At 45.7% G+C, this 69,798-nt stretch overlaps 4 protein-coding genes and 3 non-coding genes across 7 annotated transcripts in view; 2 read left to right on the forward strand and 5 right to left on the reverse strand.

Moving 5' to 3' along the window:
* Positions 1–8,270: 8,270 nt before the first annotated feature.
* LOC123024048 (adiponectin receptor protein 1-like) lies at positions 8,271–21,167 on the reverse strand. The gene is made up of 7 exons (XM_044431318.1): positions 21,069–21,167; positions 20,191–20,343; positions 16,623–16,794; positions 14,372–14,558; positions 12,258–12,445; positions 10,041–10,234; positions 8,271–8,399 (listed from the first exon to the last, which is right to left on the reverse strand). The coding sequence occupies exons 1-7, from the start codon at positions 21,165–21,167 to the stop codon at positions 8,271–8,273; spliced, it is 1,122 nt and encodes a 373-aa protein (XP_044287253.1).
* A 1,776-nt stretch (positions 21,168–22,943) lies between these two features.
* Positions 22,944–23,015, forward strand: TRNAE-UUC. Its single transcript has one exon. It is a non-coding gene; the product is annotated as a tRNA-Glu (tRNA).
* Positions 23,016–23,467: 452 nt separating this feature from the next.
* TRNAE-UUC lies at positions 23,468–23,539 on the reverse strand. The gene has a single exon. It is a non-coding gene; the product is annotated as a tRNA-Glu (tRNA).
* Positions 23,540–24,864: 1,325 nt separating this feature from the next.
* TRNAE-UUC lies at positions 24,865–24,936 on the reverse strand. The gene has a single exon. It is a non-coding gene; the product is annotated as a tRNA-Glu (tRNA).
* A 3,384-nt stretch (positions 24,937–28,320) lies between these two features.
* Positions 28,321–34,237, reverse strand: CCDC115 (coiled-coil domain containing 115). Its single transcript, XM_044431316.1, has 6 exons — positions 34,034–34,237; positions 32,818–32,946; positions 32,318–32,421; positions 30,554–30,660; positions 29,398–29,559; positions 28,321–28,647 (listed from the first exon to the last, which is right to left on the reverse strand). Exons 2-6 carry the CDS (start codon positions 32,944–32,946, stop codon positions 28,523–28,525), a joined length of 627 nt encoding a protein of 208 aa, XP_044287251.1. The 5' UTR covers positions 34,034–34,237; the 3' UTR covers positions 28,321–28,522.
* A 541-nt stretch (positions 34,238–34,778) lies between these two features.
* Positions 34,779–48,358, forward strand: IMP4 (IMP U3 small nucleolar ribonucleoprotein 4). The gene is made up of 9 exons (XM_044431357.1): positions 34,779–34,862; positions 36,005–36,113; positions 38,521–38,604; positions 39,692–39,801; positions 40,127–40,259; positions 41,167–41,321; positions 43,678–43,772; positions 44,984–45,057; positions 47,223–48,358. Exons 1-9 carry the CDS (start codon positions 34,860–34,862, stop codon positions 47,333–47,335), a joined length of 876 nt encoding a protein of 291 aa, XP_044287292.1. The 5' UTR covers positions 34,779–34,859; the 3' UTR covers positions 47,336–48,358.
* Positions 48,359–49,307: 949 nt separating this feature from the next.
* The window catches only part of PTPN18 (protein tyrosine phosphatase non-receptor type 18), a 53,661-nt gene continuing 33,170 nt past the window's right edge, over positions 49,308–69,798 (reverse strand). The window contains exons 8-18 of the mRNA XM_044431068.1: positions 68,244–68,306; positions 66,746–66,888; positions 65,931–65,997; positions 64,338–64,415; positions 63,587–63,676; positions 58,086–58,165; positions 56,398–56,729; positions 54,571–54,653; positions 53,031–53,058; positions 50,486–50,590; positions 49,308–49,689 (exon numbers count right to left, since the gene is read on the reverse strand). Of these exons, the coding sequence (XP_044287003.1) occupies positions 49,622–49,689; positions 50,486–50,590; positions 53,031–53,058; positions 54,571–54,653; positions 56,398–56,729; positions 58,086–58,165; positions 63,587–63,676; positions 64,338–64,415; positions 65,931–65,997; positions 66,746–66,888; positions 68,244–68,306 (1,137 nt within the window). The 3' untranslated portion in view covers positions 49,308–49,621. The remainder of the gene's footprint in view (positions 49,690–50,485; positions 50,591–53,030; positions 53,059–54,570; positions 54,654–56,397; positions 56,730–58,085; positions 58,166–63,586; positions 63,677–64,337; positions 64,416–65,930; positions 65,998–66,745; positions 66,889–68,243; positions 68,307–69,798) is intronic.

Below are 69,798 nucleotides of genomic sequence, written 5' to 3' on the forward strand. Positions count from 1 at the left end.
GGGCCACGGGACTATTAGTAACTCCATGGTGGCCATGCCAAGCTTGGTTCTCAACTCTTCTGCAGATCTCCCAAGAAGAATACTTCCACCTTCCATCCATCCCATACCTCATAACCCAGCAACAGGGCACGATTCGCCACCTGGCTTAACATAATTGAAGTTGACGGCATGGCGAATTCGATAACAGCCCATACTACTTCAGTACCGATGTCGTCTATACCTACTATGGATCCCATCCTCGGATCCAACATGCCACTTCACGCTTCGAATCCTTTGACACTTTCTACGCCCCCGGATCTAACTAATGTTCCATCGGGTCCAACACCTTTTCACCCGGACATTCAGCGTATTCTCGATTCTGCGCTAAGGCTGTCAACTCGTAAGTCCTATGTGGCCAAGTGGTGACGGATTCTCTGTCTTTGCAGAGTCACATTCATTTCTTCCACAGTCAGCATCCACAGACCACATTCTGCAGTTTCTCCTACAACTTTACCATTCCGGCCTGAAGCCGTCATCCATTAAAGTATACATGGCAGCAATTTCACATTACCGTGGTACAATTCAAGGTTTCTCCATTTTCTCTCAACCACTGATAAAGAGATTCCTTAGAGGACTCCATAACCTTCATCCAACAGTCAGACCGGTTATGCCTACATGGAGCCTTTCAGTGGTCTTACAAGCTCTCACAAGGGCTCCCTTCAAACCTTTGGCAACGATTGATTTACGCCTTCTTTCCTGGAAAACAGCATTCCTTGTAGCAGTTACATTGGCTCGGAGAGCTAGCGAGCTCTGTGCCCTCAGGCTAGACCCTCTGTACCTGAATTTTCATAAGGAGAAAGTAGAAAAGGAGAAAGAATGGATTCATCCTTTCTTCCGAAAGTGGCTACTCCCTTTCATACTGGTCAGGACTTTGTTCTACCTGCCTTTTTTCCATCTCCATCAAATCCGATCAAGAGATCTTTACATACACTTGATGTACGACGCTGCCTAGCCTTCTATAGATCTAGAACTGAGTCTATTCAACATTCCAACAGACTCTTCCTTAAATACTCTGAACAGAATCAAGGTTTTCCTGTTACTCCTCAGAGACTCTCCAAATGAATAGTACACACAATTACTCTCTCCTATCAGTTGGCTAAGATAGACTTGCCTACAGCCCCAAGAGGACATTCCACTGGAGCTGGAGCTGCTTCCTCAGCTTTGGGAATTCCACTTGATGATGTCTGCAGGGCGGCCACTTGAGCCACTCCATGTACATTTGCAAAACATTACTGACTGGATGTCCAGGCTAGACAAGACTGTTCCTTTGGCAGAGCCGCTCTTTCAGCTATTCTTCGATGATGACACCTCCCTCCTCCAATCAGGGTAAGCTTGTTACTGTACCCATATGTGTGATGCACAGAGGCCACAACGAAGAAAAGCAGGTTGCTTACCTGTAACTGATGTTCTTTGAGTGGCCATCTGTGTAGTCACACAACCCACCCGCCGACTCCGCTTGGTGTCAATGGGTGGTGCTTCTTGGTACGATGTCATTTTCACTTCGGTACCGAGTCAGTATGTTTTCTCTTGTCGTGGGTTCAACAATGTTAATTACTTACTCACACTTATTTCTTCGAGAGCAAAAGTCTGGTCTATCAAAGACTGGAAAATGACGGACAGTCCATTCTATATATACTACTAGGGGGGAGGGGAGCGAAGTTTTCCCAACAAACTGTTAGCTATCAATCTTCTGGCCACAGGCACTGCGCAGGCGCAGTACCCATATGTGTGACTGCACAGATGGCCACTCAAAGAACATCAGTTACAGGTAAGCAACCTGCTTTTCTGTAGTGAGATCCCTTACATGTGTACATGCTGTTCCAAGGAGGCTCCACTAGAGTTGCAATATCTGATTAGGAGTAGTCTTCCGCATTAGTACCGACTCTGATTCTTTAAGCGTTTTTTTAATATGGAAAGGCCATTTGTACAATCAGAGGTAGTCACCTCTCAGCAGCAGAACTGATTTTTTATTATTATTATTATTAACATTTCTATGCCGCCCCTTGCCAAAGCCTCGGGGCGGCTTACAACACAATAAAATACATTGAAATACAATAGAACATAATAAATTACCATTAAATACAAAAATACAAAAATACACTGAGATACAAACATAATAATATAAACTTAAAATTAACAGTATAAAATAAGTAAATAAAGAATATAGGTGGAGAAAAGAGAAGGAAGAAGAAGTTGCCCTGGCCAGATCATATATTTTAACAATTAAAATGATGTTTAAATAAAAAGGTCTTTACCTGGAGCCAAAAAACCAGTAATGACAGTGCCAGGCGGACCTCTTTGGGGAGTGAATTCCATAGGTTGGGCGCCACCGCAGAGAAAGCCCTCCTCCGAGTACCTACCCTCCTAATTTCTTTCACGGAGGGTTCCCGGAGAAGGGACTCTCCCGCAGATCTCAAGGGGTGGTCGGGCATATACGGACGTAAGCGCTCGTTCAGGTAGCCAGGACCCAAGCCGTTTAGGGCTTTATAGGTCATAACCAACACCTTGAATTGGGCCCGGGCTTCAATGGGAAGCCAGTGAAGCTGACGGAGGACTGGAGTCATGTGAGCATAACGCCCCGTCCCCGTCAGCAACCTGGCAGCTCTATTTTGCACCAATTGAAGTGTTCGGACCGTCTTCAGGGGAAGCCCCACGTAAAGCGCATTACAGAAGTTTAGGCGGGAAGTCACCAGCGCGTGTGTCACCGTTGCCAGGCAGTCGTACTCCAGGTAGGGGTGCAGCTGATTAATCAGCCGAAGCTGAAGGAAGGCGCTCCTCGCCACCGCTGTCACCTGAGCTTCCAAAGAGAGCTCCGGGTCGAGGAGTACTCCTAAGCTGCAGACCTTGTCCCTAAGAGGGAGTGTTGCACCATTCAGGACCAGGTCAAATCCACCCTCTCCAAAGCCCGATCTGCCAACCAACAGGACCTCTGTCTTGTCTGGATTGAGTTTCAGTTTGTTGGCCCTCATCCATTCCATTACCTCGGCCAAGCACCGGTTCAGCACAGCCACTGCCTCACCTGGATTAGTGGAAAACGAGAGGTAGAGCTGGGTATCATCAGCGTATTGATGATTCCGCAGCCCACACCTCCTGATGACCTCTCCCAGCAGTTTCATATAGATGTTAAATAGCAAAGGGGATAGAATGGAGCCCTCTGACATGGCGCAGAGACATAGTCCCCCAGCACTACCTTCTGGAATCGACCATTGAGATAGGAGCGGAACCACTGCAAAGCAGTGCCTCCGACCCCCAATCCCGCTAGCCTATCCAGAAGGATACCATTGTCGATGGTATCGAAAGCCGCCGAGAGGTGAAGCTGCGTCCCTGCAGTCTGATGAATGTTTAAACAAAACATTGAACAATGAATTCAATGGTCCCTGCTCCCAAGTAAGTGCACAAAGGATAGCAGCTTGGTGTAAGCATGCAAGGAATGTACATCTTAAATCCTAAAAGGGTTCCTTTCTTTCAAAGGGGGTAGGTCTTTGCAATATTCACGGGGCTTGTCTTGAATGATACTACTTATTCATATGAATTTCTCTCATTCATTCAGTTTCTGAGACATTCTGCTATTGTTTTTCATCCTTTAAGCAAAGGATTATCTCTTAAAGAGCTCAGCAACCATTGCTCTGTGTGGGTGGGTACCGGCTAATCCCTGCTTTAGGAAACTGTTCCTAAGGAACCCTCCTAGGCCCCTGAACCTCTGCAGCCACACCTGCTGTGTGGAAAGCATTCATCCTCCGAAGCAGCTCCTGGACCCACTCAGACCATCCTGGCACCGCCATGATGCCTGAACAGCAAGCCCCACCTCCCCCAACCAATTCGGCTGAGGCGCTCAGGCCTGTCGATCTGATTGGCTCATGAAATCCGTATTGCCCTATGTTCTGATTGTGATCCTCAAGTCGTCTCCAACTTATGGCGGCCTCATCTAGCTTTCTAATCAATCACGAATTTGAATTCCTTCTTTCCTCCTGTATTCCAATAGAGCTGAGAGATTCTCACTTTTCTCAGTCCCTCTGCAGGGCAGGGAAATCACAGTTAAAAGCTCCCTTCTCAAGGATGAGGATGAGGATGCATGCCAGGCAATCTTTGGCATTTTCAGTTAAAAGTATATGGTGATAATGAAAAAGCCCCTTCTTAGCCTGAGATCCTGGAATCTCCACGAGAGCAGGGGAGAGCGAGGTGATCTGCGATTTGCAGTAAAACGGCGATGATTTTTGCCTCCCAATGTTTTAACACTAGCAACGAGATGACCCCACTCCTCCATTCTGAAGTTACACTGCTGAAATAAACTGTTGGGAAACCAGGAAAGAATGTGGGGCAGGAAAGACTCTGAGATTTCATTTTACTTTTTGTTCTCCCTTTTACAGCTTCTTCCTGCCCCTAGTTCAGAATTGTTCAATTTTAAGTTTATGTCGGTTGCACCACGGTTAATGAAGTGGATGTTGTCTCTTGCGATCCACACCCTTGTTCAAACAGGAAAGGGTATGAGCACAGTGATAAGGACCCAAGTGCTTGATAGCAGTGGCTTTTAATGACAGCGCACATTAGACAAAATGGAGCAGTTTCATACTACACATTAATCCATGAAATGAATTGCTGCAGAATCCAGGAAGAAAATTCACTGCAGTTTTAAAAATGGAATATACGTGCAGTGTATAAGGCCTGTTGGTGGTTGATCCTTAAAAATCTATGCAAAACCCTGTATAGCTTATTTTTAAGAGATGGCCAAACAAAGGGATGGATTATGTAAATTGATGTATGTGGCAAAGCTTCTGCCTTCAAGTTAAGAGGTGGATTAGGTCCACTTTCTCGAATGTGGTGCTCCAAATGTTTTGAACTACATCCTCCAGCATCCCTAACCATCAGCATGACTGATAGGAAATGAAGGATAAAACATCTGGAGCACCATTTGGGGAAAACTGGATTAGATGGTATTTTGATCCATCAAGCCTCTGAATAAGGATAGTCTTACTGGATAAGGCCAAGATGCATTTGGTTCAATATTTGGTCTCCAGTGCTCTGCTCATAGCCTGCATAGTGTTGTCAATTGAAAACAATCAAACAGAGTCAGACTGAATTAGGGAAACAAGTTTTTATTATTATAATTATTAATATTACACTTTAAATATTTTTACATTTCCCTTTTTCTTTTAAAGTGTCTGGCTTCTAAGAATTTTTATCACAATGGCCAGTAGAAAAATAACCAAACTTTTAAAAACAAAGACGCCCCTTGGCGCTTCCCACAAAGACAGGGGTGAAGAGGCAGGGATGAGACAGGTCACTGCGGAACAGTTCTGGAACGGATCCCTTGCAGTGAGGATCTATTTCGAGGACAGTTCATAAGACTCCCTGTTTATTATGTACAGAGCAACTAGGTTTCAATGGCTGTACAGATGCCCTGCCTTGGAGCAAACTATCAGTTGGAGAAGTGAGACCCAGCCTTGAAAACCACCCAGTGGAAGATGGGAGTGAATACGGATATTCTTCTCCAATGTGCTTAAAATCTATTCATCCTCATTTGCTTCAGCCAGAAGCCACTGAGCACCAGCACCACTGCAGAACTGGGATGGAACCCAAATGATGTAGTTCTAGCCTCCATTTTTCCCAGCGCTTGAGATTTGGGCTGCCATCTTCCTTTTGAACCAACTGCTTGGTTTCACTAACTTGGTGTTGGCACCCACCATGCACCTGACCTTTAAGAGGACATTTAGCCTCCGTTGCCTTATTTCTGGGCAAGTCATCAATAATTCCAACCTATTAAATCAGGTTTGCACAATGTGTGACCTTCCAATCCAAACACAGTCCACCTGCACTATATAAACAATTTTTGCTGGCCTGCCTGGGAATGCAAAACCAAGTGATTGTCAAAACCTCAGAAAATCACAATACGCAGCTAATGGATTGCTTTGCATGCCAGATCACAAGTTGTTAAATGATACCCCCACTCCCTTTGTGCAGACCCACACCACTCATCACCACTGCAGATATAAAGAGTGAGTGTCCTCTGCTTTTTCTAACATTTCACCTTTATTTCTCAAAATGTCCCAACTATCCTGGAGAGATCCCCTGGTTTATATATTGAAATGAAAATGCTTCAAAGTACCCCCTTCTGAACACGGAGGCAACAGGGAGTAGATGTGGCCACCTTCTCCTGAAGAAATGACTTGTGGCAGTGTTGTGTCCAAAATAAAGTGGCAAGAGGCAATCTTAGCTTAGATACCATCATGTGCTCCCTTCCCACTGCCTACAACTGAAGGCGGGATTCTCAAGATTATTTAGAGGATTGTCTTTCTAACCCACTTCCTCATTTTATTGAATCCCTCTTATTTGTAGATTTCACCATCACAACAGAATTCAATCCAGGGGTCCAGGCCACTCCCCTCTGATCCACAGCCCAGCTGCTATAGGCCCTCCACACCTAAATTCCTAGAGGCTCACTGCTTTAACATACATAAAGATGAATGGGGCAGTGCAGTCAGAAGAGACAGGTTTGTAGCACTACCAGTTTGTTCTTTCAGCCCTGCCCATTAGGAATGTAACAGTGCCTTTTGCCCTGCAGGATAGGAGCATGGGCTTGGGCAATGTTGGGAATGCAGTGAGGCTTGGATTATACTACAGAGAACTTGAGAAGATCTATGCTCTTGGCCTCTCTTGGCTTTTCCACTGTGGAGTCCAAGGCTGATTCAGAAACCTTCTGTTTCCAAGAAAGTGAATTGGGTGGGGTGAGGCAGGGAGGTGCAGAAAAAAAAGCAGACTCCTCCCTTTGACTATATTGCCCCAGTCCTCAGTCCTGCATCTTTTCCTCCCCAAGAACATGAATCTAATGGTTCTATTTTGCTTAACACCAAATGGATTGTGGGCTCCTTCTGCATAGGAAGAGTGGGAGCCACATACAGATGGGCATCATCTCTTGTACCACTGAGCCTGGGAATCAAGAACCACTCACATTCCCTCTGTTGTAGAACTCCAATTCCCATCACTCCAACCACTAGCCATGCTGGCTGGGGCTAAGAGATGAAGTGCAACATCCAGAAGGTTGAGGGTTTCCCCATCTGCCCTAACACTGCTTCCCCGGTGAGATGCACTGCAGATGTATTAGACTATATCTCCCATCAACCCCAGCCAGCATGGCCTACAGAGGGTACAGGTTGGGGAGGGCTGCCGTAGCTTAAACAGCAGGGGTGCTGGCACTGCCATCGCTTTCAGGAGAGGGAAAGAAGGATCCCTGCTATTTGCTTTGGAACTGTGCCAATTTTGTCTTTAAAACTCTCTGCCTGGCTAAAAAGAGCTGAGAGTGGCATTGCTGTAACACTCCGCCTCTTGGTTACTGACAAAATTGCTGGCGAAAGGCCACAGTCTATGTTTCGACAGGGAATTTCTCCCTGCACAAGACCCTGAACCATTTTGTCATAAGAAAGGCATTCTTCTGACCTTGTTTTCTGGGCCATATTAGGCAAAGTTTCCTCTTTTTTCCAAAGTGCTTGTCAGACACCCCTTCTAGCAAGGGCCAGAGTCCAGGAAGCCTGGCTCCTGGCTGCCCTCAAGCATGCGCAGAACACCTGCTCAGAGTACAGAGGGGCAACTTCCATGGGCCTCGTGTCTCCCCATTTTGCCTTTTTGCCCCACGCCAGGCTGGAAAGGGAAGCCAAGTCCTCCCTGCTAAATCTCCCCCTGTGCCCCGATTAATCTGACCTTTGCATGTGCAAAACCGGACTGCTTCAATTCTGAGCACAGGGCATGATTGCTTGGTGCTCATTGTAAAATAAACCCCTCTGAAAAGAAGGATAATGTGTCATAAATAAAGGCTGGACACACACACACACACACACACACACACGGCCTGGTCAGACCCAGTCTGTGTCCCAGCTCACACCTTAGAAACATTACTAACCAAACTCAGTATTTTAAGTGGTTATGGAAATATGCATCTGGTCACTCATTCCTTTGGTTCTCCATACAGATAAAATAACACCTGGTATCTACACTCATCCACACTCCAGCACACACAAAGGCTGTCCCACCTGGGAGGAAAGGGGTGCTTCCCCCTCACCCACAAAAAAGACCTGGAACACAACAGCTTTTTGTTTAAAAAGGAAAGAGAAAGAAGGGGGAAGTATCTCCCTTCTTAGACAGGCCCAGGGTCCTCTTGGTTCATATCAAGTGCAGGGTGCCAGATGAAGAGCAGGACTGACCTCATCCAGAGGAGGTGCTCAGTCTGGCCTCCACGGGGCTCAGAGCACAGTGTTCTCGGTGCAGCTGCCACCCAGTGAAGAGCGGAACGCTTGCAGCTGGGAGACTCCGTGGAGATGGACGCAGGCAGCTGCTACCACCAGCACATGGAAGATCTGGTGGGAGTGGAACTGGAGGGAGAAGGAAAGAGAGCGATTTGAACCTGTGGCTCCCTCACACAGGCCACCTTGCGCTCCCTCAGAGACCCGCTTGTGTTGCAGAGACTCCCTTATTCTCTTTAAACCTGCCCATGAAAGCAGACCTCAGAGGGAATCCATTTCTCACTCCTGCCCAAGTCTTTTTGCCCACCCTCCAAAGCTGCTGCAGAGGAGGTTGAGAAAAAAAATGAAGGAAGGGACCACCTCCCATTTTAGTGGTTGATTTAAAAGATACAAAACAAGACCCCCAACCCAACGGCAAATCATCCATTAACCCATGAAGGATGCATCCACCTATCCATGTTCACCCAGGGATGAATCCCACCAAAGGCATAGTCCACCCAAGTCACAGAATGAGAAGGCAGCATCCTACGGTTCGTCCTGTTTACCGCACAACCCAGCTGTGCTCAGTGCTGACTGGCTACCACTTTTTCGGACATCCCGCTTCCCCCTGCCTTCTCCTCAGAGCACCTTTACAATGCTTTTTAAATTGGCTCTTTCAAAACATGAATCAATACATGAATGTTTGAGCAAATAAGCATGTAGGTGCCACTTTTTCTTTCTGGCCTTCTGCTCCAATATTGTTTCTTTGCAAAGAGCTAGAAGGGGTGAACAACCTGTGAGCCCCATTTGTGCAAGGTTGCTGCCACATGATCCCCAGCCTGTGGCCATGGATGTTGGTTGGTCCAGCATCATTTGAAGGGGCACACATTCCCCATTTGTGGGCTAGAGTGACCCAGAGCAGGAGATGAGAAATGAATCAGAATTAGTGTCTCTTAGTGGGGAGCACTGGTCTAGGACTCAAGTTCAGATGCCCACTCAGCCTCAGAGGTCACTTGGTGCTCTTGCTTCCTCCCACCAATTCTGCTTCAGAAATGCCCCCAGCCCCAAATGGCTTTTCTTATAAACAAACAAACGAACAATCTCTTATTAGAATTAGCACATGGCAAGTTAGACCCTAGCTAAAAGGTATTCTGGATTAATTATGTATTTGTTTGTTTCACCATTCCAAAAGGTTGGCATGCAACTCCTCAGGTTTTGTTAAAGCAGTGAGAACTTTGAGCTAAAGCCAGCTCTTCGTTGTGATATTTCTGCCCATTTTGCCTTCAGCCCTGCCCACCCCTCCCTGGTGTGTGCCTCCTTCCTTGCAAGAGTTCATCCAAACCTGAAATTCAGCCTTTGGACTGGAAGAAATTCCACCCTCCACCTCTGCTGAATAGCGGCAGCATTTGGCTTTGTTTTGTCTGATTTGGATGGCATTTAAATGAAGCCTTGTGCCCATGTGAAAAAGGGCTGCGGGCCTTCACAGAGCTGTTAGAAGGGGTCTGAATATTTTCCCAGAACTGCCCCCTCCAAGTGGCATCACGTGCTTGGGGAGGGTCTTTCCTATCCCTGCCACCTGACCCTTTCCTGGGAAAACCAGGACAGGGTTGGGAAGAACAGCCTGCAAAGGAGGGACTCCACCACTGAGCCAACCCAGCCATGGATGCTCTGGGAGCAGAGACAACCCACTCCACTTCAAATGCAAGCTTGCCAGGAATCCTGACCCACAGCCCCAGCTTGCCCCCAAATCCGCAGCCCCCCCCCCCTCAGCTTTCAGTCCCAAATACATACCCATATGTCACACTTGCCAGGGAAGAAGCGTTCAGGAATGCGGGCAGCGTACAGGCCCACCCCCAGGATGTAGAGGACAGCCATGAGGAAGAGCCACCCAATCTGCCCCACCGTGGTGGCCTTGATGAAGCCTTCTGAGATCATGAAGTGGAGGGTGGGCACCAGCCCGCTCAGCCCCAGTCCCAGAAACACCCCTGCCCAAAAAGGAAAAGCACATCACTGCTTGAAGCAGCTCCTATCAGGGTTTAATACTAACCAGGTGTAAGGCGGTCTCAATTCCAGGATTGGGGGTGATGGTCAATGATGGAGAAAGCATCTCTGAGCATGTGCAAAGTATCCTCTGACTACTGAGTGACTATAACCAAATCATAGCATTAGATAAAACCTACCATAATCTACAACCTGAACTTCTGGTATTAACGTGAAAGTGGACACTGGCCCTTATGTTGTGCTCTCTTGGAATGGGTATACTGTCAACTAACCTCCAATTTGGCACCCTCCAGAGGGGTTTACAACTTCCAGCTATGCTGGCTAGGGGATGCTGGGAGTTGTAGCACAACACAGCTAGAGAACCCCAGAGGAGTAGGGATGTACAATTGTTATTAAATTTGTTCCATTTGTGTTTTGTGGATTGTCAAGAATCTTTCCTCCCATCATATACTCCTTGATGAAACTGGATTTTAAAATCAAACCTGCATGCTACTTGTGTAAATTGGAAAGTGTGCATTAACATTCCTGTGCATTTATGTGCCAATCTTAGTTAATGCAGATTAGCATGTTAGCAATGCCTATTTGGGCAAGTGTAAACTCATGCACATGGTGCTAATGCTAAATTTGTATTAGGTAATGTGGATTAGCACATAAGCACCAATGCACATTAGTGCAAATGCAAAAAAGTGGTCTGTAAATCCATGGCTTCCACATGGCTCAGAAAAAGCCAGTCTACTGTAGAATCTATAAATCAGGTTCATAGAAATCCAAATTCATTTCAATCCATTGCAGATTTCTTCAATGTCTTGACAGTTAGGAAAGCATGGGTGTAATTAAGTCTTACTGTATCTAAGAACAGAAGAAAAGCTATGTTTCGTCAGACCAAAAGTCCATCCAGTGCATTTGCACAGTGACAAAACCAGCTGCCCACAGGATGCCTCATGCAGGATGGGTGCAAGACCTCCACCTGCCCAAGTTCCTTAGCAACTGGTGTGTGTAGGCAGGACACCTCTGGTTAAGGAGGCAGCAGAAAGCCAGCAAGCCTAGTAGCCATTGATAGCAGTGCCCTTCTCTGTGCCCAAAGCAACTTGCATTGGCAGGTAATATTTCATTGAATGCCTGGAGTGTCAGTAAGGTCTGTTTTGGGACTGGATCAGATCTGAAGTGCTGAGATTACAAGTGAGATGGTGTGGCTGTCAGGAAAGCTAAACATCACACAGACCTTTCTTAGACATCATTCATTTTAATTTCACAGTGACCCCATGACGTGGACTAGAATGAGAGGAAAAATCCTGCTTAGGATGATCTAGTGGCCTTCTCCATGGATAGCAAAGAAGCACAGAGAGCAGAGGAACAAATCATGTTCTCATCCTACAGAATGTTCTACAGAATCTGAATTCATTCCCACTAGATCACACCTGGACCTTTTTTGGAAGCTTTTACACATGCACACAATCTTAAAAGAATTTTTATTGACAGTCAGACACTTTATCTTAGTTGTCCTAGAATACTATCTGGTAGGCCAGTATCATTATCATCTATGTTATGGGCAAGGGGATGGCAGGGAGGCGGCAGATGCACTACTGCATTTATTTATAAAAAGATTCCTTAACTAACTGTCATTTGCCCTTAATTAGGGCTCCCAAGACATTGGACAAAATCATGTGAAGAAAAATATTAATCATATTAAAGCCAGGGTTTTAAAGTCCAGAAAATTGACTTTATTTTAGTGGACAATCCCATATTAAAGGCCAAATGGAATAAAAATATTTTATTGACCACCTAAACAGGAATGCAGCCTGTCTAGCCTCCATCAGGAGGGAATTCCAGAATCAAGGTGCCCACTGCTGAGAAGACCTTTCTCTGTGTCACTACCAAACAGAAATTGGAAAGCTGTAGCAGAGAAGGTTGGTACAGGGTTAACCATGGGTTGTGTAAACTGTGAGCCAGTATGATGTGAGATCCAGGTGAAAGACATGAACAAGCATGACAAAAGTATGTTGTTACCTGCTCGGACTGCCCGGTACTGAGGAGTGGCAAAGTGGTCCCATTGTGACACCATGATGGCTGTTACGCCCAGCACGCAAATGATGATGAGGTAGATGAGTTGGGGCTGAGGTGAGCAGTAGAAGGAGTAATACAGCCAGGGGACAAAGCTGCCCATGGTGAGCAGGGCGATTCCAGAGTAATCCAATCTGCACAAAATGCACAAAAGAAAGCAGTATTAGTAGGCACTGGGTGTGGATGTGGAGAAAGGGGATGGGGGGCATTTATCTCCTTCTCTTATGTTAGAACTCAAAAGGGCCATCCAGTGAAGCTGTTAGGTGGGAGGGCAGATAAAAGTAAGTACTACTCCACACAGCATGTAGTTAAACTATAGAATTCACTTCTACAGGATGTGGTGATGACCCCCAGTTTTGAAGAGAATGCTGAACTGAATGTACCCTTGATGTGGGTCCTGCAAGGCTCTTCTGAGGTTCCTATGCAGGACCATGTCTGGTACACAGTTTGAAATTCTGAGGACCTTCTTTAGTCTGTATTTTTTTATTCAGGTGCCAGGACGTATGATTGCAGAGGAGCCAGCAAGAATATCTGAGGAGGTCCATGGAACAGGACATGTGTGTGCACTTCATGGGTGAGGACAGTGATTAAGCACTACATTCTACAACCACAGAGTAATTCCAGAGTAATCCAACCTACATTTGTGTAATGCTTCCCATGTGAACAGACAGTTGTACATTACTGGCATTGCACCAGACACTTAAAAATATAGGGTTGTATCCAGTCTTAGTCTAACTTATGTCCCATTAATTTCAATGGGTTTACTCTAAGTAGGACTAACATTGGCTATAACTCATAGATGGAACTGGCACCTGGCAGCATAGGGATTCAAGCTGACCCCCAGTGAGACCTATGATCCCAGAGCCTTCAGCTCAGCTTGCCCAGCACATGGGTTTATCCCTGCACATGTACACACACTCTGAGTTAATCTAGGAATTAGTTTTCACATAAGTGGTGAAAATGAGGCCATGACAACTGTAATATAGCAAACAGAGTGGAGGGCTAGGATCAGGGAGATCAGAGTTTGAAGCCCTTGTTCAGCTGAAGCAACACTGACTTGGCCTTTGCCCAATCACCAGTGATCTCTCACCCTAACTTACCCCTTGGGTTCTTGGGAGGCTAAAATTGGGAGGTGGGGAGAGGAAGCTTGTATGCTCTCCCAAATTCCTTGGAGGAAAGGTGGGATAGAAGTATAATCATTAAGCAAAGACATTAGCAGAGTTCTCCTTGAGAGAGCATGAGATCGGATGCCATATATCTCAGGAGTCAAAAAGGGGTCAAATTGATTACATTGCATGCATGTCTTCTAAATAGGTCATGGCCTATTAATAATGGTTTGTTAGTTGTTAGAAAGTTAGTAATAGTTTGCTGTTGTCTGTTATTACCTTTCATAACATTGGGAAGGTTATATACAGCACTCACGCATTGTTATTAAGCCACATTAAAATAAGTGCATAAAAACACAAATGAGCTCTCAAAATTTACTTCTTAATCCACCATTATGAAATAATCGGTATTCATCAGGTACAGATACCAATATTTGTTCCAAAGGTTTGGCCTATGGCAGAGGTGGAATCAGGTGATTTTTTTTGCCATAGAGCTGATGGAGGAATGATAGAGGAAACAGCCTGTGAGACATTGCAAACCTCTATTATCTCTGCTCATAGGTTTTTCAGGGTCTTTTGGTATTAACTAGAGATATCAGCAACAGAGCCAAAGGAAAGGAGGTGTGCATGGCCAGCATGGCCAATGGTTAGGGCTGATGGGACCTGGAATCCAAATCATCTGGAGAGCACCAAGCTGGGGAAGGCTGCATGGCTTGTGACCCATGAATGCAAGCACAGTTCTCCCACCTTGTGTGGCAACCAGGTTTGAGAAGGTTCTTGGCAAAGTGCCCTCTTGTGGACCCTCTGAAAATAGAGAGCCTTGGAGGGCTTACCTGGTGGTAGCAGCAGCAGCGTTTCCCACTGGTTTAAATTTATATCCCCCAGAATGCCATCCATCATTTGAGCCATTTTGGCCACAGGCCCCAGAGATTTGTGGGTAGGGAGCAGGCTTACTTGGAGAAGGTGCGAGAAACCTCCTCAGAGTGGCAGTAGACAGTGTGGAAAAGCCAGGAGAAACAGAGGCAAAGAATGGCTCCTAAGAAGAACATGCCAAAGACCACACGCTCCTGGACGGGGGCGATGTATTTCATATTGGGACTAATCATATATCCAATGCCCAAAACCAGGAAGAACAGGAACCCTGAGGAAAGAGAAGAAAAATCTGCTTACCTATTTGTGTGCATATCACAACACAACCAAAACATATTCAAATGTTGGAAGGCTTAGGAAGGTGGACAACATCAATTTGCTTTGTTGGAACTAGGCTAGGAGTAAAAATAGCCATCCCCAAATCAAGTCCTGGATGGTGCCATCTCTGGCCCACGATCCCCAGAGTCAGTGGGGAAGGGTCAATGAGAAAAGACAGGGCCTGAAGCTTCACAATTCTTATGTCTCTGTTGACCAGGAAAGGATGGTCAAGGCTGACCAACCCAGTAACCAGGGCTGGGCAACCCATGGCCTTCCAGACATTGTTGGACTGCAACTCCCTCACCAGTGATTTGTTGACTAAGGATGATAGGACTTGCAGTCCATCAACTTTCAGGTGACTGTAAGTTGCCTACCTCTGCAATATGCAACATACAAGCAGCTGCCTGGTGCCTCCGAATGCAGGAGACACCCTCCAGGCTGCTTTGTACCCAGCTCACCACATCACCATGCAAGCACAGTTGGGGATGGCACCCACTTTCTAATGATAGGCCCTTCCCCACCATCCATCTGTGGAGCAGGGTTTCTTTTAAACTCTAGAGAGAGGATACCTCATTTGCTCCTTCTCCCACTGGTCCTGAGATCTGCATGCTGCAAGCCATGGGAGAAAAGTAGTAAAATGAACATTGCTTGAAACAACAGTAGAGGTAAGCCAGGCCTGCTGGGAAGTAGTTTCACCAAACCCAACTAATCTAGGTTGCCTGCCCATCACAAGTGCCTATGTGTTGAAGAAGGCTTTGGACCTGAGCTTACACAGTTCCAAGTAGGGCTTGAAAGCTTTTGGGTGTGAGCTTTGAAGGCTTTGATGCCAGCTTTGAAGATGAATGAGACATTTTTTCCAGTGAACACAAAGAGATGGTTCCTTGAATTCTCCATACAGGGTTTTGTCAATGTCTTGCAAGCTCTTTTCACTATATTTTCCCCCAGGAAATGAGTGTACTTAACTGACAAAAATCTGCCAGTAGCTGGATACTAGCAAACTGCAGTTGTTCCACCTATTTCCAATCTTTTTTAAACAAAGAAATTGTGGGGATTGCTGAAGTGTAGGAAATGATGAACTTATATAGAGTTCTTCAGGTTCATAAAAGCACACTATCTGGCTAAAAAGTGTTTGGTTGCTTGGACTCCCTCCATTCTCAAAGCATAAGCAAAGGGGACTCTGTTTGAACACATTGCTTTTCCCTTAATCAGCATTAGAGGAAGGTGATCACACTCCAGTTCTGTCAGAGAGTCATAACTGGGAAGGGGATAAGAGTAAAGAAATTTAGTTTAGGAAAAACCCCAGTTTCCCATTTCATTGGATCTTTTCAATGAAGGTGATGTCCCCTTTTTCTTTGCAGGATTCCTCCCTTTTTGCAACTCCAGGGCACACCTAGACAAGGGGTCCCAAGAGAGGATGGTATCACTTTTCCCCTCTACAACAGACACACATGCAGAGTTCCCCAGTGGTGTGAGGGAAGCACATATTCACAAACCTTGTTGGGGATGCTGTGGAGAGGGGGCATATTTTGTCCTCTCAGTACATTTCTGTAAGACTTGGGAACATTTTTCTGGTATTATTCTATAGGAGCTCTCTTCATGGTAGAGATCCTCAGTGTTTGCCCATAAATACTGAAACTTAACGATGTAGACAGTGATTAGAATGCCAGTTGTCAAGACACACCACTGAAAACTAGATTTGCATTCTCTATTAACAATCTTTTAGGCTGAAAATATCCCATCTCAGGTGGTCACTAGAAGGATTGTAACTTTAAGAACTGTTTCCTGAGCTTGCTTTTTTCCTCCTTCCTCTCCATGTGCATTTTCTTGTGTGCCATGTCTTTTGGATTGTAAGTCTAAGAACAGGAACTGCGATAGTCTGGTATAATGTAATATCTGGAATGCCAGGGAAGCTAACCCAGCTTGCTTCCCTTCCCCTTCCCCTTCCCCTTCCCCTTCCCCTTCCCTATTCCCACCCCTTACTCTTCCGGGCAATGCAATGCAACACTCCATGACTGACCAAGGAGATGTGTCCAGATGTTGCCAGTTTCAGTGTGGAGGCGGAAGATGCTGCGGAAGCAGGCTCGGAATGAAGGCATGGGCGGCCGATGTCCGTGTAAGAGGAAATCATTGTCCTTTAGCCAGTCAGGCAGTACATCGTAGGGCATGACACGCCAGCGGCCCTCCCAAACCTACAGTGGGAGAAGACAGACTAGAAGGGATCCAGAAGGATCTTGTGTGTACACTATTCTAGGGGCCAGTCAAATGCATATGTAGCGAACTGTGTCTCCATGATCCAGGGGTCACGGGTAGAGGCAGGAAGGAAATCCCTTGCATCCTGGGAATCAGGAGAATGGATCTGCTGCACACTTGTGGATTATGTATGCTTATAAAAATAACCAGGTATGGGGGACATGGATCTAAAGAGGATTTCTCTGTTCTAAATGTTGAGTTGAAAGTGTTTGGACTATGCTTGCATTCCTGAAGGAACCTGGAATTTGTAGTTGTGTTGGAGTTCTGAGAATGCTGTAGATAATCCATAAGAGCACTACAATTGCCAAGGCTCTTATTTCAGTTAGAAGGTGCTTGAGAGAGCTGCTTTGGGTTATAGCTGTGGTATGGAAAAAGGCTCAGTGTCCCAATCCTGGGGCACTGGCTGTTGCCTCTCTGTGTTATGAAAAAGGGACAACAAATGTTCAGAGCTGTTTGGAATTGTTAAGAAATCCAATGCACAAAGCAAGCAGGACATTTCTTTTCACATCGGGACATTCCAGAAAATTCCCACTCAGTTATGGAGCTCGCTTGGGTTATTTGCTTTCTCTTGGCCTAGCCTACCTTACAGGGTTTCTGTGAGGATAAAACCAGTGGGCAGAGGGAGAAACCATGAAGGCTGCCTTAAGCTCCTTGAAGAAAAGGCAGGATAGAAATATAATAATATAACAATAATGACAGTCTGCTCTGCTGTTCAGCCACATACATAGAAATACTATAAGGCAATAACATAAGCATTAGGATTAATCTTTCCATGTTTGCAGATCAGAATAAGATAGCTTCTCCTAACCTGTGCCCTCCAGGAATGTTGGACTACAACTCCCATAGTTCCTAGCCAGCATGGACACAAGGTGTGAAGGATGGTTCCTGTGAGAACAAGCAGGGCTTGCCCTATTTTTGTTTGCTCAGTGGCTCAGCCAGGGAGAAGGGGCTGTGCAGTTTCTGCCCTGCTCAGCCCTTGATGAAGTGCCTTGCACAAAAAGGCTGCCTCCGTTTTTATGACAAAGGCTCTGTGCCTTGAATAGCAAAAATCAGACAAAAGCCAGTAAGACTTTTACTGGCATGGAGGGAAGGGAAAGTTCATATCAAAGAGAGCCTTTGTCATCAAAATGGAGGCAATCGTCATCCCATCAGCTTTTAAAGAAGAAAATAAACCAGCCCAGGAAGATATGGAGATACAAAAGCAGTGAGTGGCACACACCCTCAGGACCAGGGCCTAAATCTGGTCCACCTGAGGTCCCACACATGTCCGCACCTCCTTTCACTGGCTCTACTTTCCCTCCAAATCTCTTGCTAGTTCCCTGGGTTTGTGCCACTCATCCCTGGCATTTTCTAAAATGCCAAACTGCCTTTCCTCAGGCTTAGTGGCTGGGTAATAAGACTGTTAAGCTAATATGTGCCTCATTTTTGCCATTGTCCCTTTTATGTGTGGTCCTGCCCACCACTGGATTGTAGCCCCTCAACAATCTCTCATTCTTCAAAATAGAAGCCGGCCATTGGAGTGAAAGGGGGTGAGCTTCCCAGCACAAAGGGTTGGGTGTAGAAAAGCAAGAAACTGATGGTAAACTTCAATAAGCTCCTGAGCTCTGGTGCTATAGTAGCAAAGAATGATCAGCCTTTGACCCATTAGCACTTCCATCTTAGAGCAGTGTGCAGGCATTTGTTCTCATTTTAGCTTCACACCAGCCCTGTGAGGTAGGTTAACCTGACAGATGGTGGATTAGTCCTGGTTCCTCGCTTTGAGAGCTCCATGGCTGAGCTGGAACCCATTCCTTCCTCCTCCGCATCAAACACTCTGGCCACACGGACTGTCACAGTGCAATATCCTCAGAAGTTAGTTCCACTGAATTCAGTGGACTTAATGCCCAGTAAGTGGGAATAAGATTATAACAGCCCCAGTTCCTTGTTCTAACCTCACCTTAGGGTCAAACTAGAGGCACCATGGGCAGCCATATTTGTTGCTCATGACAGATCCTGAGGTAGGAAATAAGCACCCATTTTAATGGCCACTTCATCACCCACTCTATTGTACATGGACAAACAAGTATGCCTCTGCTCCTCTCAGCTCCCTTCCTCTTCATCCCTCAGTTATGTACTCACTTAATGGCCCATGGAAAGCCACTGTTTTCTCTGCCTCAGCTCACTGTTGGCCATACAGAAAAGAAAAAAGGCTGACCTCCCTGACAGAGTAGTTGTAGGGACTGCTAAAGTCATCTCAGAGAAGTTCTCTGGGAAAACTTGAAAAGAGCTATTATTATTATTATTATTATTATTATTATTATTATTATTATTATTATTATTATTATAACATTTCTATTAGTATTTTTCTGTTGAAACTGAAATTGAAATTTTAAAATATATAAATTATATTTATATCTTGTAAATATAAAAGCAATGCAGAAATTTGGGCTCAGCTTTTGCTGTCAACTCCCAAACCCTCCATTAGTTCTCACTTGCCTTAACCTGGCAGTACTCTTCCTCCAGAGCTCCTGTGTCAGCATCTTTAGTCCTCTGAGTCTCCCCTTCCCCCCTGCTCAGGCTCTCCCCCAGGCATGGGCCTAGGGGAAGCTCTGCCAGGGCACGTGGCCGGAGGTCAGGAGGGTAGGGCCACTGCATCTCCAGGTCCTCCAATTGGTCTCTCCCTGGTTTGGCCAGTTGGGCTTACCCCTTTATGGAAAAGCCCTGGAGCTGGCTGCTGTGGGGTTGTCATGACAGAGGAGAGGCCCTCTTCCCCATGGCAAATTATTGCACTCCTCCAGCTCACTCACTGTCCAGATCTGGTCAGACTATCAGACTCAGTCCCTCCTTGAAGGCGGGACCCCTGGCAGCAGCCGAAGTCACAATGTGATTTCCTGTGCATGACTGTGACATACCACTTTGCTTCAGCACTGGCTGGGATCCTAGGAGGAGGAGAAGATGGGACAGTACTGACAGTGGAGGGGGAAAGGAAAGCAGCAAAGTGGGGTGGGGTGCCACCCAGGAAGCAGGGCCATCTTAACAGCATTATGGGCCCCGGGCAAAGCAGTGTACTGGGGCCCCTACGAAAACTACAACTACTGTTAATGTTGGAAGTTTTCCAATTTTCCAAGGGTTAACATACACAGATTAGTATGGGGCCCACAGGCAAGTGCCCATCAGGCCCATGCGTTAAGACTGCCAGGAAGGCTTAAGCCTCTCTCGGGGCCACTTCCCAAATGGTTGTGTCCAACGTCACCCTTACTTAAGTCCCACTCATTTCAATGGGTCTGCTCTTCCATACAATCCTGGAAGAGGGTTTGTTAGTTTGTTTTTTAAACTCAGCTAATCACACCACTCACCTTCAAAACAAACTCTTCCATCTTCTCCATGGCATGATGGGCCTGAAGAGGCAACATTAGAACCCTGACAGGATCTGGGCCAGCCTCCTCTTCCTCTAATTCTGGGTCATCTGACCCCCAGCCTGTGGGTTCAACCCCCATCTCAACACCATCCTGAAAGAAACCACACAGAAGAGACTTAGCTTCTATGGAGAGCTCTTAGGTGAAAGGGATGGGGGAACACACAGAATGGAAACAAGAACACTCATTCCCAGTGTGATGCACTGGTGGCTGCTAATGTATCAGAGAATGAGATTTAAGATGCTTCTCCCTCCTGGCTAAAGAGCTACGTATCTCCTAATGCAACCTTCTTGTAGGAGTCCAGTTTGTCTCATCAGTGCAAGCTAGAAGAACCTCCTGTTCAGAGATAATATATCTGCAGGCTGGGGAGGGGGTCCTAAGTAGAGGGAGTCACATCTCCTTTAAGCCCCACTGGTGATCTTCCAGGAACATTTGACGACTAGGTGGACCCCCATTTGATCTGCTGATTCTTATGTTTTGAATACTGCTGCTGGAGGACCAGCAATAGGAGGGACAATGGAACTGGTGCTACTCTTGGCCAATCTACAGGTGGTGCAGGAGAGGGAAAGATCCTTGTGACAAGTACAGCCTAGTAGAGCTTCCAGTTATCACATTCAGGTTCTCCTTGTGATCACCTGAGAACATTTGGCTGGATTTTATCCACAAAGCAATGCTTAAATCTTCAGGGAGCAACATAAAATCCTCTTGACACCACAGCTTGCAAATCAGGATATTTGCTCCATGAACTTATGGGAAGAAAACAACATGGAGGTCATAAGAATGGAGACATGGGGCGGGAGAGATTCTCCCTTACTCACCTGACCAACTTTCTCGTGCAGCAAGGGTCTCCTTTCAGCCAGGGCCTCCTCCCCCCGGTACCCTGTGCACCACCCAGCCCGCTCCTTCAGGGGCTCCATGATGGTGGCAGGGGGAGGGGGTCACACCGTTGAGGCCTCTTCACGGGCAGAGGCTCAGTTCCCTCTGTAAGCCACCAGCCCCATGGTCCCCATTGTCTCTGTGGGAAAGCAGAGGGGGTAAGGGGTGCAGAGGGATGAATCCCTGAATCCTTTCCCCTTCCATGTGTCTTGTGACACTTGGCCCCCAACAACTATTCTGCAGCTGCTGGCACCATTCCACCCCCCCCCTTAAAAAAATCTTCGCCCAACTGTAGCCTCCTAGGCAGTGACATCTCTCTTTGACAAGTCTACTTCCCCAAGCATGTACCCATTCTTGGTTTTCCCCTGAAATCCACATTCCGGTACTTCTGCAAACACCCCATCCTTGTTCCAAGTTCAACACAACCTCTTCTCCCCCAGATTGCCCTAGTCCTTTTTGTTTTAACTCTTACTCCTACTGACATACTGTTGCTCCTTGTTTTTCTTAATAGCTGACATGTCCTACCCCATCTCTGACAACATATTTCCCCATACAGTCTTGTGTCACTGCTTTTAACCTGCTGGCTTCTCTGTTGTTTCCAGAAACAGAGGGACAAGGATGTTACCATGGATGGCCCTGCTTCCCTGGATTCTGGGTGTGCGGGGAAAGTGGCACCACCACATGGCTGGCTTCCCATGTGGTGACATGCGTACCGTGGCAGGTTTACAAGTGGTGACCAAGGAGTAAAAGGTTGTCTGTGGCCATCACTGATTCCTCTGCATCCATTTCTGTTCCTAGCAGCATTCATATTAACATCACGTCACCAACCCCACCAGCCGAATCCCTGGACATTCCCAGACTCCATCCTGCCCCATTAACATCCTGGATAATGTCCTTGCTTCTCCCTCACCCCGTGAGACCCACCCAATATTTCTGCCCTCCCCTTCCTCTGTCGGTGTCTCCGGCACCTTTCCTTCCATCCTACTCTCCCAGCCCCTCCATTATACCCTCACCCAAGTGCCCCTAGCAGCAGCATCAGGACCCAGGTCCCCCTTAGAGCCCCACCTCCCTCTCTGATAAGCCTAGTGCCTTGCCTATCAGACTCGGATCACTTCCTGCCACAAGCAGAACATCTCCTGCTGCTGGGATTGGTCCAGCTCTAAGAAAAACTCCAACCCGACAAAGATAACTTCCGCCAGTCCCTGGAAGCCTCCTTTTAGTGTTGCCATGGCAACACTTAAAGGGCTATGCATAAGCCCTCGGTGTTCGAGTGTAAGCACATCCCACACCCTCTGTTACATGCTACACTGAATCTTCCCACCTGAGCTAAATGGCAGGATGAAAACAGGAACACTGAATATACTCTCGCGCTCACACACGCGCACCCCCCTCCGCCCCTTTAGGAGACAGCAAGCTTACAAAACACCACACACTAGCTCCGTGTATCGGACATTAATCCAGTGTGTGCACGCGCGTGTGAATGGTGGCGTGCGTGCCTTCCCGTGCAGATACATGAGCATGCAGTTCTGTGCCTGAGCGGTGGAGTCTGTATGCAGAAAAGCGTTGCGGAGCGGACTGCGGTGGGTATGCTGGCTATGGGTCTGAAGGGGACATTTGTGTGACAGGTTGATGCGTACGCGGGGGTAGTTTGTGCTTTTTGTGTCTGGAGAAGGAAACGCATCTCAGAATGCCTCCTTCTAACTTCGTGTCATCACAACTCGTGCGTATTATTTTCACTGCACCATCACTTTCAATCACTTGGTGGTACATTGAGCACGTCACATGTGTGGCAAGAAAGGGTCTCTTCTCCCAGCGGTTCCCATATGGTCTAGCGGTTAGGATTCCTGGTTTTCACCCAGGCGGCCCGGGTTCGACTCCCGGTGTGGGAAAAGTAGAAATTTTGTGCACCTGTCTGCTTCTACTTCTACGATTCCTTAGAATGGGGGCATGCAAAGAATTAGCAGCCGAGTTAGGCTATGAAGCATGGCATGGCATTCGCTCTTTATCCTGCGCATTTGGTTTCAATAAAACTTGCCGATTTCCTTGCTAATGGACCAAACTTCTATTTCGAAGCAGGATGCTGGAATCTTAATATATTATACTAAGTTACCTCGCTGAAAAACAGGAGAATCTTCGAGGACCAATCGGTGTGTGCAAGAAAAAAAACAAAACAAAACAAGTGTAGCGACCTGTTTTGCTTGACGGTCTTTTTCTCTAGCACGTTTTTGATTATGTTTTCAGGTATCGCATTAATTTAAGAAATGGTAAACTAGCAGCGACTTCACTGGCATCATGAGCAAATTTCCCAAGGAAAGAAGACGTAAACAGTAAAACTTTACCTTTCCCATACCGGGAGTCGAACCCAGGCCGCCTGGGTGAAAACCAGGAATCCTGACCGCTAGACCATATAAGAGAAAGCTTCCATGTGACCTGAGCGATCTGTGGCCCAATCTAAAATTAAGCTGCCACCTATAGGGGAATACAAGGATTGCATTTCTTACCTTTCACATGGCTCTTGGGATCAAAGACATAATAGGACGGAGTAAAGAGGGATGGATTCTGACATTATTTAGACATTTCAGACTCCATCCCACCCTACTTCAACCCTCTTACAATTTTCAAAAGCCAGGTCAGCCAAGCCGAGACAGGTCTTTATCAGTTTATTGCACATTCATATAACTTCTCCATAATTATTCCGCAATTGTCCTGCGGCAACCACCAAGCTCCCCCTTCCCTCCCCAAACAATGGTATTTCGCCTCCCCACGTCTCCTGCTCTCTCCGGATGGGTACCGCAGACTTGCAGATGAGGATCAGAGGCCGCGCTTGCTTTCTAAAAGGAGAGATCGGGGCTTATTTGGGAGTCACAGTCGATGGTTTCGGAAGGCTCTGCTCCTGCAAACCCACAGTGTGTGTCGCGTGGGGTTAGACTGGCTGCGGCGGCGAAGAAAGGCACTCCGCACATGCTCTTGGCTGTCCACGATTAATCCAGTTGGCCTCGGAAAAGGGGTTCCACTCTAACTTGCTCCCTGGAACTGCAAGGATCCCTAAGGATCGCTGCCCTGTCCTGTCTTTCAACTTAAAAGTCTCGAAAGTCGCATTGAACATTTCCACCTCCCACAGCGAAATCTCTCCATTGCCTTCAAGTCCCGGGGTGGGATGGCCACTTTTATTCCTGGCGTGACCCTTGTGCTCCGAGAAGCCAAGAGCTCTCTCCGTTAGACATCGTCGGAGGGGCAAAACGCTTCCTTGGTGTTAGTTTTTCTCCAGCCACCCTCTGTTGCGATGATCCTAAGGAGGAAGGGGACAGATTTCAGCCCAAGAGGATGAACACGGAAGTGCGCCTGCAAATGTCTCACTATGAGCAAAATGAAAAAGGCACCCAAAAAGAGACAAAAATCTGAATCAGGAAATCTAACGCCCTGCCGGGTTCAAGAGTAGCAGCTGGGTGCTATCACAACGTGCCTTCCTTTTGTGGAGATTTTATCGTCTCAGTTCATAACTTTTTCTCAGCTAGGTAATGCACAGAGGAGAGTATTTCTTCTGCCCATCTCTTTCATTTGTTTTGTAACACAAAAGATCACTAAGAAGCCGTTCTGGGGAATCATGGGGCGAGTCCTGCGATTTTCCATGGCTTTGCTCTTGGGCTCAATTGCAAAATAGAGCAGTAATTTATCTTGTTTTCTGTAGAATTCAATGATCCATCATAAACAATTCCGCAATATTTAAAAAATTTATTTTTCCCATACCGGGAGTCGAACCCGGGCCGCCTGGGTGAAAACCAGGAATCCTAACCGCTAGACCATATGGGAAGGCGATACAAAAGAGTCTACTCATTCGATACTTATAGACAGAAAGTACTAATGTCATTCATTCGTCAGAGGTATTGCTTTCTTGCTTGAGACTTTTAACTTTTCCACATAAAGAATCCTTTTGCAACAGGTTTTCCAAGGACACTGCTGAGAAATGCATGAATTCTTTGTACACTGGTAGCTTCCACTTCTTATATCCACTTATTATAATTCACCAGATTATATTCACAACTTTCCTTCCTTGTCCTTTAGCAGCCTTCCTCAATTTTGCACTTCAAACTCCCAGATGTTTTGCACTTCAACTCCCATCAGCCCCAACCAGTGTAGCCAATGGTCAAGGGTGATGAGACTTGTAGTCCCAAATGCCTGGAAGACACCAGGCTGGGTAGAGCCTCTTCTATAATCTCTCCTTCCCCAGGTAACTTCTCAGCTTGCTAATCTTTTTGTGAAAATCCAGTAGAAAACAAGAATTAAACAATTAGACTCAATCATGTGGCAAAACATTTTTCTCCAACTGGAGATGATGCAGGAGACCACCGCTACTACATATTTCATTCCACTATTTTTTCTTCACCAGGAAAGGTGTCTTCACATAATTATTTAATTCTAACATGCTTGTGGAGGTGAGGAGAAACACTCCTCTCTTCAGAGGGAATCTCCATGCTGTGATACAACATCGGTGCATCAACAACTCACAGCCTTGAAAGGGCAAGACATGCCCTGTGCCAAGAGTAGGCAGAAAGTAGATCTGAATCTACAGGTAGTATCTCTGGTTAATTTCCAGATCAGCAAGGATTTTTGATTCCCAGTTGTGATCTCCACCCCTAATTCTAGAGGCTATTAGTGAAATGAGCTTGGCTTCTTGTGTGGAAAGTCAATGAGGTGTAGTTATTTCAGGCACTCAGAATTAATCCCTAGACTGATAATTATTTAATTCTAAGTGTATGTCTTTTGCAGCAGGCTTTGGTTGCAAGGGAGGCTTATGCATCCCCCAGATTCACCACTGTGGAGCATCATGGTTAACTCCTATAAGGCTCAGAATAAAATATACAATGAAGAAGAAGCCCCACTGACATAAAAGTTACCAGCCTCTGGTTTAGTCGATGGATTCTGGTTTCTCATTTGAAACAAAAATAAAAACAAAGTAGATCCCACAACCCTGAAGTTTGTCACACTGGCAATGGATTACAAAGAAGTTGCCATGCCCATCCGCCCCTTTGGTCTTAGTGTACAACTTGCAAGGCATTACACCAACAACCTAGCTCAACAGGATGGGCACCAAGGACTGGGCTTCCAGTCTGTTTGCTTTTGGTTTTGCATCCTCTGTTTTTGAAAGCGGGGCAAGGCAACCTATTTTTGGTCTTGCTAATGAGATTCTGGCTGGGTGGTAACCTTCTGAAATCAGTGAACTTGTCAAAAGGGATAAAAACATCTCTCTGTTGCTCTCTGCTCTGATTTCTAACAGTTTTTGCCTTGATGGTAGACAGAGTGAATTCCCTCTGCCTTATGCACCCAACTTCATGTTAAATGAGTGAAAGCTTCATCCCGTGCAAAAGGTACTGCATACACACAGAATCAAGCATGTATCTGCCTAAAGTAAACATTCAGCAAGCAACTGGGAAAAGACTAGGCTGTCACTTCCAAGTGCTATGCTTTGCTTTTTAAAGAAAGCCATACAAGTGGGACCTGTAACATTTTACCATGAATGCCAAACCTTCAAAGAAAGGGCGGATGGGCCAGGGCAGGGGAAGATCACATTTTTGTTTCTTTTCTTTGCTCTGAGGCCTTCCCATCTTTTACTAAATGTAGTAGGCATGATGCAAAAGATCCCTGCCTGAGAATTTGAAGAGCACCTGCTGGTCAGAGTACAGCAGACACAACTGGGCAAAAGGCAGAGTGTGATACCATCAAAGTCCACTTTCCATGCGCCCACAGGTCTGTAGAGGTGCAACCTCTGGAGCTGTTAGCTTAGAAAAAAGACATGACAGAGGGGAGGCACGACAGAGGGGTACCAAATGATGCAGGATGTGGAGAAAGTGGCAAGGAGACATTTTCCTCCCACTTTCCCAGCAAAATCCAAATGAGTTACCCCATGGAGCTGTTTGGTAGGAGATTCAGGACAGACAAAATTAAGTCCTTCATGCAACACATACTTAAACTATGGAATTCACTTCTGCTGGAAAACATGGAGGATAGTCTATTCTAAAGGACAATTTTTGTGCAATTGTAAAAAAAAGTGCAGTGGAAGCTACATTCATATGAACTTTAATGTTTTTATTGTTGTGCCTTATAGAATGTTTGGAGGTGTTCCCATACTGTGGAAGAAGGAGCTGCACTGGATTCTGGTGCAGTTGAAACGATGTTTAGAATAAATGGCTCCTGGCCTCAAGGAGAGAATACAAAAGTAACAGGTGCCTTGAAATAACCCCATTAGTAAGATAATGGGAAGCTCTTTAGACTCACGATGCACATTCCCCCAAACCCAATTTTCCTTCAGAATATTTACAATAAACTGGCTATGGATTATTCCTATGGTTATTCCTTCTTCTGCTCTCTTCAATTCTGTTTTTCTTCTCTCAATTACCTCAACATTCCATATATATGGAAACTCACAAGTATTTGTCCAAACATTTTTGGGATTTTTTTTCCCTTTCAACTTGAACATTTATAAGCTTTTGCACATATAAATGCTTGAAGGGTGCAATCCTTGCATGTTTAGACAGAAAGAAATACTACAACTCTGAGGAATACTGGCCAGGAAATACAGAAAGTTCTAGGAAATTTTCCATTGTAAACATGTTTAGGATGTGCCCTCATGATGAGAGAGGCTGGAGCAGCAAGGCATCATGTGAATCCTTTCTAGAGAAGATGCAACTTATTTTAGTTTAGGCTGGCTTCTAGCAGGATAAATAAGTACAAAGGAGGAGAAAGAAAAGAGTGTAATTAGCCTAATGCTCAGCCTTGTCTACCTCACAGAGTTGTGAGGATAAAATGGAAAGGAGCAGAACCTTGCACACCATTTTGGATTTCTTGTAGGTAAAAGTTGGGATGTGAATATAATAAATCAATAAATTACACCTCCAACTGTAATTGTTACATTTCTAGCCTACTCAATTTCAGCAGCCTGCAAAAGGTATTAGCTTCCCCCTCTTTAAAAAATGCAAATATACCCCAACTGAGTTTCACTCCAGTTACTATAATCTTAGTGCAAAAGAACTGATCAATGTTAGTGGAATAATCAACCCTGTTTGCATTAGTTTTGCATGCTTCAAAAGACATATTGCATGTATGTGTGCAAAAAGAGACACAAAAACAAAAACTGGGACTAACATAACTTGCCTCTAAGAATTGGGAAAAAGGCAGAATGAAATTGCAGACACTGGACCAGGCTTTCCAAGTATGTTGTATTTCAACACACACAATTCCAGTAACAGAGAAGCATAATGAAACACAAGCCCTTTATTGATTCATCAGAATGTTATATGCAGATAAGTATTTAAGCATGGAACGACTGGAAGTTTTTCAGGGATAAGTTCTAATAAATATAGAAGTCCCCACATTTCAGCAGTGAAACTGTTAGAGCTGGTCAAGAGTGGCCCAGGTCCTTTTTGGCAACAAGGTCATGTTTTCTTCTCAGCAATGCATGGTAACTTCTCTGAGCGGCCTCAATTTTACTCTGTAATGAGGCAATTTCTGCAGCCAAGTGGATTCCTAGAAGAGAAAGCAGGAAAGGAGGGTTATTAATAGGCTAGGTAAAAGGGTACACAATGGAAGACAACCTGTTTTCGTCAATCTATGGGCTGCTGGCTAAATCGAAAGACTCCAAGTAACAGGCCATCTTTCACCCTGCCTGTCTGGTAGCATCATATTCACATGCTCATGAAAGGAATGGAGCAAGAGGTCCCAGCCCTTCAAGTGGGTACAGAAGCACACAGCAGGTGTGTGGAACTTCTGTCAGATTGAAGGCCAGATTCCATTTCTGAAAAGTTTTCTGGGGCTGCATTCGAGTGAAAGACAAGGTTGAAGGGAAAAAGGGGCAGGGCCAAAAGTACTTTTAGTTCAGAACTCTTACTGCCAAGACTGTCATAAAGGAAACATTTTTACCTTTTAGACTCAGGGGAGAAAATGCCCCAAAGCCACTACACATTTAGAAGATCAGTAGTTGGGAAAAGGGGTATAAGCCCTTGGGGACCCCTGGAGGCCAGACTGAGACCTAAGGTGGGCCAGATTCAGTCTCTGGGCCAGAGGCTCTGCACCCCTGGTTTCCATTAGCGGCAGAGACCAAAGAGAGCTGAACAGGGCTTGCCTATATCAATCAAGGCCATGGCCCTGCTTTTAAACATGGCACAGAAATGAGGGCTGTGTGTTAGTAGTGTTTTCTCAGCTCTTTGGGATAGAGCCAGGATGGAAAAAAGATCTAATTGCATCAAGTTTGATGGTAATAGCTGCCTTTTTCCTTACCTTCTCGGAAAGTCTTTTGGGCTTGTCGGAGACTTTGGGGCACGAGAATTCCAAACCAGTTCAGGGGGTCTCGGTGCCCTAATCCCTCTGCAGGTTGGGTGGCTGCATTCTGGGTTTGGGCCAGGTCTTCCATTTTTCCTGGTCCCTTCCGCCGTCGTAGAGCTGGAAACATAATCATAACGCCTTTAATAGAGCAGAACTTAAGGAACAGAGACACAGCCCTTTGATATCTTAAAATTCCACCTAGTTGGAATTTTAAAATTCCACCTCTATATATACACAGCAAGGTATAGGCTTGAACATGAATGAAATAGAGATATCTTTCCAGAAATTCAGGGGAGGTTTGTTTTCCTGTCTTGGAGACCCAAGGCAGAGGAGAGGCTTGGTGCCAAGACAAATCCCTAAAACTCCTGTACTTTTATACCACTTCTATTTGTTGATACATTCTCATTGTTTTTGCTTTTTAATTTTTTTCCTGCAATTTCCACTTTGCAATTGTAACAACTGTGATATTTTCATGAGGATTTTTGAAGCACATTCATTCACGTGAGTGTCATTTCTTGATTGATCCTAGGATTGTAATGCCTCCTGGTCTGTGGGAACTATGTTAAGGGTAGGCAACCTTGTGCCCACCAGATGTTTTGGACTACCATTCCCATCAACTTCAGCCAAAATGGACAGTAGTCAAGGATCATGCAGAGTGAAGATCAAAATATCTGATGCACACCAACTGGTCTGCTCTGATTCTAAATTATGGCAAAAACTTGAGGTTGTAGCCTCTGTTACTAACATAAATCCCATTCACTTCAGCATTTCTGCTCTAAGTAGGACTAATGTTGGCTACAACCCCAGATTTCCAAAATGGGTACATCTTTGCTTATATTTTCCATTACAATTATCAACAAAGATTTGTCTTCTCTTTTTAAATAATCACCTTGCAGGAGGAAATATATGGTCCTCCTGAAACTCTGAACTTCTCAGTGCCGCATGGCTTCTAAGTGCATAGAAACTCCCCTACTGATCACAGGGCCCCATTAACAGCTGTCCTGAAAGGTGACCAAGAAATACTTTAAGCAGGGGCAAAAACAATCCACATCTTTAGTATCCTGCTGCCCAAAACTTGTACAGTTTGTCTGATCCCAAAAGCCTTCTTTACCTTGTTCATTGGGGCCAATTTCTTCTACAATGGCTGTCCCTTCAGCCCCTTGTTTGGCAGCATCTTCTGGGATGATATGAAACTCTACCTGACACTCCTCTCTCTCACTAGATAGAACAAAGAAATGGCTGATGCAAGGATGGATACACAGCATGGCAATTCTCATGCTGTAAACAACAGGACAACAAATATTTCTATGGCTATTTTCATTACAGTTTTATCTCACTCTTCCTTCAAGGAGCTCTGGATGGATGGTGTACATCACATCTTTCTCCTCTCCATATTATTTTCACAACAACCATGTGATGTAGGCCAGGATTGGTTCAAGGTCAGCCCACTCTTAATCCAGCACTCTAAACACTGCACTGCAGTAGCTTTCTGGTAATGGATCTTAAAAATTAAAAGAGCTCAGTCCTACTGGCAGTGCCTCTAGCAGCAAAGCTACCTAGCAAAGGAGGAGGCATCTTTTGATGGTCTGCAGTTCCTGAGCTCACTATCTAGACCTTTTAGTGGAGACATCCAACTTTTTCACTACCTGCAGGACAGCTTGAGACACCCACTCCCAGAATTACCAGTGCCAGATAAGGAGCAATTACACAATGCAGGTAGTAGAAGAGAAATAAAAAGCACCACCAAAGTATCAGCCATTGTAAATTTCTGTTTAACATAACTGTCATAAGTACTCTCTTTTCCTTGTTTGAACATGGTCTGTCTTTAACACTCTTTGATATTTCCCTCTCTTTCTCTTTCTGGTGTAATGCTGCCACCAGGAATTTAATTCCAGTCATATTAATTCACTTCTCTCATAGTATTGTGCTCAAGCTCCTTTGTTGGACTATGCAGTCCTGAGGATGAGACGCTGATACTCAAACAGGCTATGATGCTGAGTTAACAAAATAAAGCTTTATTTGTACAAGAAGCATATTGGTTTTAAGATGCTCTATAATTTATTGTCTTAGTAAATAAAGCAGTGCATAATAACTTTTGATGGAGTTATCCCACTCTTTCCCTTCTCAATTACTCCTCACTTTCAAATCTTCCTTTTAAACGTGAAAGTAAATTTCACCAGTCCTTTTTTTATTTCTCTCAGTTCAATCTTTCCCTTCTGCTCTCAGGTTTCTGTCAGCTTCTATCTCACACACCCGTCTAATACTTTCCAATATGAGGTTCTAACTATTCCTAGTCACTAATCTGTCCTCCAAGTATTCTACTTCCTTCTTTAGACTCTTAAGTCCTTTTTACTGCACTCTATGAGAGTCTAATGAGGAGGCTGCCTCTTCAGACTCCCTAGACTTCTGACAAACTACAACTCTTGACTTTTAACTGCTGACTGAAAAATATTGATTGCTCTCTCTTTGCAGCTTCCAAGTTCCACCCACACACATTCAGTCACCAACCACAGAAATGTTTTAATAAATATAATAAATAAATAAAACCAATCATCTCACTCACTCATCCCCCTCCTTTAACCTTAAAAGAACACAGTCCAGTAACAAATTGTTACAGTAACCTTTAAGAATGTTTTCTTCATTTGGCACCTGCTGATTATGATTAATTTAGGAAAGTGATTCCAGCAAGCTCCTTTACCCAGCTTACCCCAGAGAACTGTTTAGCAAGGGAGGGAAAACAAAAGATGAAGCTGGAAATCATCAGCCCCTTGTAGGCATGCCAGCTGCCTAACTCCTCTCCTCGGCTGCAAGTTCTTCTCTGGGATTTCTATACTTGCATCCAGCACCCACACATGCTGACACTGCACCATCTCACCTAGTTTGCACCTGAACCAGTGGAGTCATCTGATGCCCATATTGCAGGGTAGAGACAGACTTGTTGCCCATGGCATAACGGGACTTGGAGAGGGAGAACCAACCCTGGAAAGGGGAAATAAAACCAAAAAATGGATGTGAGAACATGAGGTGGTCCTTGGATGTATTTGGACCACAAGGCTCCTCTGCCTTCACTGTTGGCTATGCTGGTTAGGGCTGAGGGGAGATGTAGTCTGGCAACATCTTAGCCATGAGTTACCCACCCTTGTGTGAAGGATACTCTATTTAAGAAGGATCTGGCATAACAGCATTATCAGAATTTCTCTGCAAGATCCAGAAGGGGCAGCAGGCACTTCATTTTCATTTATTACCTTTCTATACTGCCCAGTAACTAAAACTCACATAGTGACACCCAGCAGCAGCTGGGGAAGTTGGGGGAAGAGATCCAATCAGTGGGCAGAATGTTATTTTTTACTCAGCTTCCATGAACCAAAGTCTCACCTGCTCTACCAGGTTGTTCAAAGCTTCTCTCTTGGCCTGGAGCATCTCCAGAGTGTCAAAAAAGTGGAGGATGAGCTGGTCCAACTCTTCACACACTTTTGCTGTTCTCGTGTCCCCTGCTGGAGCCATCTGAAATGAAACGCATGTAACTGCATTTGTTCCCAAATGTTCCTCTCTTTCCTTCTCACTTTTGTCCTCTTGATATGTCTAAATCTAGAATGTAAGCCCGTCTTTGAGTAGCTACAATACCTAAAATGGACCTCAATGTTGTGAAGCAGTACTTGTTTATGCATTTATTAAAGTTATGTTCTGCCCCTTCATTCAGCAGCAGCACGAATGCAGCTTAATAAGATACAATTCAAATTTAAAAGCATAAGAACAAGAAAGGGGAACATTAAAAAAAACCTGGTTAAAAAGAAGTGCAACATATTTACTATACTGACAAGTGGCTTAAAGGTCACAGGTCAGTCTGAATAAAACTCTTTGCCTTTTGGGGGAAAGTCATCAGAGAAGGGTTGAGATGGGCTTCCTTGGCAAGGAATATCACAACCTGAGAGTAGCCACCAAGATGGCCCTCTCTCCAGTTCCTGACAAATGTGCTTCAGATATTGGTCAGAACAGAAAGACGCTCTCTCTAAGCCCAGGCAGGATCCACTGGAACAAGGGGGTCTGTTACATAAACTACTCCATCGAGTAGAGCTTTGTGGGTCAGAACCAGAGTTATGGTCAGAAACCAAACCAGCACAGAGAGTGTTGTAAGATGGGAGTTGCATGCTTCTTCTAGCTCCTAATGGCCTGGCTGCAACACTCTGGGCAAGCTGAACTTTCTGAACACTCTTCAAAGGCCAGTCAGAGCTGATCAAAGAAGACTGGCAACTAAGGCCTCTATTGCCATGACCAGATTTGACATTTCTCGATGAGGGCACATTTGGGTCCTGAATACCAGCTGCTGGCAGAGTTTCACCCTCGTGCCCTTCCAAGGGTTTCTGTTCAGACCACCTGGCTGGCTACTGTGCAGAAAGACCATGCTCAGCTAGCCTGACCCCGCGCAGGATTCAGAAGACCAAATGAGAGCTTTGAGGAGCTCAAGAGCTTGCTCAAGCCTCTTTGACTGTTTAGGCAGTACTAATGAAGCTGATGTTGACATTCTCCTTTAAAATAGATGGGAAAGGACATCTTTCTGCAGCTAGCAAATGGGAAGGAAACAAAATTGTACCTTGCTATGCAAACACAATTGAGGAAGTTCGTTGTGCTGGTCAGCAGCGAATGAAGGTAGGCTACTTCTTCGTCTTCTCCAAAGTGTCCCCGTCCCCGTCCCCACCCGCAAATACGTCCCCAGATCCAATTCCAAACTCCTATGCCTTTTCTGCAGCACCAAATCTGCCTCGTTTCCTGTTCACCTGACCCTGAAGTAGGACTCCGCCTGCTCCTTCTCAACAACCAATCAAATCACAGAGTTTTCAGTATTCACCTATCGACTTCGAGTGGGGTGTGATGCAGGTCTTCGGGTAATTGCCGCCACAACTCTAATGTTTTCCCTCTTTCTTTCCCTCTTTCTTTCCCTCTTTCTTTCTTATCTCTATGGACAGCCATTCGAGGCTAACTGTATAGCCTCCTATAAGACACAGAATAAAAGCTGCAATAGTAAAACTGCAATGGGGAAAGCCCCAGTGACATAGACTCCACCGGGCTTTTGGAAGAAGAAGCAGGGATCACAGAAATTAAACTTCAGTATTTGATTTGAGGTCACTTGTATTTCCACCGCTTTTGCTCCGCACATGGAAGGTTCCGTTGCATTTGGGAACCGGAAGTTTTACTCGAGAGCCAACCATTAAAACTGATACATCCTTTTGCGTCTCGCCTTATTGCGCAATCTCTTAGGTCGCCATCATTGTCGCTGGACCCTTCTGCCGTCCTCCTACTGTACCGCCGTTTCGTTGCGCCATCTTTCTTTTGGGCAATCTGCCTGCCCTTTTTTTTTTTGTATCACGGAAGGAAGTTTAATTCCACGTGGTCGGCTCTTGAATGGTTTGCTGGTCATCATGGTAAGGAGCAGTTAATTCTTGCGTAGTGGTATTTTTGAAGAGCTTTTGCTTTTTGGAAAGGTGGTAACGGACTGTTCTTGTGGGTGGTGTGAGCGAGAAGAGCAGATGTGTTCAAAGTAACTTAGACTGCGGTCCTACGCGACTTAACTCAGAAGCAAGTCCCACTGCATCCAACAGACCTTACTCTCAAGAAATGGGTGCTGGATTGTTACTATGGTGTTTGTTTGAGAGGATGTTCGTAGTGCTTACGCTGTTGGACTGGGACTCAAGAGATCCGGGTTTAGTCCCCGCTTGGCGATGAAATTTACAGTCACAGACTCTTGGCCTGACCTATCTCACAAGGATGTAATGAGGATAACATCACGAAAGGAGGGTCTGAATTCCTTGGGTTCCTTTCAGAAAAAAAGTCGGGGTAGAAACATAATACATATAATAAAGATTAGTTGCTGTTACTTTGAATCAATAATCTTAATGAACAGCAGTAGTTAGTAACCTGAGGCTGTATCCAGCGTTTGGCTAATGTAGGTTGCCTTCATTTCAGTGAGCACACTCTTGAGTAGGTCTCACATTGGATATACCCCATGGGGTAATTATATTTCTAAAATTGGAGTAAACTGTGTGGATTTATCTGTGAGCCCTTGAAAAGACTAAATCCAGAGGGCTAGCTGTATTCACCAAGACCATGTTGTGTGCACGCATAGAAGTGGTAGGGCATTTTTTAGTCTGAGCATGCATGATTGTGCTCATAATGACTAAGAAATTTATTGTGACCATTTCTAGAGGGATTGCTTTGCTGGGTGTCATTTGCCTTCTGGGATTCAGACCTAAACCAGGATGGTCCCACTCTAAGGCTCAGTATTTGAAATAATGAACTTTTGTGATACTGTGATATTTTCACACATCTACACAAAAGTACATCCCTTGATTTCAGTGAAACCTGGGCATAGGATTACAGCCTTTGTCTGCACTGGTTTGTGTCAAGTGTCCCTATGCATCCTGCATCAAGAGGCATGTTTCCAAGAGCATTAACAGATCCTTTGGGGAGTAATTAGCTTTTCTCCTGCTGCAAAAGCATCCTTGATCTGGGAAAAGAGAAAGGAGGTGTGTTCTGTGCTTCAGTTTATGCCATTCTATTCCCTCAGTTGCGCCGGGAAGCCCGTCAACGGCGGGAATATCTCTACCATAAAGCCCAAGAGGAAAAGCTTCGGGCTGTCCAGGAGAAGAAGGAAAAAATCAAGAAAGCACTAGATGGTATGCATTTGTGCAGAATTTGTGTGTGTGCATGCAGAGGAGAAACCCTTTTTTTGGGGGGGGGCTGAAGATTGAGACCATTTCGCTTTTGTGAACTACCTGCCCCCATTGCAAGAAATCACCTCCCCATACTTCTTCCAGCTTTAGCACTTAGAAGGCTGTAACTTGCTTTATTTTACTTTTTGGAAAACAAGCATGCTCGTTCAAACCAGCCTATGGCAGCCACATGACATGTTTGATATATACTCTACCTTATGCTATGGGCATTAATGCTTTAATGTAATTTCATTCAGGTTTTCCCTACCTCTAGTCCCAAAGGGTTTGCAATTTAAGTCATATGGAATTTGTCTGGATAGCTAATGGAAGGAAATAAGGCCACTGTCCTAGGCGTGCATTGATAAAAAACGCAATGCAACTTCTATGTAAATCCTAGCATTGGGAGTTATATGACTTACATTGAAGTCATATAATTCCCAAATTCATAATGTCTAAATGTGTGCAGGATTGCTCTATGAGAACCCTTTCCCACTTACTAGCACTTTTTCCTTTGTTCCTGTTACTCCTTTCCCCTCTCATATAGAGCTTTTTCTGGATGGACGAGTAGTTTCCATTTCATTTGCCTTTCTCTGGCACATCCTTTCCCAATTCATAAACTACAAAGTCAGATCAAAAAAACAAAACCAAAAAAGCTGTCTCCTCTCTTCTGCTTTAAGATACATAGGCCTTAAATAGTTTGCTGCTTGGCAGACTGTTTGCAGTAGGAAAAAAATCCTCTGCCCCATCTTCTCAGATTTTCATATGGGGCAGGCATCCCAGCTTTGTACTATATTGTGCTCTTGGCTGCCTATTTTAGTGTGTTTTTGCTCCAAATTAATATTCCACTTCATAGTGAGTTTTGCAGTGGTTAAAAATAAAACTGACTAAATAAAACTAAAATACAGTGTGTAAGGATCTGAGTAGCAACCCCTTAGATCATCAACTGCTGATCACATAAAGTTTTGAAAGAATGGCAAAAACTACTGTCAAATGGTCCATAGTTCAGTATTGGCCACATGGTGTAAGCTGATAGGTCAGGAGTTCTTAGTTCAAATCCTACCTTGGCAGAAAGCTTATTATACAGCTTTAGGCAAGCCATAATTATTTCAACCTCAGTTCTCCATCTGCAATAGGGGATGCCATGCTACCTTCTAGGTTTGTTGCAAGAGTTACAGGTGTAATCTCTGCAAAGACATAGAACACCTGTGCTGCATTGTATAAATGCTACATGTCATGAAAAGCACAATCCTGTGGACTCATTATATTCTCTGCGGGGGAGTATGGGATTACTGGGAGTCCAACTCCAAGGTCCTCCAACCACAGAGCAGGGTCTCTCAAGTGTAGAGTCCCTGCCCCACTCCCCTCACTTGCATCTTCGAAGTTGGAAGTTGACCTTGAAGAGGCTAAAAGGGCATGCTGGGGACAAGGAGGGGAGGAGGCTGGAACTGACAGCCTATGCAATCTCCAAACCGTGTCCAGCTTCCTTCCCTCCCACTCCCTGGCACCTCATTAGATGACTGAAAATGATTGTCTAGATGAAATACAGGGTGTGAGGTGAGGGGTGGTGGAAATTGCATCAAAGGCCAATGAGATAGGATTGTGCCTTAAGTCTGCATTCTTGTACCTGTTCACTTGAGAGCAAGTACCACAGAGCTCAGTGGGACTGACATTGAGTAGAGTTGTGTTGGGTTGTGCAGTAGCAGACTAGGGTGCACTGATGGTTTGTTGATTCCATCTGTATCCTGTCTTTCCTCCTAAGAGGTGGCCTATAAGCTTCTTCTGTCTCCCACACACATACCTCTGGCTTCCTACCTTTTGAGGTAGGTTAGCCAAGAGGGAGTGACTGGCCCAGGGTTGTTGGAGGAGCTCCATGGCTTAGCAGGTATTTGAACCTGCATCTCCTTGGTCTTTGTACTCACAAATCATGGACAAGGATTGGGGTGACGTGGGTTAGCATACCCTGTAGTTCCCTGGGTGTCCATCACCTCTCAGCCTGGCTTGCCTCACAGGGCTGTTGTGAGGATATACTAAGCAGGAGAATCACTAGCCCTCTGGAGGAAAGGTTGGTCACAGATGATGCTGATACCTAAGTGCCTCTTTCACTGAAAGAGCTTTTCCCTACAATATGCTTCCCAAGTCAATCATTATTTTTAGAAATGTATTTATTTGATTTATGTCCCACCTTTCCACAGAAATATATTGCCCAACAGAAGTTCGACCAGGATTACAGCATTTTTGATCAAAACATATACATTGAAAGCACAGTGAAAAACTCAAGGAATGATGGGCAAGCCTGCAACCTGGTGGGGGAGCGGTGCTTTCCCTGAATTTGTCTCAGTTTTCCTAAGTCCTCTTTGCTCTCTCTTTCCAGAGAACTGCCTGATCCCCACAGAATTGCGGAAAGAGGCTCTTGCACTCCAGAAGGCAATTGAATTTGATGATGAGGGTGCAGAAGGTAAAGAGCTAAACTATGGAATTGATCTTTCATAAGCCCCAGCTTCAAAAGGGGCCTGGGCAAATTCATGGAGGAGAAGGCCATCCATAGCCACTAGTCCTGAGGGCTCTATCCTGTTTCCAGATTACAAGCAAAATGCTTAGGTTTACTAGTTGCTGGGGAACATGGGCAGGAGGGAACTGTTGCACTCCTGTCCTCCTTGTGGGATCATGCAGGCAGCTGCTTGGCCCCTGCGTGAACAGGATGCTGGGCTGGATGAACCCCCGGGCTAATCCAGAAGGGCTCCTCTGATGTTTTTAATGTTCTTGATGGCTCACGGAAGCACACACCCTGCTGGCTGAAGAATGCTGGGAGTTGTAGTGCAATACTTCTGGAAAGTGCCAGGTTGGGGAAAATGTCCTTAGTGCAGCTTGTCTCCAAACCCTCACCTGCTGCAGCTGGTGAGCTCCATTTCTGGAGCTGGATTTCTGTTGGCATGTTCCTCCAGAATGGTTTTTCCATGCTAGGGCTTGCTCTTGGGAAGTGAGTTGTACAAAGAGGGCAGCATGCTCTCTTCATTCATGAGGGATGCTCAAGAATTTCATATCAGTTCGCGGATCATCAGAACCTGCCTCCTTTTTAGCCCTGAAAAGGAGCTCACTTTCTGAAAAGGGTTCCTCTTCTTGAGCTTGCTAGTTGCATTCAAGAAATGCATATTTTGGGAAGAACATGGACATTCTCACTCAAGTGTTCATTCTTACATGGGAGAAATGCATGCACCTAAAATAAAGGCAAGCAAGGGCAAGAGTGAGGCAAACCAAGCTCTGGCATTTGGAGAAATTCTGGAAGGTTGAGCATCCTTGAGTTGTCCGACTCTTGCCCGACAGCCAATCCTTTCCCAGCTATTGCATACCTGCTCCAGGCTTTATGTTTCAGTGAAACATTGAGCTCTAGCACCTTGTTTTGCTTTCTTCAAAAACTAAATAAAGGTAGTTCTTCCTAAGCTAAATGTGGTTTCCACTCTGATGGAAGCCGCTGCTGCATGTGCCAAACAGGCGTGCCTCTGTCTGTTCGTTGGGAGCGCCTGACTCTTGTGTCACCCTGGCAGGGGTGACAAGCCACATGGATGATGAGTACCGCTGGGCTGGTGTGGAGGACCCTCGCATCATGGTCACCACCTCCCGGGACCCCAGCTCCCGTCTCAAGATGTTTGCCAAAGTAAGTCAGCAGCAGGGAAGGTGGGGGGCATCTTGTAGGATGGGGCAAGTTGGTGCTGTTGCATTTGCTCAGTAGTTTGGGGCTTGGGATCCTGCTTGGCCTGTAGGAGGCCCTGAATGTACCCCTGATTTTGCTTTCCCAGTTCAGCTAATGGGCCTTCCTGGGTCAGGATGGGTCCCACTCAAGCAGCCTTTCCCATTACTGGATGCTGTGTTTGTTTTGTTTTGTTATTTTATTTGTTCCTTTCAAATAGGCTACCCAGGACCTTGAATCTGAGTCTGCATCACCCACTTCCTGATCTCTCTGCCATGTGCTTCCTATTTAGGAGATCAAGCTGATTTTCCCTGGGGCCCAGCGCATGAACCGAGGCCGGCATGAGGTGGGCGCCCTGGTGCGTGCCTGCAAAGCCAATGGCATCACCGACCTGCTGGTGGTGCATGAACACAGAGGGACACCGGGTGAGTGCCTCGGCCAGGGCAATGAATGGGGTAGATGTGACAGCCACCATTTGTTTTTTGAGGGTATCGAAACAGCACTGGTGAGAATGAACACGGCAAGTGTGGCCTGTTGTATCTGACTTGCAGCCTGGGAGAATATTGACTTCATGCGGTGCAGCTTGGCTCACCTGGACAGGGAATGGGGAGCTGGTTGCTGGGCTTCCAGTGGGGGCTTCCTAGAGTCTGAGTTGAGTTGTGGGAAAGCAGCTGCAGTTCAGTGGGAGAGAGTGCAGTTGATATGCCAGGTATCCCATGCTTGATCCAAGTGGGGCTGAAAGAGCCCCTGTTCCGAAACCCTGGACCGCCCCGGCCAGCCAGTGCAGAGCAAACAATTTTGAACTGGAAGGGTGAGGAGTCTGCTCTGCATCTGGCGGGCCACTGGGGGCCTTGGGCTGGGATGGAGCTGCCTCCAGATGCTTTGGCCTACAACTCCCTTAATCCCTCATCATTGCTTATGCTGGCTAGGGCTGATGGGAGTTATGGTTCTCTCCATGTTTTGACCTACAACTGAGAGCCAGTGTGGTGTGATGGTGAGAGGGTTGGACTGGGGATCCAGGAGAACTAGGTTCAAGTCCCCACTCAGCCATGGAGCCCACTGGGTGACTTGGGCCACAGCCCAGCCTTTCTATCAGCATCATCATCACCTGCCTCACCATAGCCTATGCTGCCTTGGGCTGATGGGAGTTCTATGCCAAAACACCTGGAGAGCCACACGTGGCCCACTCCATGGTAGAAGAGCCTTCCTGGGCAGCAGCATGCTGAGCTCTTACTGCAGGATGTGGCCTCTTGTGTGGGTGGTGGCAGTCTCATTCGGGCGGCCATGAGGCTTGGGCCCAGCTAACCTCTCCACCGGTCCTCTGTCATGTAGATGGGCTCATCATCAGCCATTTGCCCTTTGGCCCCACCGCCTACTTCACACTGTGCAGTGTGGTCATGCGCCACGACATCCCAGACATCGGCACTGTGTCAGAGGCCCACCCTCACCTGATCTTCCACAACTTCACCTCTCGTCTGGGACAGCGGGTGAGATGTGCAGGGAGTTGCTTGGGTCTTAATAAGAATGTGATTGGGTGGGTGCACACAACACAAAACATGATGGTGGCTTTTTATCTTTCTTGGTCTGGTGTATTTCCATGTGGTATATTCAGTTTTGAGAAAACATGTACAGAAGTAATGGTTTGTTCTGTAGTTTCTTGATACCACAATGGCTTGTTGCATTGTCTGAACCAGAAAGCACAGCTCACCATGGTAGCAAGGCCAAAACCAGAGAATTGCTAACTGGGGAGCACCACTGGCAGCTGCCATGTGGCACCACTGTCAGAGGGGCCACTTCCCTCCCCACCTCCTGTTGTAAAGATCTTCTGGGCAATCAACTGGTTTGGTGGTGGGAGAAGAGCAGTGCCCGCAGTTGATGCCACTGTCCCTGTTCCTGCACAAGCAGGAGTGGCAAGGATCCAGTGAGTGGCGGTGCCCAGTTGGAGGTGGTGCCTCCCCCAGTGCTGCCCCTCGTGTGTGAGCAGCAGAGTGAGAAGCAGCTGGGTGGTGGCAATGCCACCTGGCTGGGGTCTGTGCTGCAGTATATTCCCTCTATGCCACCCCTTAGTTGGGGGCCAATTGAGGATGTCCCCCCGGCAAGGCACAGGGGTGCACCGCTCTTGCTGTCTCCCAGCTGCTTCTCACCTTGCTGTTCATGCTTTGTTCAGACCCTTGTGAAGGGGGTGCAGCTCCTTTCTGCAGTGATACCCACCAATTTGTCCTTCCCTCTTATGTGAGCATGGAATGATCACCCTCACTTGAGCAGTCCCCCCTAGAGCAGGAGGGGAGGGTGCCTGACCTGCCTCTTGTCCTTCCTGCCATGCTTTAGGGCACAAACCTTCTTTGTGCATCAGAGCCTGCAATGAGCTAACCTTGGTTGGGGTGTGACTGTGGCTGTCCAAGCAAGGAGCTTTGTTCCTTCCTGAGGTGCCTCCTGGAATGCCACCTGCAGGACTGATAGGGAAGAAAACAGACCACAGGAGGAGAACTGAAGCTGATTGTATTTCAGACACACACACACACTCAGGCACGAACAGTGGAAATTGCACCGATCCGCTTGTCATGATGCGTGAACCCAGCCATTCTGTATGATAGGACATCTAATCAGAGTGGGTAGCTTGTATCATCCCTGAGATATTGTTGGATTGCAACTCCCATCACCCCCTGCTGTTGCCTTTGCTGACTAAAGTCAATGGGTCCTGCAGTCCAGTAACTTTGTACAAGGTGGTTATGCCTATAATAAATGAGTGATGCACTTTGGATACTGTCTGCAGTTCTGGTTGTCCCACCTCAGAAAAGTTACCACAGCACTGAAAAAGGTGTGGGAAAATGCAGCTCCTGGAATCAAGGGACTGAATGCAGACATCCTAAACCTTCCTCGATTGGTGGGCTTGTTAAAGAAAATATCACATGGTGCAGAGTTGTGTCGTGGTGACTGGCTATTCACAACATGGTTAGTTATGCACAGCATGGCAATCACAAAGCCCTTTTATCAGTTTTGGCTGGTTTTCAAGCTATGGCCCCCAGGCTATCGATGGGGATAGCTCAGGTGCAGTGGTACAAGTGTGAAGAACTTCAGAACTGGAGTGCAAAATGCTCACCTAGTTGCTGCTAGGCCAGTTGAAAGGTTAGGTAATGCATAAAGCCCTAAACAACATGGGGCCAAGATAATCTGAGAGCACCTTCTCCCTTACAGACTGGCTGGATCATCATGGTCCTCAGGCAGCATGCCTCTGGTAGTTCCACATGGAGCTGTGGCCCACCTAGAGTCCATGTGGGGAGGAGCCTTTCCCTGGTACTCCTGCCTCTGGGGATCAGGCAGGCAGAATCAGGCAGTCCTGTGATTGTGGGTTCATTGTATTGTCTTCAGCACCTGCTTGGTGCAAGGAGCTTTTCCATGTGAAAGTTTACTTTTTGGTACTTTGTACATTGGTTACTGCTATGTAGCTCATTAAATAAGTAGGAAATGTTTGGCAGGTTTATGGAGTAGGGGTCTGCCTATGTGTTCAGTGGCACTTAGTCCCAGGTCAGGGAATCAAGGATGGCACCTTAGTCTGACCCATCAGGCCTCTGCCTTGTCCTTTAGATGAAATTGGGGTGACGAGTGAAAAGGTGGTGCAGCCTGAGCAGATCCTTACCTATATCGTTATGTACCTGAACTCACCCACCTAGGCAAACCGTATTGGATCTTTACATTTCTGAACCTACTGGCTAGGTTCTGCATACTTGCATAGACTTCGATTTGATTTACTTGATTCTGCTTCTCTTAGCCAAGGGGAGAGATGAGCTTTACCTGCAGACCATGGAAAGATCTGATTTCCATCCCTTGCTCTGTCACCCGCAGGTCACCAGCATCCTCAAATACCTGTTTCCGGTGCCCAAAGATGACAGCAAGCGAGTCATCACCTTTGCCAACCAAGAGGACTACATCTCTTTTCGGTACATGGCACCACCTATTTTGCTTTGGAGCTGGGGCTAAGCATCGTAACTGGGTGGATTTCTAATGCTGGGTGGTCACCATTTTGGCTTTTTAAAAAAGGAATGGGGGCAAATGTTGAGGGCAGAGGAGTACAAAACTCACTGGCACTCTCCCCAGCTTGTTGCTGCTGCCATTTTGTGTTGCTTTTTTCCACTGTAGGCAACACCACGTTGAGCGGCATCATTCCTGGGCATTCTGGGGCATGACAAAATGGCAGCCACAGAACCATTGTGTGTGTGTGTGTGTGTGTGTGTGTGTGTGTGTGTGTGTGTGTGTGTTTGCCAGTGCTTCCCATTTATTTGAGCTGTAAGGTATTTTCTTACAACTTTTGTCCCACACCCAGTGAAGTAGCCCAGGCACCCTCCACCAGCTCAGCAAAGGAAGGCAAAGTCTGGCATGTTTGCTGGTCAAGTCACTTAGGGCACAATCCTGAGCAAGTTTAGAGTGAAAAAGGCCATACTGAGATTTGTTGGCTGTTTTTTCTTTTTTTGTCTGCACAGATTCTGTGCAGCTCACATTGGGCTGCCTGATCCCACCTTCTGAAGGGAGAAAATGCAGCAGGATTAGACTCCCTTGGATCTTTTTGGAGGTGTGGTTTATATCTTCAGCAGAATCTAGCAACCTAATTTTTTCCTTGGGTGATACCTCCGAAGCTGCAGATTAGGACCTGACTCCCCCTCCTTGCTTACTCCCCCTCCATTGAAATCCTCTTTGCATATACAAAACCCACACATTTTAGGAGATTTTGTCTCCCTGCTCTACCCAATATGCTGTTTGTTGTGCACAGGAGGAAAGGAATTATTAACACAAGGGCTCATTCACACATGCAACTTGCTGTCTAGGAGTAGTTTTGCTCCTTGATTATGCTGTATGTATAAACTGGTCCTGTGTTTGGTTTGGCCACTGCTAGCCCCTTGGAGTAGTTCTGCCTACCTGGGTGTGTCGTAGCACCCAGGTGCTGTGCAGTGGCCTTGGGAGCAGCACCCATGAGACATCAGCACCCATGAGACAAGGCATGGAAAATGTAAAGCTGCCTTCCCCATGCACTTGCTGGATGAGGATGATGAGGAAGGCTGGCCTAGAGGCAGGGGGCTGCTCACTGGGGATGAGGCCCCTCCTGGCTTTTCTAGCACTTTCTCCTTACCTGATCAAGATTGCATTTTTGGGGCAGGCACCACGTCTACAAGAAGACCGATCACCGGAATGTGGAGCTCACTGAGGTTGGGCCAAGGTTTGAGATGAAATGTGAGTACTGTCTTCAGGGGCATGAATTGTGGCTGAGAAATCTTTCCTTGCCAGAGAATTCACTTAAGGGCCATATGGCTCTTTCTCTTGTCCTCAGTCCCTGCACCTGCAACATGGGGATAATAATACCAACTTGCCTGACACCACTGCCACAGGGATTCTAGAAAGAATGGGTGTGAAGTGGCTTAATTGAGCAGGAAAATATTTACTTTTTTGTACTATTCCAGCTGACTGTTCCATGAGTGTATTAGTGTCTCCATCCCAGCCCTGCAGCCCTGACTGTCCTACTTCAGATAGTGGGTAGGAGGTTGTCCTGTGATTGAATTTTCCTTCCTGCAAAGGAATGTCTTGCCTACAAAGAAATCAAGAGAGAAGCTTCTTGCAGCAGGATATTCCATCCTGTTGTGGTGCCATCTTTGAAGAAGCAGCTCACTTTAGCAAGACTGATAGAAGAGAATCTCACTACAGAACTGCTTTTCTCTCCCTCTGAGAAATAATTATGCAGATATGCTAAGCTGACGTAGAGATACTGAAACTCCACTTCCTTTGGCTTCTAACTTTGAGCTTGAGCACCAAGTGCACAAGACATGGCTGCTAGAAGGCTGCCCTGGTCAACTAGGATCTTGGGTTTCCTTTCTAGATTGTGTACTTGACCAGGGGGTGGCTTTTCTAGATCAAACTCCTAAACTTACATTAAATGTATTGTTCTATTGGTCAACAGTCATGGGAAGAAAATCCATCCTTTCTTCTCCATTTCTTTTTAAAACTCATCCAACTAGAAGTGGCTTTTTCTCTGGGGCATCGGTAACCCATCGGTCCAGTAATTAAAGGGGACTTTACCTGAACTGCCCACTTTTGTGCTGAAAGAGGTTCTTTCTGTCCCACACACTCCTAGTCAGATTTGCTGGATGCTGTAGGCATGTCCACCCTCCAGACCTTATCACTTTGGATCTCCTAAAGGAGCAGGGATAGGTAACTTGGCACCCTCCAGATTTTTTCAAACTGCAATTCCCATCCGTCCCTGCCAGCATGGGAACTGTAGTTCAAAACATCCAAAGGGAAGCAGGTCTTCAAGTTCTGTCTTAAAGCTCTGTAGCCTTCCAGGCACTGAATCATATCAACTGCATCATTTATGTTTAAATAATCTCAATGCATAAAAAAAGAAATAACAAGAGAAAGCTAAGCTTAAACATGTCCCCTTTCTAAGAATAGCATGATTTTTAGATGGAGGAGTGTGTGCATCCAGTTACATGATTCCTCCTGCCCTCTGTTCCCATTCTCAAGTGCTATATTTGAGTGTCCTCCAGTTGACTCTTACTGGAGTGCCCAGCACAATGCATCCTATTAGTGTTAGGTTTGCTGCTGTTTTGCCTTTGTGCTTTTTTTTTGCAGTTGCTTAACAATACTTTATTGTTAAAACTAAAGCCATAACAAACATAATCACCAGCTGAAATTCATCCTTAAATCCCTTCAAAAGTTGTACCATGTTGCAAATTATAAAAAACAAGACAAAACAAAAACAAAGCCATAGCTCCGCAGGTACAAATGACTGGACAGTTAATTTTTTTCTGCAGCAAATAAAAAGAACCCATTTTTCTTACAACTGACTCACAAGAAATACAAAACTTGGAAATTACATCAACATCAGTGCCCCAGAAAAGGAACTCAGCTTTTATCTGTTGTTTGATTGACTGTCTTTCCTTTCCTCCCTCAAAAAGGGGACCAGCATTCCCACACCCTACCCATGTGTTATAGATAAAACAATGCAAGCTCTCGTCCATAAAGTTCTGTTAAAGTGGACTGTGCCAATCTTGGGGGAGAGGCTGCTTCCCAAGAAAGCCTTCCCCTCAAGTTAATCTTAGGAAGAGGAGGAAAAATGTGGATTTTACCAACTTGTAAGCTGTGTCTGAAATGTCCTGACTGCACTAGGACAGTGCTATATAGTATGGTTTTCATTCTGCTTTGTAGTATGGTTTTCATTCTGCTTTGTTGGTTAACATATCCAAATCTTCAGAAATCCCAGGATTGCAGTTGAATTGGACAAATGTACATTTGCTGGGCTGACTTTAAGCGTACTGGGTTAAGTGTACTATACGCTTAACACGTGCTGCCAATTGCATGCCTTCTCAGAGCCAGAGTCTGAAATGTTCTTTCTTTTACTGCAGTATATATGATCAGATTGGGAACTTTGGAACAGGAGGCTACAGCTGATGTGGAATGGCGCTGGCACCCATACACCCATACGGCCAAGAAGCGGAAGTTCCTTAGCTCTGAGTAGCATGGACTGCAGACTGCATTTCTTTCTCTTGGGCCTCACCTCCATCCCATCAAGGAGGTGCCATACATCGGTTGCTTGTTGAGCTGTACACGGACTGGTTTCTTTGGGTGCATCCAATGGCGATGTGTCCTCCCTTCCACCTTTCCTAGTACTGAAAACCCCGTATAGTCAAAGGGCTTCCTTCTATACCAAGCTTTTCTTACACGATGGTCTTGTGGTTTTGTCCAAGGTGCTGGCAGCTGTCGAAGGTCTCCTGTCTTATCGCTGTGCCTCCCTGGTTAGCTGGAGTTTAAGATGGTGTCCTGGCCTGCCTTGCAGCTTGCTGCCTGTTTCCTGAGAATGGATATTGAGGGCAGCATCTGCTGCAAAGAGCACTTTGTTTTTATAGTTCTTCATAAGAATGACCGAAGAATGGAGGATATTAAGCCAGGCTTCCCCACCCTTGTGACTTTCAGGCATATTTGGACTGCAGCACCCAGAAATCCCAGGTAATGGCCCTACTGGATAGGAATTCTGGGAGTCGTAGTCCAAATGCCACTGAAGGTCACCAGGTTGGGGAAGGCTGCATTAAGCTTATGAAGAAATAGATTGGATAGAACAGACAGAATTTTCTTTTTCCTCTCTCAAGGGACATTTGAGCTGACGTGAGAGTGTTCCTGAAAAATATGTGAAAATAGATGATCCCTAAAGTTAGGATAACCAGATGGCTCACTGGGATCCTCTAATCCTTCCTGCCTTTCCCTCTTTTACTTTGTTGGATGCTTCACTTAGTTTACTAGGAATATATTTCCTTGAGTGAGGATCTGAGGAATGAGGTGTCTGCCAGAAAGCAGGGGTTGAGGAAACCCATGAAGGGAAGGATGATTTAAAAACAGAACAATTTCCCTGCCAGCTGCCAATATAAAATGCCTCCCTTCTAGGAGCCCAAGCCTATTTGGATGCAGTTATGTGGAATGGGGCCCTTTCTTCAATACTGACCGTAGCTGATTTTTGATACAATAAATCATGGGTCCTCAAACTACAGCCCAGGGGCTGGATCCGGCCCGCCATGCTCATTTGGACCCGCCGCTTGCGTGCCACCTTGCAGCACGTGCCTGCCCCTGCCTCAGCACACGCACCCACACATGCCGCCCCTGCTCCCACCCCCTCGCTGGCCTGTGCGCCCTGCTGGCACCACCTTTCCGGCCCACGCCCAGCACCAGCACCTTTCAACTGGCCCCCTGGTGGAAAACTTTGAGGACCCCTGCAATAAATCCTTCTGTTACCTCCTCTTTTTCTCTCTGCTGCTCTCTTTCAGAAGAATTAAACTGTATGTATAGTGGCATCAGACCATCACTTGGAAGAAAAAAGGATTCTCTGCATTATGGTGTTTCTTCCAGAAGAGTCAGAAAAAAACTTCTTCAGTTTTTTGGGAAAAGACGTCTCTGTTTTCCTGAAACCCACATGACATGCAAGTGTCCCACTGGCTTGGCTTCCAGTATCTGGGAAAAGGGCTTTCCTTTTTCTCCTTCCTCCCCTAGATCTTCCATCCTTCATTGCTCTCCTTGCCTTTTTCCCCCAAAAGTATTCTGTATGCAAGAACTCAAATGCTGTTATTCAGCTATGTCCTTAGTTGAAACTTCATTTGTGAAGAAACTGGTTTGAGGTGTGATGATGTGTAGGATGGGCATCTGAAGATACTTTTGGCCCAAAGCCCAAAAAAAATTTCCTTCCAGTCCTCCCCATCTCATTACCATTCTCACACACACCTGTTTCCTAAAATGACTGTTGCCAATAAGACAAGAAAGAAGAAAAACTGAGTTTACAGAGAGTGGAGAGCTCCTGAGGAGGGTGGATTTGTTCTAGCTGATGTCAGATAGAGCGCCATGGCATAAATTCCCATGCTTTTTGTTTAACTTGGGGCTGCAGTGCTTGAAGTTTCTGGTGCTAACTGCACCCAATACTGGGCTTACATTTTTATTGGTTGACCATGAAAATCTGAAAGCCAAGTTTATTCTCTGACCCCAGAACCATTCAAAATCTGCTGAAGAGAAGCTGAGGGAAGGATCTTGGTTTCCTAATGGACGCTTTCGGTGACTGCCACCCCTCGGAGGTCTCTTCTGGCTCAGAAATTCCTGAGGTGTAGTGACTGCAGCTGCTCCAGTGTGCTCCATGGCTCCGGAGGACAACCTGCTCAGTTTGTGCCTCCACTCCCTCCCGCAGGGTGAGCACGAAGCAGTCCAGTCCAGCCTGTCACTCCATGGCTGCAGCAGTGTCCCTTTTTGTCTCTCATTTTCTCCAAAGCATCTATTCTCGGCTCCACTCAGCAGGAGGGTCTCTGGGTCCTTTGGGCTTCCCAATGCGGAAGTTAAAGCCTATGTAAAGAGTGGGAAGGAAGGGGGAGGGAGATTCTACTGAGAAGTTTGTCCTGTCATTACAGTACTTTGGTAATATTCCCCAGCTCAGTTTTTCCTGCTTTCATCTCTAGGCAAGATTTAGAATTGTTTGTGCCATACTGGATTTTATTTATTGGATTTGTACACAGCATTCAAGGAGACTGGCAATCATGGGAATATAAATATTTCAAAAATTAAAATGATGATAAAAATATTAAAAACACAACAGAGTAAAAATAACCAACTCAACTGACCAGCTCCTACTGGTCAGTTTTCAGATTAGCACAGGGCAGAATATGAAGAGCGCTCCATAGATCTCTCTGAATTTCTCTTCATTAACAATTCTTCTTTCCCCTTCTCCCCATGGCCATTTTCTTGATATAACTACATATATGTACAATTCCTTTTCCCTTTCCCATCCTCTCCATAGAGACCCTTGGTTACTGCAGCTCTCTTTATTTGTGTTCAAGCCTAACCAGAACCCTCCTTTACAGAAATACCTCCTCTTACTAGGAGGAGTAAGGGAAATCCTGGGCAAGGTCCATAGATGGTTTGGTCACTCTCACAAAGGGGGTGATCAGGCAGCATTTACAAGTATGCAACTTAGAAACTATCAGCAAATTACAAACAAACCAGGGCATTAAAAATGTGAAAAATAGGTACACATTTTGAAACTCCTTGCTGTCCAATACACACATTAGCCCCCAAGCTTGTACTTTTCCCCACCAAGTGCAGCATGTTGCAATATTATTCCTTTGCTCAAAGTTTGCCTTACCCATTGCATTGGCAGGGACCCCCACAGCATTTGAGCCGCCCCTGGGAGTGGTATCACCCACTTCTTCATATGTTTGCGCAGAGGGAGTCCGGGGAGATAGTGGAGCTGTTCAAAAGAAGGGAACATAATGCCTGTAATGTGCTAGCACACAACAAATTGAAGCAAACATTCCCCAATAGCCAAAACACTGAGAGGCGCTCAGCTCCTAAGCTGCTAGTGACCTTTTGTTAGGTGCAAGCTGGCCTTTGTCCACTGGAAACTTCAGGTACAGTTTGGGCTTGACCAGGACTGAAACAGTCACCAATCAAACAGCAAGCTGTAAGCTCTTTAGAGTATGCACAGAAACTAACTGGAATACATACGCTTTTGCTGGTGAAACATGGTGCTGGAAAAGTTGTATTCTATGATCCGTGCAGGGTAAGCATTGGTAGGGCATCAAAACATCCACCCCAAACCCTAGAGGTTGCATCTGAGAAACAAATCATTTCACCAGCCCTTGCCTCTGAGGTTTAAATCTTAGTAGTCATATGGCCTAAAACAGGATCCCCAACTTCCTTGAACCTGTCCACCCATTTGGGAATTTAAGAAACTGCTGTGAGCAGCACCACAAAAGGCCTAATCAATGGATTGCCATTTGGGCATTTACCTGTCACATCTATGAAACTTTGGCTGCATCTTACTTGGCCAACACTGTGTTTCGTGTCTGTTGGACACCAGGATATCTCTCTAAAATGGGTCTAATTCAGCTGATTGTGGGTGGTGCAGCACAGCTCATGTTTCTTTTAAGCTCATGTTTTGATCATGTCTAGTAGCCGCTACACAGAATTTTTGTTCTGGAATAGTGTTTAATATTCATTTATCTTCACATGCTTTTAAACTGACCTGCAAAGATTGACCTGCTCCATGGAAATTAAGAAATAGAAAGGCAAATAGATCTTCTGTGCTCTCTTGCCAGGTAAAAGACTGATAGTACAATATTAGAAGGGTAAAAGCCTCCTGTAACAACCATAGGCAGAGGGCCTTACAATACTTTCAGTATATGAACAGGTAGCAAAACTTGGTTCTTGCCAATACAAGCTTTAAGTTGGAGTATGTGGATATTCCTAGCCCCATCCTTTTTTCCTTTCAGGGCCCACACCACTGGGATAACCACTTCTCTAAAATGGCATTCAGCCTTTAGTTTAAAAGAGGTTTTGCATCCCAGCTCTAATACATCACATCTTGCCAGGATGCAGTATGTTTATTTTACTTACTCCATTTTCCCAAAAGCCTTCCTGAAGAAGCCTGGCTTAGCCTGGTAGAAGAAAGCCAGCAAGCAAAGGAGCCTAGGGAGGGAGCTCCACAACAGAAGGCCCACCACAATGAAGGCCCTGCGCTACATCACCACCACCTGTATTTCAGGCAACAAAAAGAGGAACAGGGTCCCTCAAGAGGATTTTAACATGGCAGGTTTGCATGTGGACAGGTTGTCCTTAAGGCATCCAAGATCGTTTAGGGCAGGGGTCCTCAAACTTTTCCACCAGGGGGCCAGTTGAAAGCTGCCGGTGCTGGGCGTGGGCCGGAAAGGTGCTGGTGATGTGCACGGGCCAGCAGGGGCCGGCACAGGGGTGGGGGCTGCGCAGGCAGGCAAGTGCACTGAGGGGGGCAGCGGGGCACGTGGCGAGGCAAAGTGAGGTGAGGTGCGGATGGCGCAGGCACATGCCGTGAGGTAGGCGCACGAGGCAGTGGCTTGCTCGCTTGGAGATCATTTTCTCCAAGCAAGCAAACCGCTGCTTCCCCCCATGTGGGGCAAGGTGGGCAGCAGCGGGCGGCACGCGCGTGGCGTGTCCAAATGGGCATGGTGGGCTGGATAAATGGGCATGGCGGGCTGGCCCCAGGCCTTACTTTGAGGACCTATGATTTAGGGCTTCCACAGGAAAAAGCAGCATACACCCCAAAAGCTAATTGGGAGCCAGCAAAGGGCCCTGAAACCAACTGAGAACCAGTGAGGTGGTTGCAAAATGGACATCATTCTCCATGCAATACCCTATGACCTATATTTTGACCTAGTTGTAGTTTCTGGGTAAAGCTTCACACCCACCCCTATTCAGGGTTTTTCTTGGTGCTTGAATTACAGGGAGGCGAAGGGGCTCAAGCCCCATGTTTGTGATAGCCCCTTTTAAAAGTTTGGAAGACTACAGAAAAGGTAGTTTACCTAAATCAGACTTTAGGGAGTAGGGTGTGTGGATTTTCTAAAATAAAACCACCTCCACTGTTGCCCCATAATTCAAGCACTGAGCATGTTGTCATAATCCAGTCTGGATGCAACTGGGCATGATCTGGTGAGATCAAGACCGGGGACTGCTCTCCAGGAGAGGCTGCAGCTGGTTAGCCAGTTGATCTTGCAGCGTGTGTGCTTGGCTACCACCTGAACATCATGAGTGAGGAATTGCAGGCCACATCTTTGTGGGGAGTGTGTGCTGGGCCTCATTTTCAATGGGTCTATTCTAACGCTGCATTCAACCCAAGAATCCCTGTGTCATGTATAAACTGCTTTGCTTCTCACCTTTCTTCACTGGTGATGATGTAAAAGCCTAGAGAGAGGGGAGGAAAACACATATTAGGAGAACAAGAAAAGTCTCTCTGCTCCAACAAGCTTCAGCTCAGCACCCTCCAATAGCACAGGCACAGGCCCTTTGGTCTGGGGTTCCAGCCCAGCCCTGCAGTTCCCTAGATGGCCACCGACCCCTGTGCTCTCTTTACTTCCTTTCGCCACATCACAGATCATTCTGAAATATCCTGGCTTTTGTGCAGCTTTGTCCCCACTCTAAAGGCTCATATGACTTTCCCAAAACTTATTTCTTGGCAGCAATAGCTTTAAGTTCAAAAATATTTTGGCCTTGCTGCTTTTGCCTTTGGTCCTTCCCACTAGTGGAATACACCTTGTACTTTCCCACTTCCCACTGAGAGCACTTCAGAAATTGAATCTTGCCCCTGGGCAGAAAGGAGCCCAACACCCAGCTCCTACGCTGCAGCAGTCACAAGGATGGGGATGACTCAGGCCCAGGATTCTCCTCTGTTCTTGAAACAAAATGATCAAGAACAGGATTGCACAAATCCTATTGTTCCATCTGTTATTCAGGAAAAAGCAACACATGAATATAACAAGAAAGAGAGGGTTTAGCCTTCTGGACTTCTAGCACACCTTCAGGTATTTTTCCAAACCTAGGAAAAACCCTTTGGATTTCTGATCCAAAGTAACCCAAATTCTGTCACCAGTAAATTCTGTTACTTTCTATAACATCTATTAACATTCTAGATGTTCTGTAATAGGATGGGATAGAAAAGCTTTAAATAAATAAACTTTTATGAAGTATGCAAATCAAGCACATCTGAATAATGCTGCTTTTACACAAATTGATGTACATCTTAATTGTTTTGTTCTCCTGGTCATGGGAGGGTGCGGGGGGGCGGGGGGGAGCAAACACAGAAGCCCAGGCTGCAGGGAACCTTACTCGGCAGCTGCTCTTTCTTTCAAAGCTTCATTAGATATTACTCACACTTTTGCAAGCATTTCTCCCATAAGGACTAGAAGCCAGAACTTTTTGTTTTTAAAGAAAGCTGAGATTTTTAGGAAACACCAAATGTTGCTCTTTCCTGCATTTCATTTGCAAACTTGACTATGTAAATGGCACGTATCGGAGGGAAAGAAATTGGTTGACTTTTTGCCCCTTCAGCCCAATCACAATAGACACTGAAATGAATCAGAATCAGAGGTCACTGTTCCTCTAAAGTCCAGCTTGTGGCTAATGCTACCATCTAGCACTACACTACTGCAAAATATTTTGCAATTTTTATTGAGTTCACACTGACCTGTCATTAGGCAAGTCACTAATTTTCCATTCTACCAATGAGTATCTTGCAGAGGCAGCCCTTGAACCCAAGCTCCCTAGGGCCAAAGGCAAAACTCTAGCCAACCACACTCCCATGGCTCACTCCAAGAGCCAATTTCTAAATGCAGCTGGTGTATTCTTTCTGTCAAGGTCTGTTCAGTATTGTATTGTGGCATAGGAACCTGGCAGGAAAATATGATGCAGATCATGTACCGGGGGCATCAGATTTCTCAAGAGGGTTTTTCCAGTCCCATTAGCTTGAGAAGGGGAGGTGGCAGCTTTGGAACTGGAATCACCTGGAGACAAGAAGAGAAAGGTCAGACCAAAAAACAAAAGTTGATTTATTCCAGACAGGGGCTTTCTGAACCTGTAGGATCCATCACCTATCCCCCACAAGAACCCCTCTGCTTAACTTGAACAGGTTACAGGGCAGGCTTGGACAGATGCCACCAAAAATGTACAAGGCTGGTATGGGTGTTTTTCATTACTAGACACATATAGAAATTTATAGTGTACCCTGCAAAAGCAAATTTGGATCCTGTCATTTGCCCTGTTTTTTTTGCTGGCATAGTCTTGCTTACCTGCACTAGAACTCCTGTTCTGACATCTTAATGGATCTGTATCTATAAATAGCAGAATAGTTTAAGAAAGGTTGTCCCTGATTGAGGACATTCTTGGTTCAAAGGTCTCCTCAGCCATTAACTGACCAACAACTCATGCCACTTTACTCAAGTTTAAGTCACTGAGTTCAGTAGGGCATATTGTCAAGTCAAGTATAGGATTGCAACTGAGGTGGCTTCAGGCCAGGTAGTATTTTCTCAATGACAACCTTCCCTTTCAGGTTTGCAGTATGAGTCCTACCTTGTATAGCTGTTTGAAAAGAGGAATGAGATACTGACCTAGCCCACGCATCTGGAAAATCCATCATGAATCCATTTACTTGGGAGTTCCAAGATGTGTCCAGCTGCCATTTTAAATTGGCAAGCCATGTCATGAGTACACCACAGCTTGTCGAACTGTGCAATCTTGAGTGCCATGGTTGATTTGAGGCTTGAGCAGCCTTCAGAGAACCCTCAAATAACCCTCAATCCCTGGGTTTAAACAACACAACAAGCTGCAGCACATCCCCACCTACCATGGTTTGCATATTCAAAATGACAGCTGGTCTGCTTCTTGGAGCCACAGAGGTGAAATAACCTATGATGGCTTATAGTGACATGCAAACATGAAGGGCTTTGAATGTTCAACATTACTATGCACATACTATATCCAGTTATTATATAAATACCATCTCACTAAAACAGCAATATCAAAATTTGTTCTATTTATTTAATCAATTTATATACCACTTACCATATCAAAGAACATCTCTAAGCAGTTTAGAAAATCAGAAATTATAGTATATAATAAACACAAGCACCTCATATGTTAAAATATTTAAGATCAAAAATAAAAGTGCCATTTTAGCCAGTGTGGCATAGTGGTTAGAGTGTTGGACTGGGACTCAGGAGATCTGGGTTCTGGTTCCCATATAACCATTTAGCTTGATGAGTGACTTTGGGCTAATCGTGGACTTTCAGCCTAACCTGCCTCACAGGGTTGTTGCTGTGAGGATAAAATGGAGGGGAAGAAAGACTGCCTTAGGCTCTTTGCAAGGGGAAAAAGGTGGGATATAAATGTATATACATATAAAGGTATATACATATACATTACATATAAATGTAATGTAATAATAGTAATAACAACTAATAGGCAAACTAACCAGGCAGCACAATAATTCAGATAAGGGTTGGATAAGGAGGTGTATTAGTGCCTCCTGAATAGGACTGGGAGGACATTTTATAAGGTGGACACTACCTTGGTGAATACCTGCTTCTGGGTTGCTTCAAGGCAGCAACATGGAAGTGCAGCACAACCAACAGCACCTCTCCTGATAATCTTAGAGATCACACAGATATATATCAAGGAAGACTACTCTAATATCATTAGTATTGTTCTATAAAAAACAACTTCTTGCACACACCTATTCTCATACATCACCTGAGAGAGATGAGATACAGCTGGAGTAATCGCAGGCTGTGCTGGGAGACAGCCGCCGTACAGGACTCCCAGGTAGCGAGTGGCTGGCCTGTAACCCCACAAAGGCAGTGGGGTCAATCGCTGCGGGGTCGAGCATACTGCTGTTCCAAGGCTTCACGGCAGCATACTGGGGTGGCTCTGAATCAGGTTTGGCCTCACTGGTAGGAGATGCTCCCGCCTTGCTCTGCCGGAATTTGTTCACCACAGCATAGGTGTCTCCCATGTTCCTGGTGAGTTTTGGTGGCAAGTCTGGAAGTGCTGAGGGGGTTGGTTCAGCTGGCACCGAGATACTCCTAGATCAGATAATACAGAGGCCTACAAATGTCTCCTCTCTAACAGGATTTCAGGAACTACAAGCCAGCCTAAACATCCTTCGCCCCTTCCAAATGGACATTTTGTGAGGTCCATTTTCTTCAAAAGTTGGTTAGAACTTTTGCAGAACAACAAAGCTGGAATTGCTTTAAGAAATTGTATATACAAATAAAAGTTTGCTGTTATTTATCAGCAGCAGCTCTGCCTAGAATTTTTCCTAAGGAACCCTGGGATCCAACAGAGAGAAATGCACCCCAAGAACCAACTTGTATTTAGCTGCTGTTTTGCTTCCCCACGCTGGAGAACTATGCTATTCAATGGGTTGCAGTTGTTCTTTTCTCATATCAAGGACAGTGGACATGGTAAACTCACACTCATTTTCCAGTCTGCTTCCTGCAGTCTCAGTCTACCCTCTGCTCCTACATCCAGCTCAACTTTCATTCCTTCACAACTGCTCATCCAAATACTGGTTTCCAGACCTGAGCAGTTAGTGGAGGGCAGATAAAGAGGTGGCATTAAGAAGAAGCCCAGTAGTTAAACAGGTTCTATTTAAAAGTTGAGAAGAGAAGACTGAGGGTGGACATGATACCACTTTATAAGTACCTGAAAGGCTGTCACAAAGAAGAAGGACAAGATCTCTTCTCGCTCATACCAGAGTGTTGTTGCAACAACTCAGATTCAGGCTAGATATCAAGAAAACGTTTCCTCACTGTCAGAGCAATATGACAGTGAAACCAGTTACCTACAGAGGTCGTGGCCTCTCCCACACTAGAGGCATTCAGAAAGTAACTGGATGGTCACCTGAACGGAATGGTGTAACATGGTGTCCTGCAACAGCAGAGGGTTGGACCTGATGGCCTTCTTGGCCTCTTCCAATCCTACTATTCTATGATTTGATGAGTGTTCAGGCCAAATAGACATCCTTTTCAATCCTGCCTCAACTCCTTCACTTCTTGCAGCAGCTTTATTAAAGCTCTCATTATTGTCATTCCCTCCACTTAGCCTGCAGTTTTCCACAGAACAGGATTAAGATAGCCCAAACCCCTTCAAATATATCCAAAGCATAAAACAAGAGAATAATAATTACATGATAATCAACCATCTTAGAATATAAAAATGGATAAACAGCACTCTGTTGAACCCCACCCCCCAAACATTTTCTCCCACCATGAAGTTTTTTGAGAAACTGCCCCAAATCACCGCCCCAAAGTTTGTATAAACTGGACTTCCCCAGCGAGGTGCTACTACAGGAAAGACTCTGCTTTTCTGTAGGGCAGAAGGTGACAGGCAGCTATTCCGATGGGTCAGTTCCTAAGCCCTCCTTAAGCCCTCCTTACCGGAGGATGGTGCTTCTTTTGAGCAGGGGAGCCGCAGGGTGTCGGAGGGAGAGGGCGTCGTCATAGAGCGATAGACTGTTCTGCGCAAAACAGAAGAGAAGGGAAGTGAGGGAAATTTCAGGTCAGCACAGCTGCCTATACTTCCTGCTGCAGGAAGTGAGAAATAAGAAATATTATGCATTAACCCTGTGCGTGCTTATGAGAGGGAGAGAGAAAGAGACCAGTAAACGTGAGCTCCTGAGCCTCCATTCCCTTCAGTCTTTCATTGCCCTTGGAAAAATCCTATCTTGCAAAGGTGTTCCCAAATGTACCGGTGTACCCAGAATTCTGTGCAATGGTTACTATTTCCTAGCATTGGACTTGCCAGATCATATGAACTTTTCCCATTTCCCCACCAAGATTCTCAGACTTTCAGATATAGGAAAGTTGTCTGTCCTATGACAGAATTCCTCCAAGTATGTAGCAATGATGCTAATGAATACTCCCTCACCCTTTTGGAAAACTGCATGGCAATCCAGGGGAGGTGAGAGAAGGCTTCTGGCTTGGCCTGTCGTGCCATATTTCCAGGGCTTTTTTTGTCATAGAACGCACATGAACGGCGTTCCAGCACCTTTTTTTCAATGGATTTTACGAAGTGATTTTGGCGTAACAGATCAGCAGCAAACATCATTAACATGGTGCCTGCAGGCTGCTATTGTGTCTGCGATCTGCTATCTGATAGTGAGAGATAGCTGCTCCAGACGCTGCTCCGCTGCTGGCTTGGGATCGGTGTGTGTGCTTACTCCCGGCGACGTGAGTTCCAGCACCTTTTTTTTAACAAAAAAGCACTGCATATTTCTAACTATCGATTGCTATCCCCCTTGTGAAGACTCAAGCAAAACAGATCGCAAACAGGCTTACCACACTTGCTGTTTGTGAGACCCACACCTAGATTTCCTGTGGTCAGACGGGCTTCACTAATGTTTGTGAGGTGAGAGTGCAGCCCTCTTTTGGGTATGTGAAATGAGGGACCTTCTGTGGCAAAGAAGCGGAGCAGTGCCCACATTGCAGGGTGGAAGAGGCCTGGTGCCCTCATTGGTAGTGTTCTTAAAAGATTATGGGGAGGGTGCTGCTCTGGCTAAAGTTAGGTGTAGCCACGTAAGGGGGCATATGGATTTCACTGGAGCCATCCCCTTCACCTCTCCATGTACAGAGGCTGACTGGACTGGCAGTAGTTTTACATCAAAACATGAGCCAGGGGACACCCACCCCCAAGGCAGCAGGCCAGTTTAAGAGCTACGGACGGGAGTGCACTTTGTCCTCCAAGAGAGAGAATGGCTCTGTGTGTGTTGAGGGGACTTGGGGGAAAAACCAGGGGTGCCACTGCTGGCAATGGTACGCCCAGCACGCATACTGCACTTATAATTTGGGCATCGAAGCAGAGCACATCTTCCCATTCTCCAAGGCTATGGAAAATGCTCTCTAAAGAAGTCCCAAGAAGCTTTTCTCTGACAATATTTTGGAGGGATTATAACCTTTCTCTTCCAGAAGGTTTTGGGGGAGAGGCTGAGTCTTCAGGAACCCAGGAGAAGCTGGTGATGTCTGTCTTGATGGAGCTCCTCATCCATTGCAGCTTTTATTCTGAGTTTCATCAGATTGGCTTGTGGTGATGAACTATTTTGGGGGTGGAATTAAGCACCCAGCACAGCTTTCATGAACCTTGGAGTTAGTGGAAAAAGAGCCTCACTGACAGAGAAGTCACCAAACTTCCCTGCCTGAGGCTCTGGGTGGGTTTGCATGACCACAGAGGGGGGAAAGCCATGGTGGTTAATTTTCCCTCCCTGAACATGCCAGTAATGAGCTGCCTATTTAGCATGATTTCCCAGGCTGAGAGGAGGTTGTCATGATCTCCAGACCCCATGAAGGTGGCTGGCTGGAAAGGTTTACAAACCACCCAGGAGCTGTAAAACAAACCATGGGTTTTGAGGTGTCACAATTCACTCTCCCTCTGGGTAATTATGGGCTTACAAGTGGCAGAGAAAAAGGCCCTGTGGCTTATTTTCATTATATTCTATGATCATGTGAACAGTTTTGCTGGGCTTGTTGGTGTTTATTTCACTGGATGTTTAGGGTCTGAATTAAAAACAACAAAAACATTCAGATTCTTTAAGAGCTAACCTATAAATGAATAAAATGTGCATTATAAAAAAATGCTAACTTCACCTTGAAGTCCCTGACAAGATACCTTGCTGCTTACTGAAAGTTATTTTTAAAAATCAAGTTCAATTAACATTGGGTACCTGCTGGGAAGAGCACTACATTACACATGCCATGTTTTCACGATGCACTTCAGTGATGTGATCCTTGTGCGCATGCACGCGCACACTCACACACACTCACACTGAAGATAATTCAGTAACTTGTAATAATTGTGGACTTTTGTCTTTATATTTGGGGTTCATAACTCTGTGAGCATATGAAGAATTTACCCATCATTAAGCAGACAGGCAACGTTGAAATGCAATCAGGAGGAATACAGGAATGCATTGCCGGAATTGAAACATCTCCAGATTCCAAGCAGGGTGACAGCCTGGCCTGCAACTCTGTGAGAACATTTTCAAATGCTAAGAGAACATGACCACAAGATGGATCTGCTGAGCTCAGCTAGAAAATGTCTGAAGTAGCTGATCCGCCCTTCCTGCCCAGCTGCAAGATTCAGACACAAGAAAGGGAAGTGTGGTGGTTGTGGTGTTCTTTCAAATGCCACCCTCTGAACCCTCATCTCATCTCACTCCCTTCTGTACCTCAGTGTCCTTTGTGAACCCTCTGTAGGTAATTTATTTGCACACAGCTACATGATCCTTCTTAAAAGTGGCATCAGGATTGCAAAGGAGGATCATCCTCATGAGTAGATGTGTGAAAATTAATGCACTGCCTCTTTGGGGAAGTGAGCCTAAGAAAAATTGAACTTTCTCTAAACAGAGTAGCAGAAGGCATGTGTGTGTGGGGATCTCATGTGTGAGAGACAGAGATGGAACAACAGAACAAAGCAGAAGTTAAATGGGGTAATTTTCATATAGGTGTCTGTAATTTGTCTCTCCCTGTGTGGTTACTAGCAGCTTTGAGGAAATGTCATTTAGAACAAAGGATTAAATCCTCCTTCCCCAGGAGAAGTGCTCCAGTTGGATTCCCAAGATCTCTTGCCTGAGGATGCTGCAGGTTCAGAGGAACCCAAGTGCTCTGACTGGTACTACCCAGGCCACCTGTTCCAGCCCTACCCGGATCACTCCCAGGAGCAGAGGAAGCAACCTGTCCAAGGTGAAGCCCAGCAGCAGCCAGAGGCAAACTGCCCCCTGGCAGCATGAGGTCTCCCATCTCTGAGCCCTACTCAAGAAAGGGAAGCCAAACTGATCATGTACTCCAGATCAGGGTTCCAGTGCCAAGTGGAGATAGAGGAACAGAGACAGCTTTAAAGTGACTTGTTTGGCTCCCAGGCAGCACCCTATCACATTATGCTTGGCTCCCTTACTGTCCAGAACAACTGGATCCCTGACTCACTTGACTGCTCCTTGGCCTCTCTGGTAGGGCAGAATTTTAAGCCACTTTGTAAGGACAGTAGGGCTGTGACACTCTAGAACATAAGTCTGCAATCCTTGCATGCTAACTTGGGAGTAAGTCTTGCTGAACATAAAGGGAAGTGCTTTCAAGTAAATGTGCATAGCACTAAAGGAAGGGTATGGTGTTATCACTGTATTTAGGAATCTACAACTGTTCATTTCTCTCACCTTCATTGATAAATTTCTTCTTTAAGAGGCGTTAAAAGCCAAGGTGGTGTAGTGGGCTGGGAGGGCCCAGGTTTAAACCCCCACTCAGTCATGACACTCACTGGGTGACCTTTTATTTTTCAGCCTCAGTGGGCGTTTGTGAGCATAAAATGTGAGAAGGCAGGAGAGAAATGGTGCATGTCCATCTTTCCCAACCTGGCATCCTTCAGATTTGTTAGACTACTTGGCTAGCTAGGGGACGGTGGGAGTTGTAGTTCAACATAGCAGGTTGGAAAAGGCTAATGCATATTCCTTGAAGATAACATGGTATAAAAATGTAATAACTGAATAGGTAAACCAATAACTTCATGTAACACATGCACATGCACACATTTTGCAAAAAGATCATACCCAGAAATGCTGATCTTTAAGCATTCAGGAATGACTGACTTCAGGAATGAATACAACCAGAGAAATGAAACTTACAAAGGGTTTACTTTAAAACAGAAACAGAGAAACAGAAATAGAGCAAGTCAGGGGCTTCCTGGGCCATCTAGTCTGACCCCTGGCTCCAGCCAGCTCCACTCACGACATGCCCACCATGTGCATGTTTAGCCTATCCTTGAACACTGTCACCGATGGGGCCTCAACCACCTCCCGTGGAAGCCCATTCCATACCCTCGGGGTCCATACCCTCGGGGTCCTAACTGTCAGGAAGTACTTCCTGACATCTAAACGGAACCTTGGTTCCCTGAGCTTCACTCCGTTGGAGTGTGTACTGCCCTTCTCTGCAGGGGAGAACAGGACTCTACCCACCTCCATGTGACACCCCCTCACATACCTGTATGTCGCCAACAGATCCCCTCTGAGTCTCCTCTTCTCCAGGCTGAAAAGACGCAGTTCCCTCAGTCTCGCCTCATACAGCTTTCCCTGCAAACCAGTCGCTAACCTTGTGGCCCTACGCTGCACTGACTCTAACCTGGCTATATCCTTCTTGTAACAAGGGGCCCAAAACTGAACACAATACTCCAGTTGCAGGTGCACCAGAGTAACATAGAGTGGTAGTAATACCTCTCAATCTAGAAGCCATGCTTCTAGCTATGCAACCAAGGGTGGCATTCGCCCTCTTGACCACCGCATCACACTGCTGACTCATGTTTAGCCTGCAGTCAACCAGCACCCCAAGATCCCTTTCACAAGGGATGTTCTCCAGCCACTTGTTCCCTAACCTGTACTTATGACACCCATTCCTATGCCCCAAGTGCAAGACCTTGCACTTATCCACATTGAACGCCATCCTGTTGTCTCCTGCCCACTTCCATAGTCTGTCCAGATCCTTTTGGATATGGAGTACCTTCTCCTCAGTTGTGGCCACTCCTCAGTTGTGGCCACTGCCCTGGTTTTAGTACCATCTGCAAATTTGATCAGCAGACTGTTCACCCCTTCTTCCATGTCGTTGATGCCACCAAATATTTGGCCAAGTTTCATTGTTAAAAAGTATAAGGTATTTTTTTTTAATCTTGTACATATTTGTGTCTCCTGAAGGCCTTTAAGTAGGCAGTCAAAGGCAGAAAATGAAACATTGCAGTCAAAGGCAGGACAATCACAAGAAATTAAACTTTGTGCAGCCCCAAACAGGAAGCTGTTTACTGCCCTCTAGGGCAGAGAATTAATGTTGGTTTTCATAAACGAATTAGAAGACACTGCCCCTCTGTGGAGAGAGCTGCAGACACTCTCGTCTCTGAGCCTTTTTCTTACCTCTTTGATGTTTTCATACTTTTTGTTAGAGAAGTTCAGGGCAGCCCAGAACATTTCAGTAACAGCATGATAGACAAACTGGTACTGCTCCTGCCAAAGAAATAGGAGATGGATATGAGAAGAGTGCTTCTCTCCATAAAAGCCAGCTCCTAGAATCTCCGAGGTTCTACCATACTCTGGCATAGGCTTCCCTGAACTGATGCTCTCTAGATATTTTGGACTATAGGATTTTTAACCACTGGTCATGCTGTACACCAAAACATCTAATGGGTATCAGGTTGGCGAAGGCTGTAAGCAGTCTCACATTGGCCAGGACATGCAAGCAAGCCTTTGGTATGATGTCCATGGGGGCTATCCCATTCCCCAGTGGCTCTGACCCAGTTCTGTGGGTCCAGATATAAAACACGTTCTATGGGTTACAGCAGAGAGGCAGCAAAGCAGTACTCCAAAGACACCAGTGGCAGTTTATACTTTGGCTCTCACCCCAGTGGTAACTAGACACATCCCTTTAGCTTTGTCCATATGTGAATGACAGCTGTTTCTTCATATCAGGGAAAATAAAGCAATGTTACAAGGGATGCATCAAAGGGGAATTATGGATATGGAAGAGAGCAGAGATGGTCCTGCCTTTATGCAGAGTGAGGCAGCCGTGGATGCTGGGAGTGGAGTGGTTGCCTCTCTCTTGTCTTTGGCCATGGGCAGTAAAAGGTCTTGGGCCAACTGGGATGGAAGCAGCAGGCACAGGGCTCACCTGGGTTTGAACAGCAGCTGGTCTCTGCTTCCTCATTTGTAAGACGATATCAAAAATGTTGAAATGAGGAGGGATCCTCTGAAAAGACAGGGGAGAATGTGGCATTTGGAGGATATCTGGGCTTGCTTTCACATAAGAGCAAAGCCTCATAGAAGCAACGCACCTCTATTTAGATAAGTCCCCCATTTGTTACTCTGTTTTCCCCATTTCATGTTCCCTCTGAGGTGAGAGAACATATCCTAAGAGGCATTGTCTGAAAGAAGCAGAGGGCACAGGAGTTGAGACATTTTCCTGGGAGCTAAAAGCATTTCAATGAGATTGGAATGGGATTGGGCTGCCAAGTTCCTTTTCAGAGGCTACTTGTTCCCAAAACTGAGGACCAAGCTACATGTAACATTATTAATCTTCTTCATCATCAGTTTATCTGTATGCTGCTTTTCCAGGAGAAAGCCTTGCTCAAAATGGTGTATAGAAACATTATGACCCTTCCCCCAGTAAAATACAGCAACATTTTCTGACCATTCATTAACCTTAACAAATGGTAACAAGATAAGTCTTCATTGAGGTAGGTTAAACATATCACAGAAATAAATACATGGGCAAAATGCACAATAAAGAAATGTTAAGCAATCATACTAAGGCCTAACAAAAGAGAAATCCAAAAACAATTTAGCAACAAAAATACCTCTTGTTGAAGCTTAAAGCTAGCCACAAACACTAGCAGGTGGCACAGTGGTTTAAACCGCTGTGCTGCTGGGCTGGTTGATTGAAAGGTCGCCGGTTCGAATCTGCACAACGGGGTGAGTTCCCGTTGCTCTGTCCCAGCTCCTGCCAACCTTGCAGTTTGAAAGCATGCAAATGCAAGTACATAAAAAGGTACCACTTCGGTGGGCAAGCAACAGCGTTCCGTGCACCTCAATGTTTAGTCATGCTGGCCACATGACCACGGAGATTGTCTGCAGACAAACGCTGGCTCCCTTGGCTAAGAAACGGAGATGAGCACCACCCCCTAGAGTCAGGCATGACTGAACTTAATGTCAAGAGGAAACCTTTACCTTTAAACACTAGACATGACCCCAACCCCATCCTGATGATCATTAGTATGTGCATGAAGGATTAAAAAAATTGGTTTATCCTTGAGTTCAAGAATTTTCTTCCAAAAATAGCCAATGTGGGGATCCTTCAGATGTGTTAAGGTTCAACATTCACCACCCTGATCTAGGATAGTGGGAGCTAAAGTCTAACTCCTCTGGAGGATAGCAAATTGGGGAAGATTGTGCTAAATCCTACATCAGAGTGGGCAACTTGTAGCTATTGTGGCACTTTGGCCTACAAAATCCATGGCCCCTCACCATTGGCTAGGGGTGATGGGAGTTGTATGCCAAACCATCTGGAGGTGCAGGCATTGCCCACATGTCCTACTTGCTTGCCTAAGCATGCCGTTGTTCATACAAACAGACCAGAAGAATCAAGGCAGGCAGGCAGGCAGGCAGGCAGGCAGAGACAGACCCAAAGACAAACCGATTCATTGAGAAGTCAATTCAGCCCTTTCTTCCTTAGATCAGGCCCAACTTGCCTAAAGGGCTGAAATACCTGTTTGAGTAGCAACTGCCGTATATAATCCAGTGTACAGATGACACCTGTCCGGCCACAGCCAGCACTGCGAAGAGAGAAAAGAAGAAGGTAGTGAGAGATGGTCTATCTACAAAGTAACTTGGTTCTTTCAAATAGGCTTAAGCCAGGCATTGCAGTAGAAATGGGATTTTTTCCTCTGCCTGAACCTGTTGTTGCCCAGTTGGGAGAGACAGCATCTGAGCTCTGTGCTATCTATTTTAAACTCCCGGAATGATTTTACCACTCTATCTAAGCTTGGCAACCTTTCTATTCAACCCTAATTTTCCCACCATTTATTAACATTTTAAAACACAAGCCCTGTAAAATACAGATCTACTTAACATAGAAACATAGAAACAGAGCAAGTCAGAAGGGCCTCCCGGGCCATCCAGTCTGACCTCTGGCACCAGCCGGCTCCACTCACGACATGCCCACCATGTGGACGTCCAGCCTATCCTTGAACACCTGCACCAATGGGGCCTCAGGAACCTCTCGTGGAAGCCCATTCCACAGCCTCGGGGTCCTGACTGTCAGGAAGTGCTTCCTGGCATCCAAATGGAACCTTGGCTCCCTGAGCTTTGCTCCGTTGGAGCGTGTCCTGCCTTCCTCTGCAGGAGAGAACAGGTCTTCATACCTCCTTCCACTGCAAGAACCATCCATTTATTCCTTCTCTCCACATTAACCAGCTACCGGCCAAGAAGAGGCCTTGCTTGCTTATTTCGTGAGTGCAGCATTTACTCAGTGAGTGGGCAATGCTGTCTGTCTATAGGACTTTGCCCCAAGGTGCCCCCTACCTGCAATGCACACAGATGGGTACGGTGTCCTCACCCTGCTTACATCTCACATACTCAATCATATCAAGGAAGTGACCGTAAGTGTCTGGGATGCCCCGGTCTGGCCAGGCCATGTACTGGAAATGGGCAATAACATGTTCCTCCTAGGATGAGAAAATCAGTAATCAACACCCTTCTGTTTGGGCCATTTGGTCTCCTACAGAGCAGCCACATCATATAGAAAAGATGCTACCCATAAGCCATTCTTCCACTCTGCATGCTGGGTCTGCATTTGGTGGCAGAGACAGAACAAGTTTTAAAAGAACATTCTTAGCAGTGGGAGGTTTACATTTGCGTTTTGAACTGAGGGAGGGGAAAGCAGATTTTGAAATGTCATGTGTGACATTTAATTGTGAAAGGAGGGAACATTTTGTTTATATTTTCTGCCTCTGCAGACAAATTGTTTGAGCAAGGCCTTGAAGCCCTAATTGGTGAACCGTGTTCAAAATGATTTTGTAGATGTGTCCAAAAGTTGCTGTACTGTCGTGTTTATGAGTCCTCATTCATCAGCCAAGCGACCAAGATTTGATGGAGGCCACATTCTCACTTCCCAGGTATAGGGTCATCGCAGGGGACTGACAATGGCAGTGAACAGTGAAGGAACAGCTGCAGGGTGCAACAGCAGGTACAAAGTTCACCTGGTCCCTTCCAGGTATGTACAGGTGTACACAATCATACGAACCACCATGGCTTAAGCCACAGTGATTTGTTTCAGTCCGTGGAATGTGCTGATACATGGGAGCACCATTTCCTCAATTACCCACCAGGCATGGATTGTTGCATCATCCAGACCGTGGCAGCATGGCTTGCTTGAGGAGGAAATAATCCTCAAATAACCAACAACAAGCCACGGCGGATCTGATAGTTGTTTCCCCTAAACAAACCATGGCCTTCATATTCAGGAGACATGAGAAGCCCTGTGCTCTGGTGAATAATTAGCCTATGGCATCTGATGCATACCAACATGCCCTGAGCAAGCAATAAGAACTGTTGGTGGCATGTTTTCATTAACAGGTCAATGTGTCGAGATGTACACTCTCCACATTTAAATGATTATTTTTAAATTGCATTATTACATTTTCATTCTTTACATTTCTGTTCCATTCTTTAACTAAACTGCCTTTTTGGATTTACAAAAATCAATACATTAAAATACATTATAAAACATATGTATACAAACAAGTAAACAGACATCACAGACAGCAACACACATTTATCTGAAATAATTTTAAACTATGAATAATGGGGGGGGGGGGCTTGCATCATGTTTTGCATCCACAGAGCAGTGCTTTTCTTCTTGATGCTCCTTCAGCTCATTCTCAACTTCTGGAGAAGCCAGAAATTGAGAATGTAATACCCCAAGACTTGGACTTAGATGCCACCCCTACACCCCCTACTTAGATGCCCATGGCCCTGGCCTGGCCCCATCAGTTAAGAGTCTGCAAAATGATATCCCTACCTGATGAAATGTCAAAGAAAGCATTCGCTGAATGACATCAGGATTGAGCTCCTGTTCCTTGACCTGAAGCAGAGACAAGAAAACAGGCCATACTGCAGCTCAAAATCATCTATAGATCTGGGATTTGAGAAGACGTTGCACTCTTCCCATTATGCCATCTGCCTGAGATGCAGGTGGAATTGTGGAGCGGTTGTACAGATGCTATGCAAGCAAACTGTTGCTCTGGTGCTCAGGGGGCAGCATTTACACCATGGGTGGGAACACATGGTCCTCCAGATGTGCAGTGCAAATTCCACCAGTCCTAAATCATAGTGAGCGTTGAGGGCAGCTGCACTCCACATCTGGGGAGCCATACATTCCCTATCCCAGATCTACAAATAATTGCTTTATGTCAGCCTATTTCAACCTGCTTGACCTTGTTGGAATATCTACCATGGCAAGCTTGAACCAGTAGAATGTCAGTGCCCGTACCCTCCCAGCCAACTCTTCCATCAAAAATCCAAGCAAGCAAGCCACCCTGCCCCCACCCCCGCCAATAGTTGGAGATTTAAAATTTTGTGAAGGGGATCTAGAGCTTTGACTGCACTCTCTCAACACTCTTGTCAAGAAGTGGACTTAACTGAAGGTGAAGTCACAAATAACATGGGAGGAAGCAGATTCAGAAAAGAGCAAAGGAAGCTCTTCTTCACATAAGCAAGTTATGAAATTAGCTGAAATAAGAAATGCTGAAGGCCCCTTGCTAACTTGGTTCTCAGAATGGATTAAGCCAATTCATTAAATATACATGACTCTACAATATACAGTGGTGCCTCAGCTCATGAATGCCTTGGTTTGCAACGAACCACGGGTCGTTGGTTCGTTGTGAACCAAGGGTCACGAACAAAAATTTCATGAAAATTTTGACTTGGGTTGCGAACTCCACATTGGGTGGCAACCAAGATCATGGCTATCTCCCCCCACCCCCCAAGTGGGGAGATGACCACGAGCACAGTTGCGTTCATGAAGGGAAGACATAGAGGAGCTGACAAGAGAAGAACTTGCTGAACTCCAGAGTGAGCAGCAGGAGGCACTTGCTGAGGAGGATTCCACTGAGGAAGAGGAAGACAGGGAGGAGGTTAGCAGTGATGTGATACAATCCATTATGAAAAAATGGAATGAGTGCCAGGATTTCTTTGAAAAGCTCCACCCCAACATAACTGTAACGAACAGAGTGTTGAATCATATGAACGATAACATGGTCTCTCATTTCTGGAGGGTTATGCAGCGCAGGAAAAAACAAGTGACTATAGACAAATTTTTCATCAAAATTGACCCTGCAGCTAAGAGACAAAAAAGAGAGGAAACCCCTGAAAGAGATCTCCCCAATATCCTTATGGAGGGGGTCTCTCCCTCAAAACAATAACCTCCCCCTCACCTAGGTTAGTGTTCTCCACTGTACTGTACAGTACTTTGTTACTTTGTTGTTCTTTGTCCCTTTGTTTCAAATTTTTCTGATTTAAAAAAAAATAATTACAGAATGGATTAACCTTATTTACATTGAACCTTATGGGGAAAT

Source organism: Varanus komodoensis, unplaced genomic scaffold (assembly GCF_004798865.1).
Source record: "Varanus komodoensis strain SLA01 unplaced genomic scaffold, ASM479886v1 scaffold22, whole genome shotgun sequence".
NCBI lineage: Eukaryota > Metazoa > Chordata > Lepidosauria > Squamata > Varanidae > Varanus > Varanus komodoensis.

Coding starts and splice junctions, on each gene's coding strand:
- LOC123024048 (XM_044431318.1), bottom strand. CDS start 21,167: ATGGAGCCCCTGAAGGAGCGGGCTGGGTGGTGCACAGGGTACCGGGGG. Junction 20,344..21,068: donor TGCACGAGAAAGTTGGTCAG/GTGAGTAAGGGA, acceptor GGTTTCTTTCAG/GATGGTGTTGAGATGGGGGT. Junction 10,235..12,257: donor GTACCGGGCAGTCCGAGCAG/GTAACAACATAC, acceptor CTTTTTGGGCAG/GGGTGTTTCTGGGACTGGGG.
- CCDC115 (XM_044431316.1), bottom strand. CDS start 32,946: ATGGCTCCAGCAGGGGACACGAGAACAGCAAAAGTGTGTGAAGAGTTG. Junction 32,422..32,817: donor TGAACAACCTGGTAGAGCAG/GTGAGACTTTGG, acceptor TCCCCTTTCCAG/GGTTGGTTCTCCCTCTCCAA. Junction 28,648..29,397: donor CCAAAAGACTTTCCGAGAAG/GTAAGGAAAAAG, acceptor TTTCTCTTCTAG/GAATCCACTTGGCTGCAGAA.
- IMP4 (XM_044431357.1), top strand. Junction 39,802..40,126: donor GTCTCAAGATGTTTGCCAAA/GTAAGTCAGCAG, acceptor CTTCCTATTTAG/GAGATCAAGCTGATTTTCCC. Junction 45,058..47,222: donor GCCAAGGTTTGAGATGAAAT/GTGAGTACTGTC, acceptor CTTTTACTGCAG/TATATATGATCAGATTGGGA.